The sequence below is a fragment of the Ipomoea nil genome, unplaced genomic scaffold, assembly GCF_001879475.1.
Source record: "Ipomoea nil cultivar Tokyo-kokei standard unplaced genomic scaffold, Asagao_1.1 scaffold1952, whole genome shotgun sequence".
In the NCBI taxonomy this organism is placed as follows: Eukaryota; Viridiplantae; Streptophyta; class Magnoliopsida; order Solanales; family Convolvulaceae; genus Ipomoea; species Ipomoea nil.
The window spans coordinates 64099-118156 of NW_017618380.1; the positions used below are offsets into that span (position 1 = coordinate 64099).

Sequence of the window (54058 nt, forward strand, 5' to 3'; positions counted from 1 at the left end):
CCCCCAGCTTGGAGGATGTGCATTGATTTTACCGACCTCAATAAGGCCTGTCCGCTCGACCCGTATCCTCTACCGAGTATCCACCAGATGGTCGACGAGACGGCCGGGGCCGAGTTAATGAGTTTCATGGATGCATTCAAGGGTTATCATCAAATCATGATGCACCATGAAGATGAAAGCAAGACAGCCTTCGTGACCCCGGATGGGCTGTATTGCTACTGAGTGATGCCGTTCGGCCTCCGAAATGCGGGAGCGACCTACCAGAGAATGGTCAATATGCTCTTCGCCGATCTGCTGGGCCGAACGATGGAAGCTTACATTGATGATATGCTGGTCAAAAGTCGGGACCGATCCGACCACACTCGGGACCTTCGGGAGTGCTTCCAGATCATGAGGAAGTACCAGTTGCGGCTAAAGCCAACCAAGTGCACATTTGCGGTTCAGACCGGCAAGTTCCTCGGCTACATGATGACCAAGAGAGGAATTGAGCCCAACCCGGCCAAAGTAAAAGCGATTCTGGACATGCAACCACCTTCTACCGTTCGGGAAGTCCAGCAATTGACCGGTCGGTTGGCAGCCCTCAGCCGGTTCCTCTCTAAGTTAGCCGAGCGCGCTCAACCTTTCTTCAAGGTATTGCGAAAAGTTAATGGATTCGTCTGGGACGAAGAATGCCGAGCGGCTTTTGATGAGCTGAAGGAGTATCTCATGTCACCAATCGTACTCTCAAAGCCCGAGCTCGGAGAAGAGCTAGACGTGTACCTCACCATCTCCGATCGTGCAGTAAGCGCAGTATTGTGCCGAACCGATCCGGAAGGGGTCCAGCGACCGGTGTACTATGTAAGCCACGCGCTACATGGTCCCGAGCTCCGGTACTCCCGGTTAGAGAAGGTCGTCTACGCCTTGTACATTGCCGCGAAGAAGTTGGCTCCCTACTTCCAGGGTCGAGCGATTCGCGTGTTGACCGATCAGCTGATCGGGCCAGTCCTCCGAACTGCTTCATCGTCCGGTCGCCTAGTCAAGTGGGCGTTAATGCTGACCCAGTACGCGATCGAATACCGACCGAGACCAGCCATCAAAGGTCAAGCTTTGGCTGATTTCTTGGTCGAGTGCACCGCCCGGGATACCCGACCACCCCAGGTTGCGGATCCCGAGGCTGAGTGGTGGTCGTTAGCTACTGATGATTCGAGTAGCAAGAAAGGAGCAGGAGGGGGAGTAGTGGTCACGAGCCCCGAAGGATTCAAAGTTTACTTTGCTCTTATGTATCAGTTCCATCCGACAAACAATGAAGCCGAGTATGAAGCCTTCATCAATGGCCTACAGTGCACTCGGGACCTGGGGGCTGAATACATTCGAGCTCAAACAGATTCTGCGCTCGTGGTCGGGCAGGTTCTCGGAGATTACGAAGTCAATGGAGAGCGTCTGGAGCTATACCGAGACCTGGTCATGGAGAAGCTTGCTCAATTCGGTATACCGTTCGGCACATACCCCGATTGGATAATGCTGACGCGGACATCTTGTCTAAGTTGGCTCAAGACGCCCCGGAACATATGTCAAAGATAGCTCGGATTTTGGTGATCCCGAGACATAGCATCCATCGCCTACCGGTCAATCCAATCCAGCCGGTAGAAGACAATTGGATCACCGATCTGAAGGAGTTCCTCGAGCACGGTCGACTTCCGGACGACCCCCAGCGTGCTCGGAAGGCCAAGCTTAGAGCCCCGAGGTTCCAAGTCTTGGACGGTCGTCTCTACAGGCGATCGTACGGAGGCCCTCTTATGCGTTGCTTGACCGCATTTGAGGCCCATCTGGTCATGAAGGAATTGCATTCGGGGATATGTTCTTCACATCAAGGAGGCCGATCATTAGCCCGTCGTATCATGCTGATCGGGTACTATTGGCCGTCCCTCTAGCTAGACTGTGAAAAGTTAGCTCGGGAATGTGAGACGTGCCAACTGTTTGCCCGGATGCCTGGACGACTGGCAACCTTCTATCAGCCGGTCACGACTGCAATTCCCTTCGCTAGGTGGGGGGTAGATATCCTGGACCCTTTCCCTCAGCTCTCCGGTCGGAGAAAGTTCGTGATTGTCGCCATCGATTACTTTTCCAAGTGGGTAGAAGCCGAGCCCTTAGCCACGATCACTTCTCAGCAATGTGCTCGTTTCTTTTGGCGCAATGTGATTTCCCGCTTTGGTGTGCCCGTACATCTCATCAGCGACAACGGCCGCCAATTCGTAAGCCAGTATTTCCAAAACTTCTTGGCCACGATCGGGACGACCCACGTCCGGTCGTCGGTGGCTTACCCGCAAGGAAATGAGCAAGTGGAAAATGCTAACCGGACGATTTTGGAAGGTCTAAAAAAGAAGCTACACTCGGCTGGTCGTAGTTGGGCCGATGAGTTTCCATATGTGTTGTGGACTTATCGGACGACCCCGAGGGAAGCTACTTTGGAGACCCCTTTCGCCCTGGTTTATGGAGCAGAAGCCCAACTCCCGATCGAGGCTTGGATCCCGACCGATCGAGAAAGAACCTACAATGCGGAGGAGAACGAACACGCGATGGTCGTGGATCTTGATGGGGTCGAGGAAAAAAGAGAGTTAGCCGCTCGGCGTATGGCCGAGTATCAGAAGCGAGTCAAGAGTTCAAAGGACGTCCGGGTCAACCCTCGTTATTTTCAGGTGGGAGATTACGTTCTACGACGAAGGGAGGCCAGTCAACCTTTGGAGGGCGGAAAGCTAGCTCAAAATTGGGAAGGGCCGTACATCATCAGCGCTATTATACGGCCGGGTACATACCGACTGGAGACAACAACCGGTCGGGTAATCGAGGGGACTTGGAATTCCGAGCACCTCGTTATGTTTAGGCATTAGCCTATTTTTTGTAATCTTTGGACGAAGTGGGGGCTCGACCTACGAGTTAGTCCCGGTCGTCATTTGTAATTAAATTTAGCATTGTAAATATTTATTTAACCGCCTGCGAGCGAGAAGGTTTAATGTATATACGATCGGTGATTGCTCGACCGTTTGCATACGGCGGCCCGGTCGGTTATTTTCTTTACCTTCATTGCGCCCAGTTTAATTCATCGAAAAGATACATCGACCGGGTGAGTCTATCGACCGGTCATACGCGCTCCTCTTCGGCGGACACTTGGGTCGCGCCACTGATCGGGAAAGCTAGGAGCTCTCAGCAACTCCCCGATCCGTCCAACTTCTTTCCACTATCGCACCCACTCGTGCCTCGAAGGTACAATAGTGTGGGGGCTGGGATGAAGGAAGTATCTGCAGGCCCGTTGCTCGGGAGAAACCCGACCATAGAGGCTTACTCATTTTCAAAATTTTCAAAATTTCGACAAGGTCTGAAGATCGGGTAAACCCGATCGGGTTGGTCAGCTTGACGTCGAAGATATGGACGCACGACCGGGCCATAAGGCCGTAAGGTCGGCTGTCGAACGAGTCGAGTAGTGCATGACCGGGCCAAAAGGCCATAAGGTCGAGCATTTAAGGTCGGCACGTGCATAACTAAAATAGAAGTGCGGAAAAGAGAGACGAACGACACAAGTTAAACAAAAAACGAGTTTTATTGACTGAAAAGAGTGCCCGGTACAAAATCGGGACCGGGCTCCCGACTAGCGTCACTTACAAAAAGAAGTAAAATTTAAACCTATTCTACTTCTTCGCCTCGGCATCGCTCTTCTTCAGCAAATCCGCTCCGCTCGGGGTAGCCACGACTTCACTCGCCTTGGGTTGTTCTTTCGGCTCGAACGGTGCAGGCCCCGGGTCGGGTATTTCGTCGGGAAGCGTAGTCAAAACCAGTTGAAGATCATCCCCGTCGAGGGCTTGTTCCATAATCTTCCGCGTCTGGTCGCGCATCTTCCGTTGGCCGGCTTTGTACGCCCACCGGCCAAACGTCCATACAAGCTTTTCTCCGATCTCCGTGCCCCGAACGGATCGAAGAAAACGAGTGCCCGAATCGTTATCCCGGAAGAGATGCCGGGCGAGTTTGTCTGGGTCGTTTTGACGAGCCTTTAGCTCGGCCGCTTCCCCGATCGCCTGCTGGGCGACCTGCTCCGAGAGATCCCGCTCGGCTTTAACCTTTTTGAGCTCGGCCTCCAGGTCCCGGATCTCCTGTAGTCGCCGGTTGGCGACTTTCTTCAAGGCCTCGGCTTCGTTGGCCTGTAAGGCTCGTTGTTGAAGAAATTGGGCCGCTCGGGAGATCTGCAGTGCACAAAACGATCAAGTTAGCCGAGTGGAGTTACTTTAGAGAAAACTTGAAAGACAAAAACATGTTTACCTCAGCCAAGTCGTGACCGATTTTCTCGGCTACCTGGCTCGGGGTCAGCTTAGAAATGTCCTCCTTGGCCGACCCGGCGTTTCCGATCCGGGCGAGGATTGAAGATCCGCCTTTGCTGCCCCCGCCTGAGGGCGTCAGGCTGTGCTGCTCACGGCGCCGTTTCAGGGCCCCGGTCTCGGAGACGTTCTTCTCCGTCGTCTTCTCCTTGCCCTTCCCGACCGCCACTCGGGCGACCAGGACCTTCGAGGCGTCCACCACGTAGCCTTCAGCCGTGGTGACGGTCGATGCCCCTATAGGTCGGGCGACTGGGATCTCCTTTTCCCCGGCCGGTTTGGCCTGGGCTTTCTTCTTGCCGAGTGAGATCTTGGCCACCGGGCGCAGTGGGATGTCTTCATCTCCAAAACCGGCCATCTCTGCAAACAAAAGAAAGGGTTAGATCGAGTTAAAGGCCCGGTCGGGCTATTAAGGTCGGAAAAGAAGGTTAATGTTGAACCTTTGCCCTTTCGTTTTCCCCGGGCGGGCATTCTTGCGATCGTAACGCCCCGGGGTTCGGGCTTGTACTTCTCGGGCATATCGTATACGGGCTCGGGCAAGTTGGCCGCTTCGAGGGACTCGGGCGTCTTGAAGATTTGATATTCGTAAATCTCGCCCGAGATTTTGGTAACGGCATCAATAAGGGCCTGAGTCTCGGGTGGGATAACTTGTTTTCGGAAACGCTGACTCCAGACCCTCTCGACCGGGAGGATCCATGGATCGTATTTCACCGAAAAGATCCGGTTTCTCCACCCCCGGTTATTCCCGGGCAGCCCCTCAATCGAGCACTTGTCTGCTCGGGACTGAGTCATCAGGAATCCACCCCCGTACGCGGCTGCCAACACCTTCACCTGGTAAACGAAGTTGAACAGCTCCATGGTGCAGGCTAAGTTGTGCCGACTGCAGATCTGGGGAAAGCACGCGATTATCCGGTGCGCGTTCGGGCAGATCTGTCCGGGCATAACCTGGTAGTAGCCCAAGAATGCGGTGAGGAGGCTCGAGAAAGGGAAAGTGATCGGGGCCATGAGGGAGTCGTAGTGCATCCCGAGCCACTTTCCCCGGTGTCGCTCGATGACGTTCCCGAGCTGCCTGCTGGTGTCGAACTCGACCCGACCAGCAAGAGTTGCAGCAATTCTGCTCGCTTCTCCTTTTGTTAGCAAACTCTTTTGGCCCTCGACGCTTTCGCTGTTGAGGAACTCAAACCCGTTGATAGCGGAGGGACTCTTGGTATTCTGCCAACCAGACATGAGTAAATGAATGAACAGGAAGGAAGAGCTCAACAGGCACTCATGCACCTTGAATACATTAATGGTTCTTTTTGAAATCTGCTGTTATTTCATTTCCTATGTTCTGCTCATTAATTAATCTTCTATGTAATCTCTATTTAAAGCCTTTTGCTGGCCAAGTTAAAGGATCAACTTGTACCCAGAATTTTATTGCTTAATGCAAGTGCTCTTTTCTGTTAACATTTGGAGTCTCGTTTCCTCGTCCTGCATCAGTTGGTATTCAGAGCCAAGTTCCTAGGCGACAACCGAGATAGTGGCACGACCCTCTCCACTTGTCACGACCCAATATGGCACACGACGGTATCAACAACGATGGAAACAATCCACCCACCGGCGGTGACCGTGGTGTAGACGCCCTTTGGGCAGCGTTGCAAATGCAGACTGACAACCATAACAGGGATTTTCAAGAAATTCGAAACATCCTTGCTAACATTAGCCTTCGACTTGACGGAGCGGAGCACTTCCTGCCATCAACCATAGAAGACAACAACATGCTAGAATGATGCCGCAAGTCAATCCAACTCATGGGAATATGAGCAGTAGTGATTCTGAAGAAGAAGAAACACCCCTTGCTTATGGCCAACAACAGTATCGACCAAAAGTGGATTTACCCCGTTTCGATGGAAATCTTGATGTTGAAGCTTTCCTCGATTGGATTTATGAAGTTGAAAAATGTTTTGAGATGCTAGAAGTTCCTGAAGATCGTCAAGCTAAATATGTGGCTCATAAGTTGAAAGGTGGAGCTGCTGCTTGGTGGGAGATGACCCAAAATAACAGACGAAGGCATGGTAAAATGGTTATCAGTTCCTGGAGAAAGATGAAGAAACTTATGATGGCAAGGTTCTTGCCCCCTGATTACCAGCAACAACTATTCCAAAAGTATCAAAGGTGTTCACAGGGCGCTCGTAGCGTGAATGAGTATACTGAGGAATTTTACAGATTGGGTGCTCGTTGTAATTTATCTTAAACTCCGGAACAGCAAACGACACGTTATATTGAAGGGCTGAGATTTAACATTCGGGAAAGGATGGCGCTTTCACCTATTTGGTCAGTTGATGAGGCGTACAACATGGCCATTAAAGCAGAAACACTTCTCGCACAATCAAGCCAACGCAGACAATATACTCCAACTCTTCCTAAGACCACATCAACAATTCCACCCCAAAACTCCACTACCCACCAACCTATTACCCAACACACACAAACAAATGAGTCTGGCCATTCGAAAACACAACGTCAAAGGCAGGAAGGAAACTCCCAACCACAAAACACAACATCAAATCCATATGCTAAGCCCTTCGTTGGAAAGTGTTTTAAGTGTGGTGAAAATGGTCATCGATCAAATGAGTGTAGGGCTCGGAGGTCTGTTAACTTGATAGACGAAAATACAGGGGAGGAGAGTGAAGAATTCCATGAAGAAGATATTGAGGTAGCAGAAGAGGTTGGTGAGCATTTGAGTTTTGTAGTACAACGACTCCTATATACTGCAGAAGATAAGAACCATGTTCAGCGTAATCACATTTTTCGGGCTTACTGTAGCATACTTGGCAAGGTATGCAAGCTCATTATTGACAATGGTAGCTGTGACAATATTGTCTCTAAAGCTTTGGTGCAACACCTCAACATCCCCACCAAGCCACATCCGAAACCATATAAATTGGGTTGGATCAAAGATGGTCCTTCAGTAACAGTTTCAGAAGTTTGCCTTGTCCCAGTATCTATTGGTAAGAGTTATGAAGACGTAGTAGCTTGCGAGGTGATTGAGATGGATGCATGTCACATCCTTCTTGGGAGACCTTGGCAATTTGATGTTGATGCTACCCATCATGGGAGGGATAATACTTACTCATTCGTTTGGAATAGTATGAAAATTATTATACCTCCTACACCTTGGGCTGAACTGAAGAAACAACATACATGTGCCGTTACTATCAGTAATAGCTGGAAAGAGTTCATAATAGATTCTCAAGACTACAGAACCATATTCTTGCTTTTGACAAAGGAGGTAAGCTTAAATTCTGAACTTATACCGAAAGAGCTTCAGGTTTTGTTAGAAGAATTTTCAGATGTTGCTCCCGAAGACCTCCCTGATGGCTTACCACCTTTGCGAGACATTCAACACCAAATAGATCTAATCCCAGGAACTAGCCTGCCGAACCTCCCACATTACCGAATGAACCCCACAGAAAATGAAGCATTGAATGAAATAGTTGCAGGGCTGTTAAAGAAAGGACTCATCCAGGAAAGTACAAGTCCATGTGCCGTGCCTGCATTGCTCACACCTAAGAAGGATGGTAGTTTGAGGATGTGTGTTGATAGTCGGGCTATCAATAAAATCACAGTGAGGTACAGATTTCCAATCCCACGACTTGAATATATGTTAGACCAACTTCATGGTGCTACAGTGTTCTCAAAAATTGATTTAAGAAGCGGTTATCACCAAGTGCGCATCAAGCCTGGAGATGAGTGGAAAACGGCGTTCAAAACCCGTGGTGGTCTTTACGAATGGCTAGTCATGCCGTTTGGATTGTCCAATGCACCAAGCACGTTCATGCGAGTTATGAATCAAGTCCTTAGACCTTTCATTGGAAAATTTGTCGTCGTTTATTTCGACGATATTTTAATCTATAGTCAAGGGCGTGAAGAACATGAAGACCACTTAAGGGCAGTTCTACTAACCTTGCGAGAACAAAAACTGTACATTAATATGAAGAAATGTTCTTTCATGAAGCCAAAATTGGTTTTCCTTGGGTTTGTGATTAGTGCCAAAGGAGTTCATGTGGATGACGAGAAGGTTCGAGCTATACGAGAATGGCGAGCCCGCGAACAGTGGGAGAGGTCCGAAGCTTCCTTGGCCTAGCATCCTTTTATAGGCGATTCATAAGAAATTATAGCACTATTGCCGCTCCGCTCACCGATTGCCTAAGGAAAGGAGGATTTCATTGGGGAGAAGTGGCTTAGAAGAGTTTCAATGAACTCAAGGATAAGCTCACAACCGCACCAATTTTAGCCTTGCCAGATTTTTCAAAACTTTTTGAAGTAGAATGTGATGCCAGTGGGGCAGGCATTGGGGCTGTGTTGTCACAAGAACAAAGACCCATTGCATTTTTCAGTGAGCGATTGGGTGCAGCACGAGAAAAATGGTCTACATACGAGCAAGAGCTATACGCTGTAATTCGAGCTCTACAAACTTGGTCACACTATTTGATGGGTGGAGATTTTATTATTTATACCGATCATGAAGCTTTGAAATATTTTAGGAATCAAAAGCATTTGAATAAATTGCATGCTCGTTGGGCATCTTATCTGGAGCAATTTTCTTTCCTCCTGAAACACAAGTCAGGCTCCACTAATCGTGTAGCAGATGCCCTTAGTCGGAGGAGGAGTCTACTAATCACTATGCAAGGAGAGGTAATTGGATTCGAGGTGTTAAAAGAGCAATATGAAGATGACGAGGATTTCGGTCTTATTTGGAGGAAGGTCAAACTACATGAGCCATCACAAGATTTTTATATGGCAGATGGATACCTTTTTAAGGGTAATCGACTTTGTATTCCAAGAACATCTCTGCGCGAGAAACTAATCCGAGATCTTCATGCTGGGGGATTAGGAGGACATTTTGGAAGGGATAAAACCATTGCCTCCGTTGAAGAACGATATTACTGGCCTCAACTGAAAAGAGATGTAGGGACCATTGTGAAAAGGTGCTCTGTTTGTCAATCTTCAAAAGGTCATACACAGAATACAGGATTGTACATGCCATTGCCAACTCCTGAAGATATTTGGGAGGATTTATCAATGGATTTTGTCATCGGATTACCTAGAACACAACGAGGTGTGGATTCAGTGTTCGTGGTGGTTGATCGATTCTCGAAAATGGCACACTTTATTCCCTGTCGAAAGACTTCTGATGCCATCCATATTGCTCGCCTATTTTTTCAAGAGGTAGTAAGACTGCATGGAATTCCACGCTCTATCACATCCGATCGAGACTCCAAGTTCTTATCCCATTTCTGGACTGCTCTATGGAAACGACTTGATGCTAGCTTAAAATACAGCAGCTCTGGCCACCCACAAACAGATGGTCAGACCGAAGTTACCAATCGCACACTGGGGAATTTAGTCCGTTGCATTTGTAATGGGAGTATTAAACAGTGGGACTTTGCCTTGTCACAGGCTGAGTTTGCATATAACAGCTCTCTTCATGTTTCTATTGGACGATCACCATTTTCTGTTGTGTATAGAAAAACACCAAGATATGCTGTTGATCTCCTTCGTCTCCCACCTACGGCTAAACAACAGAAGGTGGCAGATTCCATGGTGGAACATGTGCAGAATGTGCAGCAAGAGGTTAGGGCCCGACTTGAAGCTTCCAATGCCAAATACAAAGCTGCTGCTGATAAAAAAAAGAAGACAACAACTTTTCCAGGTTGGTGAAGAAGTTATGATATTTCTCCGAAAGGTACGTATGCCCATGGGAAATTTCAATAAGCTTACTCCAAAGAAGCATGGCCCCTACAAAATCCTTCGGAAAATCAATGACAATGCGTATATAGTTGATATCCCAGATGAATGGAAAATCTCCAAAACATTTAATGTTGCGGATATATTCAAATACCATCTCGATTCTGAACCGCTATATCCAGATCGTTCGAACTCGAGGTCGAGTTCTTCTCAAGTGGGAGAGACTGATAGCGGAGGGACTCTTGGTATTCTGCCAACCAGACATGAGTAAATGAATGAACAGGAAGGAAGAGCTCAACAGGCACTCATGCACCTTGAATACATTAATGGTTCTTTTTGAAATCTGCTGTTATTTCATTTCCTATGTTCTGCTCATTAATTAATCTTCTATGTAATCTCTATTTAAAGTCTTTTGCTGACCAAGTTAAAGGATCAACTTGTACCCAGAATTTTATTGCTTAATGCAAGTGCTCTTTTCTGTTAACATTTGGAGTCTCGTTTCCTCGTCCTGCATCACCCGTCCCCGCTTGGCGCCGCCGGCCCGGCCGGGTCTTCCTCGACCGCTTCTACTTCGCCTGCCCGATTGCCCTCTTGGGGCTCGGTTTGAGGGTAATCCCCTATTACCCTCGTAGGCGTTCCCCTGGCATCTTCAGCCGGGGAATTTCGTCCGCTCGTGGACGTGTCGTCGCTCCCCGACCCGCTGGAGCTTGATCCTGATCTCCCAGATGAGCTTGACGACCCTGCTGGCTCGGGGGCTCGATCGGGGATCTGTTGTGGTCGTTGCTCGACCTCCGGAGAGTAGGACATGATGTCCACCTCCTCGCTGCTCTGTTCGATCGTGTTGTCGTAGTCTGCGACGGAGACGTTCTGACTATCTGAGTCCGACATGTTTTTCTACCTAAAGGTCGGTCGGGGTTAGTACATGGTTCGGGAAGTTAGATCGGAGTTAGTTCTACCCTACTCCTACGCAAGGCTAAAAATAAAGCAAAAGATAAGGAGTAGAGAGCTTACCGATCGAAGGTACTTTGGGAAAAGCTTGAAGCCTGGTTTGCTCAACTGGTTCGCTGAACTGCTGCTCGGGACTCTCTAAGAGTACCGATCGCTTCAATGGATTGAGGAAAGTTCAAATGAAGGCCTCAAGGGCCTATTTATAGGAGAGCATTTAGGCGGGAAACGAGTCCACTTGCGCGACACGACCAGCGCTGATTCCGAGGCGACCGTTGCAGTCGCAGAGGCCGGCAGTGGCCGACACGTGGCGAGGGAAGGAATGACAGCTGGCTGGTCGGTTCGTCGGCTGGCGGTTGGGCTTCTTCGTCCCGTCCCGTTGTTTCCCGGACGGTCAAAAAGGCCCGGGCTGGGGGGCTCTTGGTAGGGAATATCCCGACCGACATTATTTTACCCCGGTTGGTATGCCTTTGTCTTTTTCTTCTTGTCTTTGCAGGTAACAGGTCGGGCTTCTTGTGAGGAACCCGGTCGGGATCTGACCGGGAGTTGCCCGACCGATAGTGTCGACCACCGAGCGGTAGCCCTTTGGCGCGAGAGCTGGCAAAGGACACGTGGCGGTTCCTTGCGACGACAGACAGGGCGCCCGGGAGGATGACACGTGGTGGCTACGTGGAGAGCATGCCGAACGACCGGATTTGTGTTCCCGGCGCAGCGGCTATAAATACCCACAGTAGCTACAGTGTAGAGGACTTTTGGACGATCGATAGGTTGTTACTAGAGAATCCCGACCGCAGTCAGTCGGCACTCAGAGCAACCAAGTAGATTGTACTTAGGGCCTTTACCGTGATCAATAAAGATATTTACTTGCTTTAATTGGTCTCGGATTTATTTAACTATTGCTTACGTAGAATTAGCAGTATCACCATTTATCCAATTTTGAATACCGATCGTTGTTCATTTCTTTTTTTTTTTTTTAATTTTGAAATTGCGTGGTCCTAGCTGTTTGAACCTAGCTTCACTATTTGCTAGATTTTCTTTATTTTGACTTCAATTTCGCGATACACGCATCTACAATTCATAAAGTGTATGTATCTGTAAGTTGGAAGACATGCATGTCAAATCTGGGTGTTTGGACTGCTGCTTCGTTCTCCTCAGAACGCATACGGAGTGAAGTGTGGAAGATCTACGAAAAGGTAATTGTGGTTTAGGATTTTTTATTTTGTGATTTCCGATAAGAATTTAGGATCAATATTGAACCGTTTTTTAATTTCTTGATTTTTAATTTCTTCAGATTTTCTAATCAGATGACTAATTCCATTCTGTATTTATATTTTGTAATCTAATTTATTTAATAGGTAATAAAGATGGAATTGGATCACACTGTTTCTAAATTGCAAAATTAATGAATAATGTAAATTATAACATTAGAGGTGAGTTTTGATGGATAGCATACTAGGCCTGGACCCACACGGACCGGCCCAAGAAATCAACTGGATCAAGGAAGCCCAAGAAAGACACGACACAAAGCAACCCAAGAATTTGTTAAGGATGGGGCTGATTATTCCTAATATAATTATAATTGGACTCATTATTTCTAGTATAATAGAACTAGGTTTTATTATGTAATTAAGACTCCCAATATGAGGCGGTCTAGAATTCTTATTCCTTGTAGGGCTCTAGGCCCAAAATATGTATAAATAGACCTCTCGCACAGAGGAGAGGGGGACAACTCTCTCAGCAATTCACGAGCAATACTCATCAATACAACATTCCTATATTTCCGCCATATATTTCTCCTATATTTTCCTATATTCTTGTTAATCAAACGGTAGTGTTGGCCTGCCGTTGACTGCCCAAAAGTCATAAAATCAACAATATTAGTAGTTTGTAAGTCATTAGATTTCCATGTGTTTGATTGGATGTCAAATTATTATAATTAACTTTATTTATTACAGGAATCATAACTCTGGACATACTCTAATCTGGACGGGTGGAAATGCAATAGTATGGCAATGGCCCTTAAATATTTATTGGAAGGTTGGTATTCTTTTTTTCTTTTTTTTTTTTTTAATTCTGACTTTTTTTAAATATAGTATATATGTGAGATATTTTTTGTTGACCTCTAATGTATGTTAGTTGTAATTTAGGATAATTATTTTATTTTTTATGTCTAAATTGATGTTTCTAATTGAGCTATATGTTTGATTGCTGGTTTTTTGCATTTGTTTGCATGTTCTTTGCTTGCTTGTTTATATTCGCCAAAAAATAGAATAGAATTACATATTCTAAAGATGCTAAAATTGAAGTAGTTAAAACTTACATACAACTTAGAAATTACAGTGTATTGAAAATAGAATAGAATTACCGATTCTAAAGATGCTATGCAAAGATATAGTTTTCCATAATGAGAATTAGCTTTCCAGACCATCTCTGCATAGCATCTTTATGCAAAGATGCTCTGAACCTTCATAACCTATGTTTAATTTCCAGAATGAGAATCAGCTTTCCAGACCATCCCTATTCCTTGAACTTGTAAAAAAATCAATTTAAAAGATAATAGTTAATACTTTGAAAAAACTCCAGTTATTAGACAATTTAACAAACCTTTTAACATTTGAAGCTGCTAACAATTGACTGCGGCTAGGGTGATTGACAAATAATCATTAACTGCAATCGATGTAATCAATAAATAGGAAAAAAAAAATAGAGAATGAACATTAAAAAGCAGATTATTCACTTTCTTAGAAGACTTCTTAGATGAGGAAAGCACATCTAAAAGACAACGGGTGACAACTGTAGTAACAATTTCTTCCACATCCTTAAAAGAACCTATTAATCCAATAGGACCTTAAGCTTCATCTTAAAAAAAGAACTGAAGTTAATCCCGAAAAAAAAATACAAAAGTTAATATATAAGAAATCCTTAAATTTGTCCAGCTTGATTTCTTCAATTCATTGTTTTGGTCTTGTTTTTTAAGGAATACCCAAAGTTAATCATGCCACTAAAAGCTCATGATCGAAGTGCCAATATAACATACAAAGTTTTTAGAGTTTAAATAGGAGAAGAGGTGCCAAAATCATTTTTCTTTTCACAATCTATACTAATATAGTTTTCCTATTTTCGATCCAGTCTCTTTCACTTTCTTGGACTCCTACGCAAGAACCTCTTCACATGTCTATCAGTAACGTACCCCTAAAGATTTGGTCAATTTAGGAGTAGTTATTAGACTGTCAGCTTCACACTTAGAAAACCCTAAATTGAAAACCACCCATGTAACTACATATTGATTTTTCATTAAAACCATGATTTTATCACACAAAAATGTTGGTTGCTAAAATTTTTACCTCATCAAAGTCATCATCTCCCTCACTTGGCTACACTTCAGAAGTCAAGTGCTTGTCCTGGGCATTTAGGAGTTATGGGCAATGTTGAGCCACCAAGTTCTGGTCATTCTGTATTCTGCTCCTTCCTTGCTGCAATTCTGAATAGCATAGACATCCCAACCAATGTCATGATCTCTGATGGAGGCTTATTATTTCTCTAAAAGTTAAACCAAAGAAGGAGCATGTATAATAGTGCCATATTGATAAGCACTTTACATATCCTACATTATCAATTTTTGTATATACTGACCATTAAAAACAATATTTATGCAAAATAATGTAGGGAATGACATGTACCTCTTCCTCATAGAAGATGACTATTAGAGGAACCTTTCCTTTCCAGCTCTTATTTTTGAAGGTTGACAAATCACGAGCAAGAACGTACAAACCCAATCTGGAAGAGAATTCTGAACTTCAAAGGAATCAAAGAAATTTCTGTATTTGCTATTGTTTGTTTTCGCTAATTAGCTCTATATTATATAGGCATTACTTGATAGATGGTGTAAGAGTTCTTTACGTACATTAATTCCTAGAATATTAAAGGGTGTTTTGAATCAATACGATCGATTCGATTCGAATTTTTAAACAGCAGCCCTAGATTAAACAAAAGTGTTGTGGCAATTAATATGGGGCTGCAATTAATACTCTTCCCTTTCACATAAGCGGCGTAAAATATCTCAATACTATCATTTTTAAAATTAATTTTGGACGATAATTTAATAGCATTGACAGAACCAATGCTTAGACGAAAATAAATGCAACCCATTTATTTTTCCTTCTCTTTTCACCCGATCATACCGCTTTATTATAATTAAGATGTGATACCAGTATAACCATTCTCACATTATTCTATGCTTTTATTTTAATATATAGAACTGATAAAAAAAAAATAAAGGCTCAAACTAATTAACAGAGATTCTAAAATCACTTTAAAAAAACCAAATCCTCTATTATTTGAATATGACAATTAACAAAGAAATTGCATAATAAATGCAGAAAAGTATGACAGGTAAGGTCAAAAGATTTATAAAGCAATTGGAGTCTTTATAAACAGTGTTCTAACAAATATTAGGACTTAGGCTCCGTTTGGAAAGTAGGAAAATGACTTCTGGAAAATGTTTTCCGGAAAATGAGTCATTTTCCAGAAAATATTTTAATTTTTGATGTTTGGCTACACAACGAAAAATTGTTTTTGAGTGTTTGGTTCATTTTCCAGAAAATGAATAGAAAAATGGTAAGAATCGTATACTTTAACATTTTAATTATTTTGATATTTTTGATAAAATCTTTTTTTAAATAGCACTCATTAAATACATAGCGTGTATATATATATATATATATATATATATATATATATATATATATATATATATATATATATATATATATATGACTTCCCCAAAAAAAATAAGGGGAAGTCATTTTCCCCAAAAACATACTTTTTTCCATTGACTACAACATCATTTTCCATTGACCTCATTTTCCGCCCTCTTGCCAAACACTAGAAACCCGAAAAACATTTTCCAGAAGTCATTTTTCGGGTTTCCAAACGCACCCTTAGAAGAAAACACTCAAAAATTTCAATTTTTGTCAAAAAAAAAAAAAAGATTTGGAAAGTAAATTGATTAAGTACAATTTAAAAAACACATATAGATGCAATAAGGTTAAATATTTTAACATGATTCTCTTAATTAAGACAAATTAAAAAAAAAAAAAAAAAAAAAAAAAAAAAACAGTCCACTGTTAACAGAAAACTTAGTCATACATTAAATAAATTGCAAAACAATTTGGTGGACTAATCAAACTAATTTTTTATGAAAATTTTATATTTAAATAAACATGTTATGTCCATATTAAATGCAGAAAATTTGGTGGATTATGCAATCACAAATGGTCCAAGTGAACATTCACTCGAAGGTCAGACTACCAAATACAGAAGACAATCCTTAGGAGTTGATTCTACCTCAATAAATACACCAATCAGTACTGTAACTAACGGTAAGTGCTACATACAAAATGTTGATATAGGAAATAATAAATATATATTTATTTTAATATATATATATATATATATATATATATATATATATATATATATATATATATATATGTGTGTGTGTGTGTGTGTGTGTGTGTGTGTGTGTGTGTGTGTGTGTGTGTGTTATTCGGTATATTGTTACTTGAGTAAGGTACAGTTACCTATATTCTAATTTTTGCAATGTTTTACCCGTTTAGCTTTTGAAGATAATGTTAGTATACATTTGAGTAACCGTAACCACGAACAACAAACATATTCAAATCGTTCCAGGAAGTTTATACTTGGCGGTTTGTGTGAGTTTAGCACAACTGAAACAGTTTCACAATTAACTGGTACATTTTTTAAATACACATATAGTTTAGTTTGTTATTAACTTTTATTACTAAATTATTAACTGCTAATCGATTTGCACTTATTGTAACGTAGGTTTAACTCAAACACCCCGCCTACCTTTTGCTAAAATATCCAATGGTAAAAGTCACGGTGGTAATATGACGGCATCAAGTATTCTAAGTAAAGATTTGCTTACAGCTTTTGATGAGGAAGTTTTGCCCCAACAAGACCCACCAATAGAATATGGTATAATCTTTTTTTAAACTCATTTTCTCTTCTAATAATGTATTCTTAATGCAGACCAATTTTGTGATTTTGGAAATGCTAATCACATTTGCCAGCACTGCGGGGCATTGTTTTGGTGGGAAGAAAGACAAAATAAATCAGTGAGTCGAGGAACTCCAAAATATTCTATATGTTGCAACAATGGGAAGATCAAAATCCCAAATTCGATAATGCCTCCAAAAGGTATATATGATTTGTTCTTTGCAAATACTGCGAAATCAAAGCATTTCCTTAACAACATTAAGACGTACAACAACATGTTTTGCTTTACGTCAATGGGTGGAAGAATTGATAAGAGTATCAACACATCTGGTGGTCCACCTGTCTTCCATTTGAATGGTCAAAACTTTCACTTGATGGGTAGTCTACTTCCAACTGAAGGCAAAGCTCCGCATTTTGCTCAATTGTACATATATGACACTCAGAATGAGATAGACAATCGTGTTAATGCTGTGAGGTATTATACTTTTATATCCTTTGTATAAAACTGTTATTACCTCTTATCTTTTTGAAGTTAGTTTTTTTATTGTTAAATTGTAGGCCGGATGGTGAGAATAATGACATTGATACTGAAATTGTTAAGGATATTCAAACTGAGCTGGATAAACACAATGTGTTAGTTAAATCATTCCGTATGGCGAAGGATGAGTTGCAAAAGAACCCACGAGCAAAGGTTAAAATAAAATTGCTTGGTAAGCGGAATACTCTACCAAGGATATACAATCTACCGCAAGTTTCAGAAGTTGCTGCTTTAATTGTTGGAGATCTTGATACCAGCATTGGAGAGCGTGACATTTTGGTAGAAACTAATAGTGGATTTTTGAAAAGAATCAGTGAATTAAATCGAGCATACCTACCTTTACAATACCCCCTGTTATTTCCATACGGTGAGGACGGTTATAGGGAAGACATACATTTCACTTCTTTGAAAGGAAACGGCAATGCTGGTAGGCAAAGGATTAGTCCTAGAGAATATTTCTGTTTCCGTATTCAAACAAGGGTTTCCGAAGTCTCAACCTTCTTGAATGCAAAACGGTTATTTCAGCAGTTCTTGGTGGATAGTTATACCATGGTTTGGTCTGGCAGATTAATATATATTAGGACTCACCAAAAGCACTTAAGGTGTGAAACCTATAACTGTTTGTCAGATGCGTTGACCCGTGGTGAGGTTGACCCAAATACACAAGGTCGTAGGATCATTTTGTCGTCCAGTTTTACCGACGGTGCTAGGTATATGATACAGAATTACTAGGATGCTATGGCTATTTGTAGATGGATTGGATATCCCGATCTATTTATTACGTTTACGTGTAACCCTAAATGGCCAGAGATTCAACGCTTTCTTTGTGATAAACGTTTAAGAGCTGAAGATCGTCCGGATATAGTGTGTAGACTTTTCAAGATGAAGTTGGATTCTTTGATATCTGATTGTCGAAAGAATCAATTCTTTGGTGCTGTAGCTGGAGGTAATCTTCATTCAATTGATTCATTTTTTGAACAATTTTTTAAATTGTTTTATTTTCCTTTCTAATATTTTGTTGTTTCATTCATTATCTACAGTTATATATACTATTGAGTTTCAAAAGAGAGGTCTACCACATGCTCATATTATGCTATTTTTAGAGGAAACAAAAGGGTTCATCGTTGGTTTAGATCTGGATAGTATAATATCTGCGAAAATCCCTGAAAAGGAAGCGACGTCGAGTACTACAATGCAGTAGAAGAATTTATGATTCATGGTCCCTGCGGAAGAGCCAGACAGAATTCGCCATGTATATCTGGTAATATGTGCACTAAACATTTCCCCAAAAGATTTGTGGACGCTACAACATTTGATGAAGATGGATACCCAATTTATAGACGTCGGGATAATGGACGTATAGTTGTTAAGAGTGGGATCCCTTTGGATAACAGGTATGTGGTGCCACACAATAGAGAATTGTTGTTAAAGTATAGAGCTCATATTAATGTTGAGTGGTGTAATCAATCCCGTTCTATTAAGTACCTGTTTAAATATGTGAATAAGGGTCATGATCGTGTTGCAGCTCAGTTCTACAAAACCCATCAGGATGATGTTGGTGGTAAAGTTGTTGATGAAATAAATATGTACTATGACTGTAGATACATATCTCCCTGTGAAGGTGCATGGCGATTAATTGGATTTGATATTCAATTAAGATCACCATCGGTTGAACGGTTAAGCTTCCACTTGCCAAACCAACATATTGATATTTTTGAAGATGATGATCCAGTTGAGAATATTGTAAACCGACCTACTATTGCATAGAGTATGTTCCTAGAATGGTTTGAAGCGAATAAATCCTTTCTAGAAGCAAGATTGTTGACTTATGCCGAAATGCCAATGAAGTTTGTTTGGAAAAAAGATATCAGAAAATGGAGTCCAAGGAAAAGAGGATTTACAATTGGCCGTATTTTCTATGTTCCACCTGGGACGGGAGAAATTTACTATCTTAGATGTCTACTAAACAAAGTCCGTGGACCAACATCGTATTTAGATATCAAGATAGTTGATGGTGTGCAGCACGAAAGCTTTAGAGATGCCTATTATGCTAGAGGTTTAGTAGAGGATGACAAAGAAAATGTGGACGCAATACAAGAAGCGAGTCAATGGGCTACTGCCACTTCTTTGAGGAGGCTGTTTGTAACGCTATTAATGTCGAACGCAATTGTCAGACCAGAGGTTGTTTGGGAGATTGTATGGCAATATTTGGCAGAGGATGCACAATTCAATCTTCGACAGAACTTACAAAAAGCAGGTATTTTAGGCTACATTCGAATTTGGTTCTTTAATATGCGTTTCATTATAAACCAATTGTTAATATTTAGAGTGTTAAATCCTTTTTTAATATGCAAACTATAGATATGATCTTGACGGAAGATCATAGAAAGAATTATGCATTAATGGAAATACAATTGATGTTATCAAGATTTGGAAAGAGTTTGGTTGAATTTCCAAATATGCCGTGCGTTGATGAAGAAAATTTCAATTTACCAACCAATAGGTTTGTATAAGAGGAATTATCTTATGATTGCGCAGCTCTTAAGGAAGAGAATGAAATTTTGGTCCGCCAACTAACTGATGAACAAAAAAACAATATATAAAGAAGTATTATCATATGTTCACACCAACGCAGGCGGTTTGTTCTTCGTATATGGATATGGTGGAACAGGTAAGACCTTTCTATGGAGAGCATTGTCCTCCGCTTTAAGGTCCAATGGGGAGATCGTTCTCAATGTTGCATCTAGCGCGATAGCATCACTTTTGTTGCCCGGAGGACGGACTGCGCATTCTAGGTTAGCAATACCTATTTCTATTAACGAAGACTCTACTTGCAACATTGCGCCAAGTAGTCCTTTGCCAGAGCTGATTGTTCAATGCAAGTTGATTATATGGGACGAAGCTCCAATGATGCACAAATATCGTTTTGAGGCTCTTGATCGGACAATGAGAGATCTACTAAGATTGAAGAATCCGAATAGTAGTGACATGACTTTTGGAGGTAAAACAGTGGTGTTAGGTGGTGATTTTAGGCAGATATTACCAGTAATTCCTAAGGGGACCAGACATGATATTGTTGGGGCAAGTATTAATTCTTCATATTTGTGGCAAAGTTGTAAAGTGTTTAGGCTCACAAAAAATCTCCGTCTTAGAGCAATCCAATCTAAGGATGAAGTTGAAGAGATTGAAAAGTTCACAAAGTGGATTGCGAATATTGGAGATGGGGTAATTAGTGATTCAACTGACGGTGAGGATGATATCTCTATTCCTGAGGAATTCTTATTGCAATCGACAACTGATCCTATTGCTACAATTGTTGACAGCACTTTCCCTATGTTTCGCAGTGGTCGTAGTAATCTTGACTATCTTCAAAATCGTGCTATATTAGCCCCAACTGTTGATTTGGTAGATAACATCAACGAGTATATGAATGAGATGAGTAATGCAGAGGGTAGGACGTATTTGAGTTGTGATTCAGCCTGAAAATCTGATTCAGCTGGAGACATGTTGTCTGATTTGCACATGCTCGAGTTCTTGAATGGATTGCGTTGTTTTGGAGTACCGAATCATTCTTTGACTATAAAAGTTGGGTCACCTATCATGCTATTGAGGAATATTGATCACTCATTGTGACTTTGTAATGGCACAAGGCTTATTGTCACCAGGTTAGCTGATCATGTTTTGGAAGCTAAAATCATGTGCGGAACGCATGTAGGAACAAAGGTTTTAATTCCTCGAATGTCGTTAACACCTTCGGATATGAGATTGCCTTTTAAGTTCCAACGAAAGCAATTCCCTTTGATGTTATCGTATGCCATGACAATAAATAAAAATCAAGAACAAACATTATCACACGTGGGATTGTTTTTGAGAAAGCGGTCTTTAATCATGGTAAAATGTATGTAGCAGTCTCAAGTGTTAGTAATCCTCGGGGATTAAAAATTCTAATATGTGGAGATAATGTACTATCTTTAAGTATGACTAAAAATGTCGTATACAAAGAAATCTTCAATAATGTGTAATACATTTGTAATTTTATCTGTTTTTTATAAATTTATTTTTTATAATATTGTACTTTCTGTTTTATCACAAATGTTCATTTTACTACTATATAATATGTCCGTGCATCGCAAGGGTGCAACTACTAGTACTAAGTAAATCCACTCCAACGCGTAAAACTACGTACATATACTTTTATATCAAAATAGGTTTTGCAATGGTATGACTACATATATATGTCATACCAACGAACTCAGTGGAAGGATTTCAAAAGATAGATACTCAATCAAGAATAATCAATTCTAGGCGCACTAGACTCATTTCAAGAAAAACAGGGGAAACATGCTCATATCAACTTAGATTCAAGAGATCAATACCAAAGCATAAACAAGTTAGAATTCCAAGAGTTCTCATATCAACAAGATACAGTGGTATATATACATAGCCAAGGAATACATATATGAATATCCAAATTCAATATAATAATACAATATCCAACCTTATCCACCAAAAGCGGAGCCGAAGCTCTCTTCCACCAATCCAAATGGAGTCGAAGCTATCTTCTACCAATCCAAATGGAGCCAAAGCTATCCAATTCCACCAATGAAGCTGAAGCTCTCCAATTCCAACAATCCAAATAGCCGAAGCTCAATAATACAATATATTCAAAGAAGTGAGTGAGTGTGTGTGTCTGTGTCTATATATATATATATATATATATATATATATATATATATATATATATATATATATATATATATATATATATATATATATATATATATATATATATATATATATATATATAACCAGTAACACACAAGCCAAATTGATATCAAGGGACTATTCAAGATAGAATGACAATCATTAATTGAGGCCAAAGGATACACAATGTACTAGAATAACTCAATGTTGCACTAAAGGCTAATCAACAATGCACGGGAAATCAAATAATTGCATTTTGGAAATGCACAGGACCTAACAGGTCGATTTCACGGGGTCAGGAGGCCCGCCGTGTCTCCCTGCATCAAGAGGGGTATGGGTGGCGGGCATGAACTCCCCGCCACTCACCCTTGCGACACACCTTGTGGGGCTGTCTCACGGGGGCCAACCACCTGTGACACACACCCGCAAGGCCAAAAATGGCGTATAGACAGTAGCTCATCAGAAAGCAATACTCAATGCAACAGTACTCCACATTCAACAACACAGAGGCCAAAAGACATCAAGAAATATATTCCAACAACACTAGAATACCAACAAAAGCATAAGGAATCAAGGATAGACATCATAGCTCAATATTAACGCAAGGAACACTCAAGAACAAGGCTCATATCAAGAAATAACATCAAGAATATACTCAGGGATTTCCAATAACATCAAGAACACCTATATAAGTTTGGAAATAGATTTTGATGGACATGGAGTTTACCTTTTAAGCTAGCAAACCAACTCTAGCCCAAAGCAAGATTACCCTAGCATTTCCTCTTCAACTTGGTCTTCTAAAACCCCAAAACCCCAATGTAGGAAAAATAAGAACATGCAATAAAGAACATGAAATATGAAGGGAAAATGCAAGATAGAAGATGATCTTACTTAGTTTTGTAGTGAAGATGTATAAAGGAGGAATCTTGATGGAATTTTCCTTGTAGAAGATGAAGGCAATTTTCTATTGTTATGGGGAGGATGAAGATGGCTTGAGAGAAGAGTGGGAGTGGAATGGGGATGAAAACAAAGTCTAGATATTTTATGTAGGAATAGCTAGGACAAAATATTAGATACACTATAGTATATGTATTAGGTTGAAGATATATATGTAAATGGGTTATTTCATGAGACATATAGGCTATTTTAATACATATAATATGCATGGGTCAATATTATACAATTTGGGTATTTTAGTGAATATAATATAAGTAGGAAAGATGCTAAGTGTTGGTTTTAGGGTTTTTGGGCCCAGGGAGGTCCAACACAACCGTGGTTGGTGGATACACCTTTCAATAAAGCTATCTAAAATAGAAGGGAATGGATAATTTTAGTAAACGTGTCTCTCTATTCTCTGGGCATGGACTCGCCTCTTTTCCATCTTGGAGGGGCCTTTATATAGTAGGCCCTCCTTTAATTCGGGCTTTAAGTACATTGAATTGGGCTTTGATGGCTAATTACATCGGAGGGCCGTTAGGCTGCCGTTACTGGGCCTCCCAACGGCTCTTTGACCGGCTTCTTCAATGCTTCTTTAAATGCCCTTTAACGGCTCCTTGTCACTTTCGCCAAGTCCTCGTCCCGACCTTGGAGTCGGCTCGACTCCTCGACTCGGTCGAATCATCTTTCGGGTTTTATTACTTTCTGGGCTTCCGCCCCTTTTCCTTTGGGCCGCATCTTATTCTTTTTGGGCCAGGGTCCACACCCCATCAACTAGTCCCTCACTTTCCAATATCCAGTCCTCTAATTTGGATATCAGAAAGTAGCAGTATTTACTCCCTTATCTCGTAGATCCCTCTCAATCTCCTACCCTTAACGGTCGAGTAACGCCCGGATTCCACGCGATTTGCTTAATTCGCCGGGTCCGTTTAGATTCTTTCCTTCCTACCTGAGACCTTATAAATAGCGCCCTGATCCTTGAATTTTTCCTCACCGCTTTTGATCAATCATGGGTCGCTCCCCCATAAAAGGGAAAAAGATTGACTTCGGATCGCCGTCTCACCCCTCCCACTCCAAGCGGTCTAGACTGGAGAAAGGGGCAAGAAGAAGGCTCCTTGTCCTTCTTCCCGAAGGCATGACTCGGGTGCTACCTCCTCCGTTTCTCGACCGTCGACTGAGGCTCCGCTCCTTGTGACAAACTCTCCATCCCTGGCCGACCCCCCGTCTCAGACTAGTGCTCAAGTCATTGCCCAAGACGGATCCTTTGTTGAGGTGGCGGTTCCAGAGCAGCTTGCTTTTAAAATGACTTTCACTATTCCTCTTGACGACCTGGATGGGCCGGCGACCGACTTGATGACTGATGCCGACTTCGCTCGCTACCTGGAGCTGTACCCGGATGACGAGGCGCCCGTCGTCCTACCCCTTATGCTGGCCTTTTGGGACTCATTTTGTCCATCTACTACCGGACCATCAGAGGAGACGTTCTTCCGAGATGAGTCTTCTTCTCCAGACGAGTGATTATGCCATCCAAGGTCTGTCAGTGGCAGGGCGTGGCGCTGAGTAAAGCCTAGTGGAGAGCTGTGAGAGGAACATTATATATATAGTTGTCTGCGTGTAATAAAGTTCATTCCCCGTGACGTATTGCTTTTCCCATGAATAAAAGAGATGTGGTTTTTGCTTGCCGACCATCTTTCTTTGCTTTATTTCGGTTAGGTTTACTAGTCGGCCGGTCTTCGAGTCGGCCATATCTTATCTCGAGATCTGACAATCGCAATCTTCCGGTATCCTTGGAAGATTTGACTTTTCCAGTCAAATGTGAATCTTGCTCTTCCCGAGCGGATTTGATGGGATCATTCCCTGACATAGATTCCTGCACCTTATCTCACCCTGCCCGAGGATGGCAATTAAGATTCCCTTCCGTGATTTACGCCTTGATATTCGCCCCTGTTGGGCTATAAAAATGGCACTTTCTCATTCGTCTTCCCTATCATCTTTTTGTTCTAGAAATTCCTCGTCTCACTTTTCTCGCCATGAGTTATCGAATCGGCGATCGGCGTTTCTCTATCCGCCAGAAGGAGCAGGCTCGACTGGAGAACCTGAGGCAACAAATGCTGGCCAACGGTGGCCACTTGGTGGGCGACTCCAATTCAGATCCCATTGTCGTTCCCCCAGATATGCTGGATGTGATTCCAGTAGACTCAACCGGCCGACGAGTGGAGCCAATTGTAGAGGAACCGGCGCTGGACGAGGAAGAAGTGTGGGAGGTTCCTACTCTCTTCGGGGTGGCCATGTCTCCCAGTGCTCTTGAGAGGCCCCTTCAAATGATTGACGACAGGAAGCCGGCAGTCTACCTGGACGACGTGCTGGAACCAGATCCGACTCTGCCTCCTTTCCGCCCTCAGCTGTTCCTAGAGGGTCCACCTCCGGCTCGTCCGGCAGAAGAGAAGTCTAATCCCTGAGCTCCCTTTCCCTGCTTTCTTTTTAACTTGTAGCTTGGCCGAGATGTAGGCTTTTATCTATCTGCAATCAATAAATCATTTCATCTTGTTTCTTTCTCGGTCTTCCTGGAAAGTAGACTATATGCCGCTATCGCCAAACTACTCTCTGGTCGACTGTATTTTCATTTTTTTATTACGGGTTGAGGTCGGTGTCGACTTCGTGTCGACTGATTGACTCGGCTGGAGCCGGGTCCTGTACTTGCCCAGAACTATTTAGGTCGACTGATGGGCTCGGCCCAACGATCAGTCCCTTAGCCGGCTTGACCCGTACCCGGGTAGCCCAGGGACCGTGGCCGAGAATGGGCCTTAACCAAGTAGGCCGGGTCACCTCAACTTGTCATAACCTAGGGTTACAAACACGTCGCCTTAGGCTAACCCTAGCCTCAACCGTCGTTCCGACTTTCGAGGGCATTAATTGCAACCGTCCCATCACATCCCATCGACCCTCTATATCTCCCAATGGATGATTGACACGTGGCAACCTCTTGGAATTCTCCAAAGTTTAAATACCTCTTCCACTATTCTTTCACGCACTTCATCTAAAAAATTCTTGCTAAGAACCCAGACCAGCTGCAACTCCTTTTTTCTTCTTCTCGTCTTCACCGAAAACTTCCCAGGTTATGTCTTCTTTTTCTTCATCTTCCCGCCGCTCGGCGGGATCTTCCGCCTCGACTTCTTCTTCTTCTACTTCATCCTCTTCTTCTTCTCCCCGTCGTATGGAGGCTCCGTCTGACCTTCCATCGACGTCTTCTTCTCAGCCGGCCCCTTCTTCTTCTGGGGCGGTTACTCCTTTAAGTCCGGCCCCACTTATGACAGTGGCGGCCCTCCCGGACGATCTCCAGCGGCCGAGGGGTAAGTTTGACCCCATATCCCATCCGGCGGGGTCCCCGTCTTTGATTACTGAGGCAGACCTCGAGATGGCCCGCTTCCTTTTGGGTCCATCGGCCACCGTTCTTCAACCGGAAAGCCGGTCGATTTACGACTCGCCGGAGGGTTGTGTTGGCGTCCACCTGCACTCGGTGGCCTTCGGCTTTCGAGTGCCACCTTCTCCATTTCTCTCCCTCTTCTTTCGCCATTACAACTTGGTCCCAGGTCAACTTGTACCCAACTCGCACCGTCTCTTCGTCTGTTTCGTCATCCTCTGTCACTGGTGGCTTTGTGAGCCCGATCTTGATCTTTTCCAGTGCCTATTCACAGTGAACAAGGTCGGCTCACACTCCCCAGGATTCGTTCAAATTTCAGCTCGACCTGGGCGTCAACTTTTTGAGGGTCTTCCAGATTCCATAAAGGACTGGAAGCTCTATTTTTTCTTCGTTCGCCCTTCCTTCTCTGCCTTCACCTTTCCAACCATGTGGACGGCTGCTCTCTTCAAGCCTTGCTCCCGGCGCGCTGTCTTCACCTCGGACGCGATCCAGGGCGCCGAGTTCTTGAAGAGCATGGGGCCCTATTCCGCCAAGTACTGGTCCCGGGTGCGGGCCATGGCGAAATGAGGTCTCCTGCCAATTAAGGCGTTGACTGACGCAACGCTCGGTCGGCACTCCAGCAGCCTCCTCCTCTCTCCCTTCTCCAGCTCTCCGGGCGACTCCGACTCCACCAAGGAATGTGGTGGACTTGTCGCCTTCCCTTGTTGCTTCTCCTTCCAGACTTCCGCCTCCGGCCCCAACGGAGAGCCCGAGCTCCAAGCGCCCACTAGAGCAGTCGGACGCACCCTCGCCGAAGAAAATCCGGCTGAGCTTGGAGCTCGACGAGGAGGCCCGAATATGGCAGGGCGACTACTCGGTTCAAAAATGGGCCGAGCATGTTTTCCTCCCCAAGGATTTGGAGGCGGCGAACAAGATGCAGGATGAGTACATCCTGGAGGCCTCTTTGCGCCAATCCTACCGGGTGAGCTCTCGTTGTCTTCATTAACTTCTTTCTTTTTACTTCGATTTATTACTGACACGTCTCTTTCCCAGAACCTCACCTTCCAGCTAGAGATGAAGAAGCGGATGCGGGCGCTCAAATCTACTTTGCAGACCCTTGGCAATCACCTGCGCCAATCGGAGGAGGCTCGCCAAGAAGAACAGGCTAGCTTCATCAAGGCGAGAGAGGTCCACACAATCGAGCTCTTAAGGGTCACCCGCCAGTGGGAGGAGGAGCGAGACAAGGCTATCGCTGCAGCTGCCACCGCCGTTGCTGAGTACAAGAAGTCGGCCGCCTTTGAGGCGGACGTGAAGTCGGCGGTCAAGGGTCGTCGAGAGCCGCTGGCAAAAGAGTGGCTGGCGACTCCAGAGGGAGACGACTACTTGTTGGATCTCGGCGAGCGCGACTACTGCTTGGGCTTTCGTGAGGCGCAGCTGGAGATACACGACCTTCTTCTGGCCCGGGATCCAACTTTCACTCCTGAGGGTTGGGGCTTCAAGCCGGTGCTGGACCTTCTACCGGCCCCCGAGGCGGCCGTGGCGACTGCTGATCCTTCTCCGGCGGCCCCTGTGGCGGATCCGGTTGTGCCGACTGAGCTAGACCTAGCAATTATGGACACGACCCGTTAACACGACACGAAATCGGACACGAAAATAACAGGTTAGTGTTTAGCCTTAACGTGTCCTGAGTTGTTAACGGGTTGACCCGCTAAGGACCCGTTATATTTCGTGTCTTAACGGGTCAACCCTTTAAACCTATTAAGAACCCGTTTAACCAGTTAATATTATCATGTTAACCCGTTAACACGAACCCGTTTACCAAACATGTTTATAACCCGCTAAGAATCATTGTCATTATTGAGATTACAAAAAATATTATGAACATGACTAAGGATGAATTTACTACATTAGACCAAGATCCTACACCAATTAATTGATGTTCAACAATTTGAAATTTGAATTTTTATTGTGTTCAATTTTATTCTAAAAACTTGAATAGACTCCTTTAATTATGATTTTTGGATGTTATTTTATCTTTTTATGAATGTTATGAAATGAATATTTTTAGTTTGTTTGATGAATTGAACGGTAGTTTTTATTTATTTTTTTTTATAGAACTTAACTTTAAATTTTAGTTTTTTAAATATATTAATAGAAATATCGGGTTTAAACGGGTTTCGTGTCGACATGACTTGAAACCTGTTAACAAAACGTGTCTATCGTCTCAACCCGTTTAACCCGTAATAAATCGTGTTCGTGTTCGTGTTAAAAATTTGAACCCGTTAACCACAACGTGTCGTGTCCGTGTTTAGCCTTATCGTGTTTGTGTCGTTATCGTGTCGACCCATTAACGGACCCGTATACACGAATTGCAAGGTCTAGACTGAGCCGCTGCCTTCAGCGGAAGACCCTTCGCCTGCTCCTCCAGCTGGAACATCGGTAGAGGATCGAGTCCAGGAAGTCGACGTGGATGTACCTTCTTCCGTAGTTTAGGTTTTTATAAACTAAACTTTTGTAAGGGCTGGTCTCCCTTTCGGACTTCTATGAATGAAAACTTCTTTCGGAACTCTTCTTGCCTCTTTTCTTACTTTGCAATTTTTGTCTATGCTTGCTAGAATTATCTTTGCCGAATCCTTGTCTTGAGGCGACTCCTAATATGCTTGCTCTTTGAAAAAGTTTGGAGGGCCAATACCCTAGTTTTAGGGTCAGTGCCCCGTCGTTTCTTTCATTTCTCGCCGAGTCCCTCAGTCGAGGCGACTCCTATAGGCTTTTTCTCAGAAACGTCTAAGGGTCAGTGCCCTTGTTTCCTATCTCTTCTCGCCGAGTTCCTCAGTCGAGGTGACCCTTTAGGCTTTTTCTTACTTAGAAACTGTTTAGGGTCAGTGCCCCGTCGTTTCTTTCTTTTCACGCCGAGTCCCTCAGTCGAGGCGACTCCTGTCGGCTTTTTCTCGGAAACGTCTAAGGGTCAGTGCCCTTGTTTCCTATCTATTCTCGCTGAGTTCCTCAGTCGAGGCGACCCTTTAGGCTTTTTCTTACTTAGAAACTGTTTAGGGTCAGTGCCCCATCGTTTCTTTCTTTTCTCGCCGAGTCCCTCAGTCGAGGCGACTCCTGTAGGCTTTTTCTCGGAAACGTCTAAGGGTCAGTGCCCTTGTTTCCTATCTCTTCTCGCCGAGTCCCTCAGTCGAGGCGAACCTTTAGGCTTTTTCTTACTTAGAAACTGTTTAGGGTCAGTGCCCCGTCGTTTCTTTCTTTTCTCGCCGAGTCCCTCAGTCGAGGCGACTCCTGTATGCTTTTTCTTGGAAACATCTAAGGGTCAGTGCCCTTGTTTCCTATCTCTTCTCGCCGAGTCCCTCAGTCGAGGCAACCCTTTAGGTTTTTTCTTACTTAGAAACTGTTTAGGATCAGTGCCCCGTCGTTTCTTTCTTTTCTCGCCGAGTCCCTCAGTCAAGGCGACTCCCGTGGGCTTTTTCTCGGAAACGTCTAAGGGTTAGTGCCCTTGTTTCCTATCTCTTCTCACCGAGTCCCTCAGTCGAGGCGACCCCTTAGGCTTTTTCTTACTTAGAAACTGTTTAGGGTCAGTGCCCCGTCGTTTCTTTCTTTTCTCGCCGAGTCCCTCAGTTGAGGCGACTCCTTTAGGCTTAGAAACTACTACTAAGATGCAAAAGTCGTAGACCGTTTATTCAAAGTCAGATTTTAAATGAATACACGCGACTGACCTCTTACTGGTAGTATTTCTTCAAGTGGAGTACATTCCATATCCGATCGACGAGCCTTCCTTCTAGGGTTTCTAGCTTGTACGTGCCAGCTTGGACCACAGCGGCAATGCGGTAGGGCTCCTCCCACTTGGCAGCGAACTTTCCTCCCTCCGTGGGTTGACTAGCCTGCCGATCTCGCAGCACGAGGTCGCCCACCTGAATGGTTCGCGGTCAGATTCGCCGATCTCGGTATCTTTTCACAGCCTGTTGATAATCCACCATGCGGGCATGCGCGGCCTCCCTCCGTTCTTCCAAAAAGTTATTCTCGATCCGGAGGCTTTCTTTGTTCCCTTCATCCGAATAGTTGCGAATTCTGTGAGTGGGTTCGACGACCTCTACGGGTACCTTGGCTTCGAAGCCATATGCTAGAAAGAACGGGCTCTCGCCGGTTGCTTGTCTCTGGGTAGTTCGATACGCCCACAGGACTCAGTCAAGTTCATCCGCCCAATTTCCTCCGACATCTTCTAATTTCTTTCGGATACCATCGACGATTGTGCGATTTTCGTTTTCAACCTGCCCGTTAGCCTGGGGGTAGGCAACCGACACCTTGGTGTGTCGTATGCTGTGTCGTCGGCAAAAATCGGTGAAGGGTCTACAGTCGAACTGTCGGCCGTTGTCGCTAACTATATGTTCGGGTAGTCCGAAACGACAAATCACTCTCTTCCACAGAAAACGTCGACATTGGCTATCCATTCTATGCATTCTCTCATCATAGTAGGCCAATAGTAGCCCTGAACGACTAACTTCCGGGCGAGTGTGTGTGCGCCTTGGTCGGCCGCGCATATTCCACGGTGAGCCTCATTCATTATCCTTTCCGCCTTCGTTCTGAGCAGACATTTGAGGAGAGGACCCTCAAACGATCGCTTATACAACTGCCCATCTACGATCTCAAATGGAGGTGCCTTGCGACGGATTCGGGCAGCGACCGCGGGGTCGTCTGGTAGTTCCCCCTTTTCCTTATAGCGACGGATATCTTCTATCCGAAACATCTCGGGGTTCTTGTCACGATCCCATTCAGGGGTCGTCACTTGCTGAATCTCACTGGTTGTTTCCTCTATGCTGGGTTGAAGCAATTCCTCCTTCTGGCAGATTCTTACGAGGTGATCCGGCACACCTTCCAAAGCAATCTTCGATAGTATATCTACCTCCGTGTTCTCGGCCCGCGAGATGTACTCTATCTCATGAGCAACGAATCCCTTTAATAGTTCCATTGTCTTCTCTTTGTATTGGGCCATCCGGGCGTTTTTAGCTTCGCAGGCTCCGGACACTTGTCCTACCACCAGGCGCGAGTCAGTCTTGATCCGTAGGCGATCCACCCCTAATGTCTTGGCAAGTCGTAGACCTCCCAGCACTGCCTCGTACTCGGCCTCATTATTGGATGTCTGAAATAGATAACTCAGATCGTAGTAGAGCCTGAACCCCTCCGGTGTGATCAGCATGACTCTGCCGCCACAATGTTGGCGACTCACTGCTCCATCCGCGTGCATCTCCCACCATTCACCGGGGCCTTCCTCCGAGGCTGAGACCTTGTCATCTTCTCCCTCGGTGCACTCGACCAAAAAGTCAGTCAGGGCCTGCCCCTTAATCGAAGGGCGAGGCTGGTACTCGATTCCATACTGGGTCAACTCTATTGCCCATTTCACGAGTCATCCGGATGATGTGGCATTCCTCAACACACTGCCCAGAGGTTGGTCTGTCAAGACTCGGACGGTATGGGTTTGGAAGTAAGGTGCCAGCTTCCACACCGTGATAGCCAAGGCGTAGACTATTTTTTCCAGAGAAGTGTACCGAGTTTCGGCTGATTTCAAGGAACGACTCACATAATAAACTGGGTGCTGCGCCCGTTCCTCTTCCCAGACGAGTACCGAGCTCACGGCTTTGGGAGACGTCACCAGATATAAGAATAGAGGTTCGCCGACCTGGGGGGTGGATAGCACCGGAGGTGTGGAAAGATATCTTTTCAATTCTTCAAAGGAGTGCTGGCACTCGGCCGTCCATGCGAACCCTTCTTTCTTCTTCATAGCCTCGAAGAAAGGTACGGTCTTATCTGCCGATTTACTTAGGAAGCGGCTCAGGGTGGCCAGTCGGCCGGTCAATCTCTGCAAATCTTTAACAGTGCTAGGAGGCTACATATCCATTATAGCATGTACCTTCTCCGGGTTTGGCTCAATGCCCCTCTTGGTAACAATGTATCCCAAGAATTTACCCCCTTGTACGGCAAAAGCGCACTTTTTGGGATTGAGCCGCAGGTTGTAGGGGGGGAGAGTGTAACACCCCGTGTTACGACCTTTAATCCCGAATTAATTATTTAATTAATCTCGTCAATAATAATTAAAAAAGAATTTAATTTGGCTAGCATTCCCTTTAATTAATTAATGTGGTCCACCATGGATCGTGGACCCTTGCCTAAACTAGAGTCTTAAGCCTATTAGGAATAAAGAGAGTAAACCTTTTTACTAATCAAATTCTAATTAGGAGTTATAGACCTAATTATCTATTAGGAATGAAGAAAGTAGGCTTTTACTATTCAGATTATGATTAGGACCCCTTTAATTAATTAGTATGGTTCACCATGGACCATGGACCCTTATCCCTAAACCAAGCCCTTAGTCCTATAAGGAATAGAATTAGAAAACCCATACCATTCAGACCCTAATTAGGACTCCTAGATATATATATATATATATATATATATATATATATATATATATATATATATATATATATATATATATAAAAGGACATAGGAGGCACTAAGAAGTCACACCACAATAGATATCACCACACAAGAATTCCCAAGGGATTCCCGCCACCAAGCCTAGGGAGGTCAATCGGATGAAAATTTTAGGGAAGAACCTTAATAGCCAAGGGAGGATTAATTAAGACTAAGAGGTAACCTATGTCTCAACAAAACCTATTTTCCTTGCTATAATCTCCTTCTTTTGTGCCCCCTATATACTTGTGTCTTGATGAAATTTCTTTATGATATTTGTGATATAATCTTGATTGGTTGATGTGATGACTTTATGAGTGATCTTGATGTTCTTGATGTTAAAAAGAGGTTCTAGACATTTATGTGATAATTCTTGATAAATCTTGATGATTCTTGATGATGAAGATGAAATATGATTTCGATGATTTGGGTGGGATTAGAGCCCTAGGTTGGATTGGGAATTTGTATTGAGATGTTCTTGATTTATATTTGGGTGGGGATTCGCATGTTCGGGTGTTGTTTATGTTTAGAAGTCATGTTAGGATGTGTTCAATATGATTCTTGATTTTGATCCATTAATTGCCTATGTGGTGTCGTTATTTGCGTTTAAAAGTGTCTAAGCATGGTTTCGGGTTCCACAAAGGATCCCGGGACGTTTATTGTGTTAAAGAGTCAGTGGGGGGTAGGGGAACCCGCCACCTACCCGCTGCCCAAAGAGAGACCGCCAGGCACCCGCTGCCCGGAAATTGTCGCCGGCGGGTGGCCCTCCACCAAGCGGCTACCCGCTGGTTTGTCACCTACCCCGGGTCTTTGGCTTCCCCGTTTGATGTTCCCCATTCCCCGTGGTGTCCCCACGGACCCCGTTTGTCGTGCTTTTGTCTAGTTTGATGTTTCGGGTACCGTTCGTATGATAAAAGAGTCTGGGAATTGCATGCTAGTTGAATCGGTAACCCGTTGGCCTAGGTGGAAGTCGTATGAACCCCTTAGGATCATTCTTAGTATGTGAATGATCACACGTAAGCTTATTTATGTGTCTCCCACTTCCCAATGTGCTATTATGTGTTATGTGATGCATGATTTCCCAATTTGGTTGCGATCAAATTGGCTATACGGGCAGTTGGATGGGTTGAGAACCATCCCAACTGTTAACCAGGCCGGTTGCGATCGGTCAGGTATATAAATATTATATAGGGCTGCGGTCCACTGTTTGGTTACTTATGAGCTGCGGTTCATTCTCCTGGCTGCGGTCAGTGATTCTACTTAACGATTATCATAGATCATTATGCTTGCCCCTAATTGCTGAGTCTATTCCTGGTTTTAAAGCTAGAGTCTCTTAAGTATATATCATCCTGCTTCAAAATGGTTTTCATATATCTATCTATATTGTATTTCAACGCGTTGGAGTGGGTTACCAGCATCATTCGCTGAACAGATATATTTGGCTTTCAGGCACCGATGAGTAGACCTGGAGCGCGCTAGAGATCCGAAGCATAGATTAGTTAGTTTCCCTTTCGGCCTGCGTGCCATGATTATGTATTGACGTTTGCATTGAGGATTTATTTAGTTAGCCTGTGCATCTGAATTCTCCAGCTCAGATGTGGCATAGCACCCCGCACTCTTATGTTTGGTTTTGAGATTTAATAAGGATTTACCTTCATTATATAAGTTTAAAAATTTCGGGGTGTTACAATTGGTATCAGAGCCTATGTTTGACCCTACGATAAGACTCTTAAGACCAGACTTTAGGACATTAGGCTTGAACTCTAGGTATTTAGGAACATAGGATTCAGGAATCTTAGGACGCGCGGTGAGATTGTGAGCCTACCTATCATCACATAACCTCCCCTCACTTTATCCCTCATTAATTTAAAGAATTTCCCCCTTCGCTTATCGCATCAAGATAAGGGTACAACACACTAACTCTTCATTCCACATACTTGCCCTAGAAATTTGTGATGTCCTTGCATGCTTTTACCTGCTTTGTTGCTTATCACTCTTTGACTATCATACTTGATTATTTGCTTAAGCATATGTTCCTAATTGATTTTAGACCAAGTTAGGAACTGCATATTATTGCTTAACTATTTGATCAAACATGCGTTATTTGAATGTCTGTTGCTTGATAAAGTATTTTGGAACTTGCAATTAGTAATATTATTCAGCTTATAAAAACTCACTTGTCCTAATCATAATTGACCAATATAGTTAACTCACTAATAACCCGATAAGTACTTACATAAGTTTGCATGAAATTTTGGGGAACATAGCTTTAATTAGGAAGGGGAAGAATGGGGTGTGTGATCCTTATGATATCTAGTTGAAGTCTCTCGTGCTCCTTGTTAGTGTCATAATAATGTGATCCCTTGATACTTCTTATGTGTAACATGTAAATAACAATTTAATGCTTGAACATGAAAGTCGAATTATCTTCCTAATTGATTTGTTTATAAGTTACATAGAAATTATAGGGACTAATTCTATTTCTAGAAAATCTAAAACCTCGAATACATTGCATATCAAGTTTTGGCCCGAAAGACAATCTGGGTGAGACCGGTAGAAAACCGAGGAACCTAAACCAAGTGGTCATCTAAAAATTATCCTTGGAAAAATATATTGCGTCTTTAAACTATCTTAAAACTATCCCTCTAGACTTTGGTCCATGTTGCATGATAGACCACAAGCTTCCCATACCTTGTTTAGAACCCTTTACCACTAAGATAAGGACCCCCCCTAAAACAAGCATTTATACATAAATAAGTATATCGCTACTATTCTAAATATATTCCCCTAAAAATCCTATATATATCTAAAGTATGTAGTAAACCCCAATAACATTCATATGCTACCCTTACACCAAATTATTATTATTTTCATTATTGTTACACTCTAACCCTAATCGCCTGATCTTAAAAATGGTTGCGTCATATACGGTACGTCCCTATATGCTTTTATATATATATATGAATAAACCTGTGAGCCTATAGAACATCCTCCCTTATTCATACGTATTCATATAAATTGTTACAGTCATATTATATACAATAATATCCCCAGCCCCGAACCATACACATGTACCCTAGTTACATCTTATATACATCCCTGAGGTTGCCCTTAGCATATCCTAACCCTGAAATATCATTCCGTACAAATTACATCACTCTTATATGTATACATACAGATATCCTGAGATAGCCCTAATTCTACTTCCCCCCCTTGCATGACCTCCCTGTTACCACTCCTACCGTCCCTAAATAATTAAAAACTTTAGCCTCATCATCAGGTCATCAATTAATTTAGGAATTAGCAATCAAGGGTCTTCAACTCTAAGTTGTTTAGGTATTCTGGGCTTCTAGAGGTAAAAATTATGCCTACCTAAAATCTAATTACCGCCGAGATAAAGCTAATTTTCCTAAGTGCTTGTGTGATTAAATTCTATCAAGATTTCTCAAGATAAAACATTTAGTACTTGTGAACCTAGACTATCTTACTCATAATTATTAAAGAATATTTGTATGCAAATTGCATGGTCCCATTTATAGGTGGAAATTTATATTTTTCATATGTATTGCATGTCAAATCACATAGCTCGCATGTTTATGACAAAACACACACTTACACACATTCATGTACATATACAAAGCATTCTAGACAAAAACGGTATGTTATAAGGCATCCCACTATGCATATATACAATATTATTAACTACAAGCAGTCTGCATATAAGTGCCAATACTTGTTATGTGATCACCCACCGTTATCTATGGTATGCAAAATAAAGACCCTAATTCTATTGTCTCCCCATAATTTATTTACCCCATAAGAAGCAAGAACCTCTCCCCTAATTACTTACAAACTTTTCCTCAAAATTTGATTTTCACTATCTGAATAATTATTATATGATTTATGAACTTCCTGAATTTATATGACAAAAGTTTGGTTACGCCACGATGTTAAGTACGTGAATTTAATTGTTAATCATGCACTAGTTAACATGTTGAATAATACAGACGATTCCATAAGACTACTTATTATTTAAGACTTGAAATAGGTTCACATGCCTTCATACTCTATGCCTATGGACTTAAGAAATTGCATATTTTAGCATAATTACGACTGTATACATAGAGGCATGACGACTTGCAGGTTCCGCATATAACATAATAGTTAATTATCATACATGTTAGGCTTGTTATTTTGTAACTATGAATGTTTGGTATAATCTGCTAAGCACAAAGATTAGACATAGATCCTACATATATGGCATCTAGGCTCACAACATGCTACACAACATAATTAAATGTCTGCATCCATTCGTAAATGAGGTTCGCCTGTGTTGATATATGTGCATATTTTTTTTTTGAATGCATATGTGCATATATACTTTATAATAATTATGTGGCTATCCGAATCTGCACCCGCGTGGTATTTGCCTTTCATTTAGGTACATAAATAATTATATGATCGGTACAACTTGTGATCCTATATGTTAAATCATTATAAAATAATTAAATAAAGAACATGCCACGTGTAAGACTTCTATGTTATGTATTAGTCACCCGTAAAACTTACATATTGTGTGCTGCATATTCGTGACCTTGTTATTTGGTGCATTTTGCTAGCACAATAGTTAGACTCAAACCCAGTGCATTTATATGTGTACGTGCATATATTTCCCATATAATACTTTCCTTATGAACTACTATACTAATTCGGGCTCATTACCCCAAAATGATTTCTAAGCTTCGGGGACGAAGCTTCTTGTACGACCTTTAATCCAGAATTAATTATTTAATTAATCCCATTAATAATAATTAAAAAGGATTTAATTTAGCTAGGATTCCCTTTAATTAATTAATGTGGTCCACCATGGATCGTGGACCCTTGCCTAAACTAGAGTCTTAAGCCTATTAGGAATAAATAGAGTATACCTTTTTACTAATCAAATTCTAATTAGGAGTCATAGACCTAATTATCTATTAGGAATGAAGAAAGTAGGCTTTTACTATTCAGATTATGATTAGGATCCCCTTTAATTAATTAATATGGTCCACCATAGACCATGGACCCTTATCCCTAAACCAAGCCCTTAGTCCTATAAGGAATAGAATTAGTAAACCCATACCATTCAGACCCTAATTCGAACTCCTATATATATATATATAGGGTTGAGTTCAAATGAGGACAACAATATATAGAGGACTGTGAGGACAAATAATGGGCACACAACAAATCAATATCAGGCACACAATTTAATACATAATGGCACACAGGAATACATGTAAACATCAGGTTTCGAACCCAGGCTCTATTAATTAACAAATCTATGCGCGCGACATACAAACTGTGGCACACGACTTCATTCGGTCATGCACAGGATATACATGCTAATGGCACACAATACATTTGTCCTCACAATCCTCTATAATATACTTGTCATCATTTGAACTCAAGTCTATATATATATATATATATATATATATATATATATATATATATATATATATATATATATATATAAGGACATAGGATGCACTTAGAAGTCACACCACAATAGATATCACCACACAAGAATTCTCAAGGGATTCCCCGCCACCAAGCCGAGGTCAATCGGATGGAAATTTTAGGGAAGAACCTTAATAGCCAAGGGAGGATTAATTAAGGCTAAGAGGTAACCCATGTCTCAACAAAACCTATTTTCCTTGCTATAATCTCCTTCTTTGGCTCCCCCTATATACTTGTGTCTTGATGAATTTCTTTGTGATATTTGTGATATATTCTTGATTAGTTGATGTGATGACTTTATGAGTGATCTTGATGTTCTTGATGTTAAAAAGAGGTTCTTGACATTTATGTGATAATTCTTGATAAATCTTGATGATTCTTGATGATGAAGAAAAAATACGATTTCGATGATTTGGGTGGGATTAGAGCCCTAGGTTGGATTGAGAATTTGTATTGAGATGTTCTTGATTTATATTTGGGTGGGGATTCACATGTTCGGGTGTTGTTTATGTTTAGAAGTCATGTTGGAATGTGTTCAATATGATTCTTGCTTTTGATCCATTAATTGCCTATGTGGTGTCGTTATTTGCGTTTAAAAGTGTCTAAGCATGGTTTCGGATTCCACAAAGGATCCCGGGACATTTATTGTGTTAAAGAGTCAGTGAGGGGGTATGTGGGGGTAGGGGGACCCGCCACCTACCCCGCTGCCCAAAGAGAGACCGCCAGGCAGTGGGCAGCCGGCGGGCAGTCGTCTGCCCGCTGGGCACCCGCTGCTCGAAAATTGTCGCCGGCGGGTGGCCCTCCACCCACCGACTACCCGCTGGTTTGTCACCCACCCCGGGTCTTTGGCTTCCCCGTGGTGTCCCTACGGACCCCGTTTGTCGTGCTTGAGTCTAGTTTGATGTTTCGGGTACTGTTTGTAGGATAAAAGAGTCTGGGAATTGCATGCTAGTTGAATCGGTAACCCGTTGGCCAAGGTGGAAGTCGTATGAACCCCTTGGGATTATTCTTAGTATGTGAATGATCACACGTAAGCTTATTTATGTGTCTCCCCCTTCCCAATGTGCTATTATGTGTTATGTGATGCATGATTTCCCAATTTGGTTGCGATCAAATTGGCTATACGGGCAGTTGGATGGGTTGAGAACCATCCCAACTGTTAACCAGGCCGGTTGCGATCGGTCAGGTATATAAATATTATATAGGGCTGCGGTCCACTGTTTGGTTACTTATGAGCTGTGGTTCATTCTCCTGGCTGCGGTCAGTGATTCACTTCTTGGGCTGTGGTCCACATGGGCCTCGGGTGCTATGACCCACCGACCTGGACGCGCCAGGCGGTGTGTAGGGTCAATAAGCCCGAGGAAGGCTGTAGTCCACCGACCTGAGTAATCAGGCGTGTGTAGGGCTACGGCTGGCTGCGATCCACCGAGTGATGGGCCAGCGGTGTGTAGGGTCGTAGTCTCCGAGGATCATCGCCCACCGACTGAGTCCCTCAGCGGTGTGTAGGGCTTGATCCGCTACGATCCACCGACTGTGCCCGTCAACGGTGTGTAGGATCGTAAGTCACCCCTTGTAAAGAGGATCACAGTCCACCGACTGAGCGCGTCAGCGGTGTGTAGGACTGTGGTCCACCGCTGAGTTCGTCAGCGGTCTATAGGGTTGGTTGCGATCAACTCCCTTCATGCTGCGGTATGAGGTTGGATGCCGCGGGGCCGTGTTAGTGCTATATGCACTAACCCTCATGTTCGGGGCATGCGATTGGTCCCGTGGCGCCACCAAAGTGTGATTGTGTGATACGAATGATAATTGGATGATGATATGATTGATTTGAAAGTGATCTGTGACCTTAGATGCATATTCTTTACGACAGTTGTCTCTACTTAACGGTTATCATTGATCATTATGTTTGCCCCTAATTGCTGAGTCTATTCCTGGTTTTAAAGCTAGAGTCTCTTAAGTATATATCATCCTGCTTCAAAATGGTTTTCATATATCTATATATTTCTATCTATATTGTATTTCAACGCGTTGGAGTGGGTTACCAGCATCATTCGCTGAACAGATATATTTGGCTTTCAGGCACCGATGAGTAGACCTGGAGCGCGCTAGAGATCCGAAGCATAGATTAGTTAGTTTCCCTTTCGGCCTGCGTGCCATGATTATGTATTGACGTTTGCATTGAGGATTTTAGTTAATTAGCCTGTGCATCTGAGCTCTCCAGCTCAGATGTGGCATAGCACCCCGCACTCTTATGTTTGGTTTTGAGATTTAATAAGGATTTACCTTCATTATATAAGTTTTAAAAGTTTAAAAATTTCTTGGTGTTACAAGGGCAGTCTGGTCCTCTACCTCCTCGATGGATTGGATCTCTTTCTGCCACCAGGCTATGTAAGTTTTGATGGACTCGCCCTCCTCTTGATGGATATCTCCCAGATAAGTTAAATCTTTTTGGGGCTTGATGTTAACTGCGTAATGACTCATGAAGCGATCGGCCAATTCTTCAAAGCTGTGAATCGAGCCTGGGGCAAAGCTACCAGCCATCTCTGTGCTGAGCCCTTCAGCATCGGTAGGAAAGCGCGACACATGACGGGATCCTGGACCCCCAAGACCTGCATTTTGGCTTGGTAACTCAGAAGATGTTCGCGCGGGTCGCCGGATCCGTCGAAGGTGGCTTGCTCCGGGAACTTAAAGTTGTTGGGTATCTTTCACACTGTAATCTCGGCCGAGAAGGGCAAGGCGGTGAGCAACGTCCGACCTGGGGACTTGGTTCTACCTTCCACTTGCTCCTTTAGATTCCGCAGCTCTTGGGCCAAGTGGGCCACATCTCCAGCGTTTCGAGTGTGGTTTCCTGTGGACTCCGTACTTTCGCCGACCCGTGACTCGGCCTGCCGCTCCTCATTGCGGGTGGGTCGCTCGGCTTGGCGTGCCTGAGTTCGCGTTCTTCTGGTACGAGTTCTTTCTCGGGTGGCCTCTCGATTTCGCTGACTCGCCGGTGCGCGGCTGGGTTCTCCTCCCCCCAATCGTTCTCTTGTCGATTGGCGCATCACATTCGGGCCTAGCCTCGAATGTACCGACCGCACTAGCGGGTCTTCCGCTTGTCGGTCTTCTCGTCTGTCTCCGTCCGACCTTTGGGGCAATTGCCAATTGCATGGCTGTGCGTTCGGCGGTCGAGAGGTCGACGGTTCTCCCCTTTCTCGGGTCTCTGCTGCGATCGCTCGACCAATGGCCCGAATCTGCTCGGGGGTGAGAGGTATTATTGTCGGGGGTCAGTTTCGAGGTGCCGAGTCATTTTCCTGACTCTGTGAATTTCGATGGTTCAGCTGCCCTCTCAGATCAGCTTCCGGCTCACGGTTACGATTGGAGGCACGGCTTCACCCTTCGGACATGTTGTAAAGTTTTCCACTTCCTGCTCGCTCGCCTCTTTTCCTCTGCGAATTCCGATGCTCAAGAATGGACGTGACTCTTTGTTTCGATCCCCACAAACGGAGCCAGTGTTGGTTTTAGGGTTTTTGGGCCCAAGGAAGTCCAACACAACCTTGGTTGGTAGATACACCTTTCAATAAAGCTATCTAAAATAGAAGGGAATGGATAATTTTAGTAAACGTGTCTCTCTATTCTCTGGGCATGGACTCGCCTCTTTTCCATCTTGGAGGGGCCTTTATATAGTAGGCCCTCCTTTAATTCGGGCTTTAAGTACATTAAATTGGACTTTGATGGCTAATTACATCAGAGGGCCGTTGGGCTGCCGTTATTGGGCCTCCCAACGGCTCTTTGACCGACTTCTTCAATGCTTCTTTAAATGCCCTTTAACGGCTCCTTGTCACTTTCGCCGAGTCCTCGTCCCGATCTTGGAGTCGGCTCGACTCCTCGACTCGGTCGGATCTTCTTTCGGGTTTTATTAATTTCTGGGCTTCCGCCCCTTTTCCTTTGGGCATCATCTTATTCTCTTTGGGCTTCCCAATTCTTCCTGGGCCGGGGTCCACACCCCATCACTAAGATCCAAGAATAGTTTAGTCTTAGGAAATTGGGTATATAATAATAATTCTTAGGAATTGGGCTTTAAAATATTTATACAAGCTAGGGATTTATTTTTACTAAAAGAATTGTGCTAAATTGAAGAACAAATTCCTTATCAAAATAATTACAAGTACTAATTATAGAATAATTAGTACGCGGTGTCACAGAGCTATCAAAGATTAGTCGAAAAATTAATTTATCTCTCCCACAACAGACTTGATATTGCTTTCTCTGTTAGTGTTGTAAGTTAACATATGCATAACCCTAATGAGGAGTATTTGGAGCTGTTTATCGTATTCTAAGGTACCTCAAAATGACACCAGGTTTTGGGTTGTACTTCAAAAAACATAACAACTGAGACCTAGAAGTCTACACGGATTCTAGTTGGGCTGGAGAGTTGACTAATAGATGATCGATTAGTGGTTACTGTATCTGTGTATGGGGAAATCTAGTCACTTGGCACAACAAAAAAACAATCAGCCGTTGTCTCTTGGAGTAGTGTAGAATCAGAATACCATACACTGGTATTAGGTATATGTGAGTGGATGTAGATTAAAAGGTTATTGAATGAGTTGAAAATTAAGGCACCTACATTTTTCAAAATGTACAGTGATAGTCAAGTTGCCATCAGCATTGCTAAGAACCCGGTTCATCTCGATAGAACAAAGCATGTTAAAATAGATAAACACTTCATTTATGAGAAGGTGAATTCAAGGATCATAGAACTCAACTACATTCCAACAAAGAAACAGATTGCAGACATCCTTCTGAAGGCTCGACCTAGATAAACTTTGAAGAATTCAATTCCAAACTAGGCTTGTATAATATATACAACTTAGCTTGAGGGGAATGTGAAAATATTATAATTGATATGTGAAAATATTAGATTGATATGCATATATTTTAGGATCTGTAATTAGTGATATTGATTTTATTCTTTCCTAGATTAGTTATCTTTTTATTTACTTTCCCGAATCAATCTTTTTGTTTGTATACATTAGGTCTTGTAATTTTCAATTATCAAGAAGAACTATTCAGGATTTCTTACATAAACTTTTGAAGCTAACTTCACTGGTAAAAATAAAATGTATTTTCAGTTGAATTTGAAATTTACGTCATTCATACATTATATAAAACATGGAAAAAAAAACAATAAAGGGAAAAAGAATATATAATACCTCCACATCTTCAAGCACAGACTCTAACGTTGTTGTGGTGTAAGCGCCTCAGTTGTATTATTTTTTGTTGTAGCTACTAATTTATTTAATTTAATAAGAGTAATATAAAATGGGGTACTTACTTTTCATCCACAACAATGAAGTCATTGATTTTTTTATTTCTGTTCGTTGTTGAGACAAATTGTTTTGGAAGTTTGTCAATGACAATTGCTACAATTGTTGTCAATAGAGGATGATAATAAATAATTTGAAATATTTGGTTACAATAGATATTGTTATAATGATATAATAAAAATTAACTTACAAATTTCTTCAGGAGTTTTCATACATTGATAAAAATTTTCTTATAGAAATTAATAAGTTAAGAATAATAAATAGTTAACAAAATATTCCGTTACTAAAGTTTATACTAACAGAACGCATGGTTATTTAAAAGAAGAAAATAATATAATAAATGGTAAATACGAAAAATCATTAAAAATATACTAAAATCAAAGGGCTAACTTTATTGGCTCTTATTAGATTTTTATTATGTATATGTATGTATTTGTAGATAGAATATATTATAGATTGTAGATATAGATTATAGGCATATATATATATATATATATATATGTATGTATGTATGTATGTATGTATGTATGTATGTATGTATGTATGTATGTATGTATGTATGTATGTATGTATGTATGTACGTATGTACGTACATTGTACGTACATACATACATACATACATACATACATACATACATACATATATATATATATATATATATATATATATATATATATATATATATATATATATATATATTAATTGTCAATGGGTAATTAGGTTGGTGGGCTTGGATTCTGACAGGCAGAAATGATGAGCATATGTATAATTCAAGAAAGCAATTAATAATTGCAAGATTTTTGGTGATTTTGGACCATTAAGATCAAACTTTGTGGGTTTTATGAATATGCTTTCTATAATGACATTATTACCCAAGTGGAAATGAAATTTTAAATAAATATATGTGCACAAACACATATTATAAATATATATGCTTTATATGTACAACAGTTTCTTTTTACAAAATTGTTCTTTATACATTGATTCCAAATTAGCCAAAACACTCTACTTTAGAGACATCTCTGATCTCAATTTATACTAAATTAATGATTCTCTCTTTCATTTTATTTAAATATTTTGTATAATGTCAAGAGTTATGACTTTTATATATATATATATATATATATATATATATATATATATAATATTTTTCCGAGGGGTGTTCTTTGAATGGACTCAATCATAACTTAATTAGATTAATCTTATTTGGTGTGAGACTAATAAACTATAACATGTTATTTATTTACTAAATTTTATAATCGATGACACTACTAAAGAAATTTATTTAAGTCTATTACTAACCGTCTCACATTATTCTATGTGCATCCCTAAAATACTTTTTTCACATTAAAAAATGAATTATACTGCCATAGTATCATATTTGTAATTTATCATCAATATTTTCTTTGCGCACTCTCAAAATATAGTATACTAATATCCTCTCTGTTTTATTTTACTTGTCATAGTTTACTATTATTAATTGGTTAAATTAGCTATTTTCTTTATTTATTTTTTTTAGTATTTTTTAAATTATTTTAAACTTAAATTTCGTTGTGTTTAATAGTATTTTTCATGTAGTTTCTAAATTTATATAAATTTTATATACTAATACTACACTTAATACTCTATAAAAATTAAAGTATAAACAACTTCAGTTAAACATCGTTAACAAGACATATAAGGATGAAGAGAGTAATATAATACCAAAAATAACATTTAACTTTATTTTTAAAAACATAAAATTGACCCAACGAGACTAATATTGTCTAATTTGCAATGATAACAAATTTTGCAAGTCATGCAATACACATAAGTTTAATAAAGAAAAAAAAAAGTGTGTAAATAGACATACTAACATGCAATTCACATTGATTATTGATGTGTGGATAGTGTTGTGTAAGATTGGTCAGTAGTTTTACTCCGAAATGAATTAATAATCTATCATTAACATATACCTTGTTTGAATTCATCACCCTACAAATTTATTAATACCAATCATAATGTAAAAAAGCACATATAACCTTCAATTTGAACGTGAAGATTTCAATTTGATCACGCGAATGTCGAGTGTTTAATTTAAATTAGCAATGATGAAGGAGCAAATTAAAGAAGAGGGGTGTTGGGTGTGTCCAGTTCTAAGTAGTTGGAAATGGATGGCAACTTGTGTCCAGTCCAGAATGAGTTGGAAATGGATGGCAACTTAGAAGAATATTCGATAAGGTTTCTGAGTCTTTGGATGCCATATAATTCATTTCTAACTAGTTTGGTTAGTGTGAGTGGTCGTGTACTCTCATCTCTTAAGAGAGATTAAGAATTCGACCCCTCTCGTATGAAAAATTCAATCTAACTAGCACTATGTCTATGCTTCTTATATATATATACTAATTTTTTAATGGCAAATGGGATAATAGACAATGATTATTTTTTAATAAGTACTTCAAAGTATATCAATGTAATATTATATAGGAGATGTTTATGCATATGTAAAAAAATGTTGAATTTATTTATTTAAATTGATAATTTAAAGTATATAAATGCAATATAATATATAAGAGATTGATTATAATGGTCATTGAAATAAATGTTTGCAACTTTGTAAAAACGACAGTCTAGCTAAATACTTAGTCTAAAAGAGATAGTCTCCTTTAAAAATAAAAAAAAATAAAAATAAAAAAAACGATAGTCTAAATAAAACTACTTTTGGTTTAAATTTCTCTAATTCTTCTTAATTCTCTTTTGGGTAGCATTGCCATTGTCTTCATCTTCAGTGCACGTCCCTTTTTTTTTATTAGTAGTGTGTCATGTGCAATTGAGTTACTCGTGGTAGCATAGAGGAATTCACCATGCAATGAGATTATGGTGAAGGAAGCTTTAGTTTTGGTTTTAGATTTGCATTACTGTGTATATGACTAAGATATTAGTTGTACTATGAACTCTTTATCTTACAAGTACGAAAGTACCTATTGATACTTGGGAGTGGTAGTTTTTTCCTTACATGTTTCATGTGTTGTGATATGTGTGTAATAGGTTATCATGTGAAAGTATTGAATAAAATATTACGGAGTAATATTTATTATATTTGTATAAAATACTTGGTAAATAAATATATATAACATATTTTGTATTATAACTTTGATATTTAATTATAAGATAATGCAAAAAGAAGACAATAGACAATGTAGTGAATATAATAAATTAATAAATTTGAAAGTAATGAATCTTTGAATTGTGGAAAATAAAGATAATATAACTAATGAAATTATATCTCTTTTTTAATTTTTTATAATGAATATTTTAAAAAAAATAAAGGCATTTTAGACATCTAATTCTAAATTAATTAAATGCATATGTATTATTTTTTGTTATAGCTACTAATTTATTTAAATTAATAAGAGTAATAAAGTGGCGTACATACTTTTCGTCCACAATAATGAAATCATTGATTTTTTTTTTTAATTTTCATTCGTTGTTGAGACAAATTGTTTTCAGAGTTTGTCAATAACAATTGCTATCAATAAAAGGATGATAATAAATAATTTAAAATATATGGTTACAATAGATATTGTTATAATGATATAGTAAAAATTTCCTTACAAATTTTTTAGAAGTTTTCATGCATTGATAAAATTCTGATGTGTAAACTTGTTCAATTGGAGCCAGTGGGATGTCAACATTATCAATTCTTTGGAAAATGGTCCTACTGTTTTAGAGTTCAAGTGTAATTGTATTTATGATCAACAACTATGTAATTAGGTCGTGCATGTCTAACAGTGATGTAAGAACAATTTTGTATAATAAAAAAAATAATAGCATATAATATTTGTAAAGTAATGTACAATTGTACCATTTTTAAAAAATATACAAAAATTAGTAATACCATAATAACCTAAATCATTTCAATAATGCAAAAGCATAATTGAAATATTAAGTTTTGTTTTAAATAATCAAAAGAAGATTAATTAAATGAAAAAAATAAATAAATAAATAAATAAAAACTTAACCTAAATTTGTTTTTTGATTAAATGCAATAAAATCAAATGATTTTCAAAGTTCTTGATTTATAATCTTTGATGCTCAACTTTGAATGTTATGTATTTAATCTGGCTAATTATTTGATCAAAGTTTATGTTCAATTTTATATTATATTTTTTAATGCATTTTAACATATTTGTAGTATATGTTTAACAATTATGGAAACTCTAATTGGGATGGGGTTTGAACCTAAAACATTTCTTATAGAAAATTAGAAATTAATGAGTAAGTTAAGAATAATAAATAGTTAACAGAATATTCCGTTGCAAAAGTTTATACTAACGGAATTTATGGTTATTTAAGGGAAGAAAGTAATATAATAGAGGGTAAATAAGGAAAAATCATTAAAAAAATACTAAAATCAAAATAATATGAACCATTCATTTTAAGAAACAATTACACCAATATTTTTTTTATTCCAGTTAAGGGCCTAACATTATTGGCTCTTATTAGATTCATAGATAGATTCGTAGATTTGTAGATCTGTAGATTTCTAGATGTAGATATATAATTCATTTCTAATCCCCATTGGAACGACATAGTTTATTGGTACGTCATACGTTTGTCAGCTCCCAAGAGCCAAGAATCACGGGGCAACAAATTACAAAATATTATTGTTAAAATAGGTCACGGTAAGTGAGGATCTGCATGCGTAAACCTTCGAGCAAACTCACCTCGTTCCTCCAGATGAAGGCATTACGTGCGGACCACAATACCCAGAAGGCCGATGATAAGTGGATCACTTGATCGACGACGGTGGCTCCCAGTACCACCTCTAAACACTCGTGCACGGTACGTACGTTCAGCCCAAGCTCCTCTCCCCACACTTTTCGTGCAACGATGCAGTCACACAGAATATGATCCAAAGTTTCGTACGGATAATCACACAACGAACAGCAACCCCCGATCCACACCCGCCGGAGTTTCAAGGTTTCCTTAACGGGCACGATCCCGCGGACACAGTGCCATAAGAACATATGCACCTTGGGCGGAACCAGCAGCTTCCAGAGTTTGGTCCAAACAATGAACAGAGGTTGTGTAGTGGCGTGCTGCTGCGGTTTTGTGAGCATCTCATAGCCATGTCTAACAGAATACATACCTCTCATGTCATCTTTCCACCGCCAAGAATCTTCGTGTATAGGTGAGATTGGCGTTGCTAGGATTCTGGTAAAGTCTCTCTCCAGAAAGATATTACGGAGAACCTCTTCGTCCCAGCTACCTTGCGAGTTTATCAGACCATGCACCGTAGCATCTTTGAGTTCATCAACGACCGGTGTGTGAAGCTCTGGAGATGATGAGTCAGACAACCAGGGCCATGCCCAGATTTTAGAAGTCTTGCCATCACCGATTCGCCGAGCAGTGCCTAATCTCAGCAAAGGTTGCCCAGCCATGATGCTTCTCCAGATGAAGCTCGGATTGCCACCTAACTGAGCATCGAGGAAATCACAATTTGGGAAGTATTTCGCCTTCAGGATGCGACTGACCAATGAGTTGGGATAGATCAACAACCGCCAACCCTGTTTCGCCAAAAGAGCCAGATTAAACTCTTGAATCTTTTTAAAACCCAAACCCCCCTGCTCCTTCGGTACACAAAGGCGACTCCAGCTTAACCAATAGATTCCTTTATTGTTAGTGCCACCACCCCCCCCCCCCCCAACTAGTATCTATTAAACACTTTCTCGATCGAGTCACAGACCCGACCTGGCAACAAGAACACAGACATGGTGAAGATGGGCAAGGCTTGAGCAATGCTTTTAAGTAGAACCTCCTTCCCTGCCCTAGAAAGAAATCTCTGTTTCCAACCCCCAATTCTTTCTTGAATCTTCTATTCAATATATTTGAAAGTGGTCGTTTTATTTCGGCCTAACACTGAGGGTAGTCCAAGATAACGACCCAAATCGGCAGTTATAGGAACCCCCATGACATTGGACACCGTATTTCTCATATCGGCGCAGGTGTTCATACTAAACATGACACTAGATTTGTCATAGTTGATTACCTGTCCCGAGGCTGCACTGTAGTTCATCAAGCATTCCCGAATCTGGAGAGTTTCAGACTCCACAGCTCTGAAAAACAACAAACTGTCGTCCGTGAAAAAAAGATGCGAGATAGGCGGGGCACCTCTCGCCACCCTAACCCCATGAATATCCCTCCGGGCTTCTACCTGTTGCAAAAGGATAGAGAGCCCTTCAGCACAAAGGATGAACAAATAAGGGGACAGCGGGTCCCCTTGGCGAATACCTCGCGTAGGGTACACCGTCCCTACCTCATCGCCATTGACTTGAATGGCATATCGGACTGACGTCACGCACATCATCAGTATATCAGTCCATTCATCTGCAAAGCCCAAAGCCGTTAGCATTCCTTTTAGGAATCCCCATTCCATCCGGTCATAAGCCTTGGCCATGTCGAGCTTTAAAGCAGCCCAGCCCATAACCCCGGCAGATTTCCGCCACAAGTAATGACCTACTTCCCCAGCTACAATCACATTATCAGTAAGGAGTCTAGCCGGAATAAAGGCACTTTGAGATGCCGAGACAACCGACTCGAGAACATCTTTCAAGCGGTTGGCTAACATCTTCGCAGGAACCTTATATGCAACATTGCATAAAGCAATTGGACGAAGGTCTGAGACCTTCTCCGGGACCTTTTTTTTTTGGAATTAAAACAATGTTGGAGTCATTTATACCCTGCGGGAGGGATCGACTCACAATGCAATTCTGAATGAAAATGAACAGGTCATGGCCTAGCAAAGGCCAAAACTGTTGATAAAAAGGCGGGTGACATACCATCCGGGCCCGGAGCTTTTTCCGGGGCCATTGAGAACAAAGCCGCCTTAACCTCTGCTATGGTAACAGGTTGTAGAAGCATCTCGTTCATCTCAGCGGTGATCCGACTCGGGACCTGGTGAAATAAGTCGGTCGTTGTGCCTTCCGATTGGAAGATATCATTGTAGTAACGCATCACTTCGTCATGCATCCCCTCGCCCTCCACCCACACACCGTCAGTCGTTTTAATTCAGAGTAAAAGATTCTTACGCCGCCGCACAGTAGCCACTTTATGAAAAAACTTGGTATTGAGGTCGCCATGCTGCAACCACAATTGCTTGGAACGTTGCTTCCAGAATAAGTCCTCTTGACGCATCAACGTGAGCAGTTCTCCTTCAACATTCAAATATTCGGAAATGTCCTGCGCCACACGTGAGTCCCTGAGAACCTCCAACCTATTGCGGAGTAACTTTGTGCGATTCCCAAAACGGCGGAAATGCTCACCACCCCACTTCCATAACTGATGTCCACACACCTCCACACGCTGTTGAAAACTCATCCCTAAAGAACAGCGCCATGAATTGTCCACCACCTTGTGACATCCCTCCTCCATAAGCCAGGCAGATTCGAATTTGAAACTCCTTTTGGACGCACGGACAGTTCTCGCCTCCACGTCGAGCACTAACGCATTGTGGTCCGAGGACATAGTTAGCAGGTTGTACACCACCGCTTCTTCGAACACATCTAGCCAGTCTGTCGTCGTCACCGCCCTGTCTAGCCGCTCCTCCACCCACGTCTCAGTTCCACGCCCCTTTTCCCAAGTGAAACGACTGCCTACCATGCTCAGGTCGACAAGCTGGCAGTCCTCCAAGGCGTCGTTGAAGTCATCGATCAGGGTCATGGGATGTGAGTGCGTACCTCGTTTCTCAGATGGACACAACAATTCGTTAAAGCCGCCCATAACACACAAGGGAGATGTGATTGGCCTTTTAGATGTCGTAGAAGATCCTATGACAAGCGGCGTTCTGCTCTATCTGGATTACCGTAGAAGCCGGTCAACCGCCACTCTGGTTTATTCGGAAGAGTAATCATGACATCGATATGGTTGGATGAATAGCTCAACAAAGTTGCCATCTCCGAGTCTCGCCAAAACAAAGCGAGGCCTCCACTCATACCTGACCGTTCAACACACACCAAACCTTCAAAACCTAACTCCACTCTCACACGTTCAACTTGACACATCAAAGCCTTCGTTTCCATAAGGAAAACGAAGCTGGGTCGCTTTCTGGACATAAAGCCCAGAAGTTCTCGAACTGTCCGGTCGCTACCCATCCCCCGGCAGTTCCAGCTTAGAACACTCATTGTTCAGGGCGGACCTGGACCACCAGACCCGCCGGAATAATATTAGAATCGTTTCCCTCCATGATCATATCACTTGGATGTGCACTGTCTTCCCTGCGTCGCTTCAAATCTCCATGCAGTGCCCCATTTTCCTCCTCCTCCGCCAGAGTCGACGTGGGAGCCAAGGTTATGCTAGTAGATGTCGCTACATATGGTATGGGGATATCCGATAATAGCCATTTCGTACCCACAGGTTTCGCTTGTCTTCGAGTCCCCGCCCGCATCCATGCACCGTACGGAAACGACTCTAGATCCATCTCCTCATTGTATACCTTCTTGCAGAATTTGTCGGAGTGACCCAACACCCCACAACAAAAGCAGAAGGTACCCAACCTCTCATATTTGAAGGTGATCCACTGTGCTGAACCATCCTTACGGCAAAGCTTCAGTCTGCACTTCAATGGGGCATTGATGTCGAGCTTGACGCGTATTCGTATGTAGTTGTGCCATGATCCCCCAAAATTGTTGGGGTCCGTCGCCAGGAACGTGCCCACATAATCGCCAACACGAGCGATAAAATCCGACGAGGCATATATTGTCGGTAAATCATGGATTCGGACCCACAACAAGACTGCATTGAGCGACACCTCCTCAGGTCTGCCCCCAAACGGAACCTCGTTGCAGATGAGCATGTTGTTTTCAAAGGACCACGGGCCATCGTCCAGCACACGTTGGCGATCCTTCCTGTGCGGAAATTTGAAAAGGAAAAGATTCTCGTCCAGAAGAAGAACGCGCATACCCATGACCGGCCTCCAAACAGACGCGAGGACTTGCTGCATGTGGTCGAATTTGATCGGCCGATCTGTGAGAAATCGCCCAACCAAATCATGATGATGGATCGCATTTGAGAGATCCTGGATGTCGGGGACGTCCATCCCCCCATTATCCTCCTCCGCCAGCGACAACGCCGCACAACCCGCTGCAATATCGTTAACATCCATCGCGATCCAATGAGCGTGAATACAGTACAAGCATATCAGGAAAACTTGCGCGAACATGGTTTAAAAAGACGACAAAAGAGCCAAAACCAGAAACGTGGGAAAACCCTAGAGCTCTAGGGAGATCACTCTCTCACGATCAAGAGAGAGGGCCACTATCGGAAGATTGATCGGAGAACATGATCGGCGATTAGCAATTTGTTTTTTTTTTTAAATGCAATAAAATAAAATGATTTTCAAAGTTCTTGATTTATAATCTTTGATGCTCAACTTTGAATGTTATGTATTTAATCTGGCTAATTATTTGACCAAAGTTTATGTTCAATTTTATATTATATTTTTTAATGCATTTTAACATATTTGTAGTATATGTTTAACAATTATGGCAACTCTAGTTGGGATGGGGTTAGAACCTAAGACATTTCTTATAGAAATTAATGAGTAAGTTAAGAATAATAAATAGTTAACGGAATATTCTGTTGCAAAAGTTTATACTAACGGAATTTATGGTTATTTAAGGGAAGAAAGTAATATAATAGAGGGTAAATAAGGAAAAATCATTAAAAAAATACTAAAATCAAAATAATATGAACCATTTATTTTAAGAAACAATTACACCAATATTTTTTTATTCCAGTAAAGGGCATAACATTATTGGCTCTTATTAGATTCATAGATAGATTCGTAGATTTGTAGATTTGTAGATGTAGATATATAATTCATTTCTAATCCCCATTGGAACGACATCGTTTATTGGTACGTCATACGTTTGTCAGCTCCCAAGAGCCAAGAATCACGGGGCAACAAATTACAAAATATTGTTGTTAAAATATGTTTGACAATTTGGCAGACAACTTTTGAAATATAATTTGGGTTTTGTCACAAATATGAACTTTTTTGTCTAAAATATTGTATATTACATTTAACTTGATAACATAACTCCAATTATGTTATAACACTATTAGTTTCTTATTACAACTATTTAAGAAGAATTATGTTATAACACTGTGACTTTCTTATTACAA

At 41.7% G+C, this 54058-nt stretch overlaps 3 protein-coding genes across 3 annotated transcripts; 2 read left to right on the forward strand and 1 right to left on the reverse strand.

Annotated features, from left to right (window-relative positions):
• Nucleotides 1-17224: 17224 nt before the first annotated feature.
• On the forward strand, nucleotides 17225-19341 carry LOC109146916. Its single transcript, XM_019294568.1, has 4 exons — nucleotides 17225-17511; nucleotides 17595-18284; nucleotides 18327-18520; nucleotides 18746-19341. Exons 1-4 carry the CDS (start codon nucleotides 17225-17227, stop codon nucleotides 19339-19341), a joined length of 1767 nt encoding a protein of 588 aa, XP_019150113.1.
• Nucleotides 19342-19410: 69 nt separating this feature from the next.
• On the forward strand, nucleotides 19411-21057 carry LOC109146917. Its single transcript, XM_019294569.1, has 2 exons — nucleotides 19411-19831; nucleotides 20246-21057. The coding sequence occupies exons 1-2, from the start codon at nucleotides 19411-19413 to the stop codon at nucleotides 21055-21057; spliced, it is 1233 nt and encodes a 410-aa protein (XP_019150114.1).
• A 29887-nt stretch (nucleotides 21058-50944) lies between these two features.
• Nucleotides 50945-51595, reverse strand: LOC109146918. Its single transcript, XM_019294570.1, has one exon. The coding sequence runs from the start codon at nucleotides 51593-51595 to the stop codon at nucleotides 50945-50947; it is 651 nt and encodes a 216-aa protein (XP_019150115.1).
• Between the last annotated feature and the right edge of the window lie 2463 nt (nucleotides 51596-54058).

Bases quoted from the DNA above. Each gene is read 5' to 3' on its own strand.
- LOC109146916 (XM_019294568.1), top strand. From the start codon at position 17,225: ATGCCTCCAAAAGGTATATATGATTTGTTCTTTGCAAATACTGCGAAA. The intron at 17,512-17,594 runs GTATTATACTTT...GTTAAATTGTAG, and splicing joins AATCGTGTTAATGCTGTGAG to GCCGGATGGTGAGAATAATG. The intron at 18,521-18,745 runs GTAATCTTCATT...ATCCCTGAAAAG, and splicing joins CTTTGGTGCTGTAGCTGGAG to GAAGCGACGTCGAGTACTAC.
- LOC109146917 (XM_019294569.1), top strand. From the start codon at position 19,411: ATGCCAATGAAGTTTGTTTGGAAAAAAGATATCAGAAAATGGAGTCCA. The intron at 19,832-20,245 runs GTATTTTAGGCT...ATGGTGGAACAG, and splicing joins ACAGAACTTACAAAAAGCAG to GTAAGACCTTTCTATGGAGA.
- LOC109146918 (XM_019294570.1), bottom strand. From the start codon at position 51,595: ATGACCCTGATCGATGACTTCAACGACGCCTTGGAGGACTGCCAGCTT.